Genomic DNA, 68,296 nt, shown 5'->3' with positions numbered 1-68,296 from the left:
GTCGTCAACTTTTCCATTAATTTGGACGGAAATTGTTGATGTGTAGGTCGAGTAGTCCCATTTTCTCTTTAATAATAAAATTATTTTAAAAAATAAAAAACAAAAACAAAATGCAAAATCGGGGAGGGACAGTGGGGGCCTTGTCGCCAACCGCTGATTGGGGTCGTCAAATCGGGAGTGGTGGCCGGAATCAGGAATACTTCAACGGTACGTGAAATGCATCTTAGCATCTAAAAGGATTTTTCAGGTGTTTTTCTTGAAACCCATGTCAAAATTGGAAACAACGACAGCGCTTCATCAATCAGGAAAATTCTACGGTGGCAATTTGTCACCATGAAAATGGGATATTCATCGTTGGATTTTTCTGATGGATTGGGTTACCGCGAGTCTTGGTGGTCCCCGTCGTAAAAGGACAAATATCAGGCGACATATCAAAAAAAGATATATTAGGGGACTCGCAGAATGCCTCCTGGTCCTGGCTAGCCTATTGCCAAGACGTGCATGAATTCTTCAAAGGTACGTGAAATGCATCTTAGCATCCAAAAGGATTTTTCACGTGTTTTTTCTCGAAACCCTGTCAAAATTGGAAACAACGACAGCACTTCATCAATCAGGAAATTTCTACGGTGACTGTTTGTCACCATGAAAATGGGATATTCATCGTTGGATTTTTTTGAGGGGTTGGGTTGCCGTGAGTCTGGTGTTCCTCCCGCCGCTCCCCCCCCCTTTTCTAATTGATATTTTTAATTGAAATATTATTGGTAAATAAATCATAAAATATTTTCAAATTAATAAGAAATAATTTCACACACTAAAGTTACATGTAATCTTTTAATACGTGAAATGTTAATTTAATTTGCATAAATGTTGAGATCTTTTTGTTTTCATTATGTTCAATCTTTCGTATGAAATAAATATTTGGACTCAACCTTATTTAAATCATTCTGAGTCCGTGTGTAGCGCGAATCTAAGATCTTTTTTTTAATAAAATAATTTGTTTAGGGTTTTATCCAGTGTTATCAGAACCGGACCGGATGATGAACCGGAAGGGGTACGGGGTCATGGGTTTATGGATCCAACCGGGGGTTCGATGGGTCGGACCGCTCGTTTATTTAAAATAAAATAAATATTCATATTATTAAAAAAATTATGATAATTAAGATAAAAGTATGATGATTTTAAAGAAATATAACAATAGTATAAGAAAGTATCTATATTTAATATTTCTTACTTCAAAATAAATATTTTATTTTAATAAGTACTTAAAAGTAGAGTTAAAAGAACAAAAGAGTGGTGGTGGCTTGGTTGGTAGTATGCTAATATGAAAAGCAAGGGGTCATGAGTTCAAATCTTTACACAACCAACCAATTTTTACATTAAATAGGAAACCCATAAAAACCCATAGAACCGGCCGGTTTAATGAAATTTTACTTAAAACCGGCCGGTTCAATGGGTCCGGCGGTTCAAAGCTGCCATTTCGGTTTTTAGGCGAACCGGACCGGACTTGGTGCCGGTTCCCGGTCCGACCGGTCGAACCGGCCGGTCCGGTCCGGTTCTGATAACAATGGTTTTATCTTTTCATGAGATGTTTTGCTTGATAGGTCATTATTTGCTTAGAGCTATGATCATACTTTTTCTTTATTTTATAAAAGTAATTTGTCTAGAGTGTTATCCTTTCATTGGATGGTCTGCTTGATGAATTCATTATTTGCTTATAGATTACCCAAGGAATCACTAATAGATAACACCATTAACGCGTTCACACTCTTTTTATGTATATATATATATATATATATATATATATATATATAGTTTCACTAACCATTGGAAACAAATACTCATCAATGAAAATTTTAAAATTTCTATTTCAATAAATTTAAACAAAAATAAGTATACATTTTATAATACGTATATACACACACACCATAATGTATTTATTTGCTCAAAAGAGAAATAACATGTATGTCAAAAATAAATTAAGGGAGGTTAAAGGTCTAATAACACAATTATATCTTATCATACACAATTCAATATATCAACGAAAAAAAAAGTCATATTTTCTCTCTTAATATCATTGTACTTCATTCTTTCCCATTCCTTTGTGCCAAACATACATACATATATATATATATATATGATCAAATATAATTCAAAATCAATTGAAATATAAAGATTCTTAGCACAAACTTAATATACAAATCATATATAACGTAGATCACTAAAAAACTAGAACATTGTTAATTCCATAGTTAAGTAAACAATATTTCGTATAATATATTTGGTTGTTCGTAACATTTATGCTACTAAAGATTGTATGTGCAAATCGTGGGCACTTACCTAGTTTTTAGATAAATGATATGTTAATTTTATTAAATAAATTTAAATTTTCATGTTAATGTTTGGCTCAAGGCCTCCAATTTTCTGAGCAAATATTGGATGAGTATTATTCATCCACTTGAATGAGTAATAGCCAATTAAAATACTTGAAAGTGAAAAACTAATCCCATAATGGGCTCACAAATTCTCACTTATAAACATTTCCATTGGTTCTTATTAATTCAAAGTGGATGAGTAATACACATTAAATATTTTTTTGCAATTTTCTTGGACTGCTCCATTCGCGGGATATCGTCCTATGATTTCGAGCTGGGTCTCTTCGGGGGAGGGTCCTTCGTAGGCCAACAGTGTAAAACGTTGTAAAGGTAAGGATAGTACTATGAAAGACAAACCGTATCATGCTGTTGATAGAGAAATTTCACGTGAAACACAAACTGTAACCCTTTTCTTTTCGTTCCTTGTACTTGGATGATCTCAATCACTGCATCGTCCATCGACATTCGGATAGGAAGGAAGCAAATTTCACGTGAAAATCATTTTCCATACATACTTTGGATTCGATATTTTATTTATTTATCATTTATTTACTTATCAATTCAACGGTTATACCGTCAGCGGTATGGTTAAATGTCAAAATCTCTCGCGCTTTCTTAACAAAATCCATATATATAAAATTGCTCGTATTTTCGTTTTTGCATTTATTTTCTTCTTCATAAGATCATGACATGTTTTCAATCGATAATTCTTGCTCAAGCCTTGGCTTACCCCCTTGCTATAAGGTACTTCTAACGAACTTCAAGTCACTGCCCTTTAAGTAAGATATGCTCATATGCAGGGGCGGAGCCAGGATTTCATCAAGCAAGGACAAAAATATTACTTGACATAAATAATATGTATATTTTTTTTTCACAGGATAAAATACTAATTTTACATGGAAAAACTCATAAATAAACATACTTTTGTGGTAAAATTTTAAAAAAATTCAGAGTTCAAGGGGCACTTGTCCCCCTTAGGGGCCATGCGGCTCCGCCTCTGCTCATGCTATGTAAAGCGTAATTTGTTAACTGCATTACACCGATCATGAGCATATTTCTATTTTCTCTTCCGCTATTTTCTCTACTATTATATGGGGAGAGTAAGGTAGTCTGTCTCATTCTTATTTTTTTTTTCCGATTCTACCCATATATTAACTATAGTTGGATCTAGTGTAAAAATCTTTTTGTAAATTTTATTAATTTTTAATTACCTTTTCCATTTTATAATTTTTATTAGTTTCTTGTTTATATATTTTTAGGGAAAATAATGAATTTTGAATTAGAGTTTAGAAAATGAAATTAATTGGTGCACAACTTTTCGGTATATAAATGTAGGGGTGTGCACGGGTACCGAGTATACCCGGAACCGGTCGGAACCTACCCATTAGAGTAGGGTCCGGGTAGCTCGTATTGAAAATAAGGTAGGTTCCGGGTATTAAAATCAGAATCCAGTGAAAATCGATTCTGATTCCGATTATTGCCTACAGGGTACCCAGAACCGGTTATTTATTTAAAAAAAAAGGTGTTTTTACCTAAAATGGCCCGTGGTTTACTCGTTTTGTTAAATCTATCATATGCTTTTTTTTTGTCAAATCTATCCCATGGTTTACTTTTTGCATCAAATCTATCCCGACGTTATCTTTTCCGTCAACATCTAACGACCGTGTTGACGTGGCACGTGGAGAGATAGTGGGCCACACTTGTCACGTGAGCGCCACGTCAGTACGGCCGTTAGATGTCGACGGAAAAGATAACGCCGTGATAGATTTGATGCAAAAAATTAACCATGGAATAGATTTGACAAAAAAAAACATATGATAGATTTGACAAAACGGGTAAACCATGGGCCATTTTAGGTAAATCCCAAAAAAAAAGAAAGAGTAAAGTTATTGTCTCCTCTAATGAATCAGAACAGAAGCACTTTATTATGTGGGATCGTATAATGGATGTTTAATTTTATCGATGGATTGACGAGCCATATTATTTTTTTTTGTTGTGGATTAATCTAAATTTTGTTGATATTCTATTTGGCATGATTACTAATTATGTATGTGATATTTTTTGTTTTATTTAGCGAGAGAAAAAAATTTACAGGTCCCAACAGGGTATCCGGAACCTGTAGTATAATATAGTTTCCGAATAGGTTCCGGTATCATAATTCAACAGAGTGGGATCCGGTTCTAAAATCTTGGAACCTGTCTCTTACAATGTAGAGTCCGGGTATCGTGAAAATTACATGGTACCCAGAACCGATCACCCCAATACAAATGGTACACGATTTTCGTTTATTTAAATGGCATCCGACCATCCCAAAGAAATAAATGAAAACATTTAGAAAATTCGCCTTGTCTTTCTTCGTATCCACTCATTCACTCCATCCCAAGAGCAGTATCAGAGCAAGCCAAATCGAGGCAACAATGGAAGTAAAGATCAATTCCGAAGAGCTCATCAAGCCTTCCTCGCCGACCCCACAACACCTCCGGACCTTCAAGCTCTCCCTCTTCGATCACCTCATTCCAGTTCCTTTTACTCCGGTTATCTTTTTCTATCCGTCCAACTCCGAGCAGGCCGGCCCTTGCTTAGATGTCCCCCAGAAACTAGACCTTTTGAAGAAGTCGCTCTCCTCGACCTTGACTCAGCTCTACCCGCTTGCGGGGAAGATCCGCGACGACGGCCTCTACGTCGACTGTAATGACGGAGGTGCCCGTTTGGTCGAGGCTAGTGTTAACATGTCCTTAACTCCGTTCCTTGCTGACCCGGACCTCGTCTTGTTGAACAAGTTGCTTCCAAACCATGAGTTTCTTATCGGGGAATTTCCCGAACTGACTCACCCCGTAAATATTCAAGTGAATGTGTTCCAGTGTGGTGGGATTGCCCTCGGAATTTGCAATTCGCACAGACTCCATGACGGGACCTCTGAAGGAGTATTCCTGAAGGAGTGGACAGCAATTGCCCGGGGATCAGGTGGCGGTAGTGGCAGCAGCAGGTTGGCAGCTCGGGACCTCCTTGTGGCGGCGGAGCTCTTCCCTGCAAATGATCTGTGGCTGCGTGACTCATCAAAGATCATGTTTAACTCCATGTGCAAACCGGGAAACTCAGTCACCAAGAGGTTTATGTTTACTGGGCCTGTGATAGAGGCCCTCAGAGCCCGAGGAAAGGGTCCCAGCGCGAAGAACCCGACTCGTGTTGAGGCGGTCACCGGGTTGTTATGGAAGTGCGCGATGGCTGTGCTCGAGAGAAATAACAATGGTCTCAGAAGGCCTTCAGTCTTCACGCATTTGGTGAACATTCGCAAGAGGATGAATCCTCCGTTACCGGGTCCCCTAGGAAACTTTCTCTGGCTGGCTGCTGCACATTACAAGTTCACTACTAAATCTCATGATGGTACTAAAGATGTGTTGCCCTATTTGGTTGGTGAGCTGAGAGGAGCAATATCTAAGGTAGATGGCGAATTTCTCTCGGGATTAAGACAGGACAAGAGTTTGATAAGTAGCTCTCTCGAAAAGGTGCTCGGAGTTGGGTTGTCTGAATACGGTCATGGAGTGGACCATTTTGTGTGTTCAAGTTGGTGTGGCTTCAAGTCTTATGATATCGATTTTGGGTGGGGAAGGCCGGTTTGGGTCAGTAACATTGGGATGTGCATGCCGATGTTCCTCAACTGGATATTTTTGGTGGACACAAGGTCGGGTGATGGAATAGAAGCATGGGTCACTATGGATGAACAGGATATGGCTCTGTTGCAGGAGGATCCCGAGCTCTGCACTTTTGCTAATGTGAACCCCAGTCCATTGACTATCAGCAGCAAACTCTGAGCCTCTCGTGATCCCTCATCGGCGACTTGGTAATATTAAGATGTTCACTGATGTGTTTAGGTGAGTGACAAGTCATCAAGGACTACAAAAGTTATCGAGAATTTCTGGTAGCCTTTTCTGTTCTACAAAAATAAAAGCGATCCTAGCTGTTTTTGCCATGAAAGTAGTTATACTCCGGCTTGGTCGATCAATACCATTCTATTCTGCCGAGAGAAATAATAGCTTCTGAAAAAATTATTGTGCTCCATTTTTTGAAATAGAGTTCAATGTCAAGTATATAGTAGATAATCTAAAAGAAGAGAGGAGGGAGTTCAAACCCAAAGACAGCAATCATCAAATAACAAGTTCAACCGGCCAAATCAATCAACTATTAGAATCGGTCATATATATATATTAGTTACATTGAGTGGCCGATGGACATACTCTCCGAAAAATACAGAGGAGCTCTTGTGTTGAATATTGGTTGAGAGATCCTTGAAGATCAAGAGAAAAGTTGCGTATTGTTATTCAATTCTCGATGCAATTACTTATACTAGCTCCTCAAATCAGAATTCATATCTTCATATTCACCACTCCTAGCACCCGCCCTGCCATCCAAATCACGGGCCGTCCCTGCGTGCAGACCTCAAAGCTCACAAGCGTAAAGATCTGCAGACCTCGAATACTGCTATAACGCTATCTGTCCTATAAGCAATAAACCTCGAAAAACTATCCAATGCTTCCAGAGCATATATATACAACAGTGTTGTACAAGGTCAATCATTCCAAAAGGTATGTTAGTACAACATTGTTTCCGTTAGAAAATTGAGTATGTGCGCAGCGAAAACTTTAAAATCGGTAAAATCAAATTTTTATCGCGTGTTCGTTTTTAATCAAATCCTTAAAATCAAATCTTAAGATGAAAAATACCTTCCAACGAATAGATAACAATATATAATGAATCCAGAGGAAAGTCAATACCTTTATACTTACTCTTGTGGAATTCGGTTTGTTTCGATCGATCAACGAAACTGTCCAATTGTCCGATCTCTAGCTTGTCCACACGAACTTGTCACCACCGAGTGTAGCCTCCTCTCAACCCGTACATTCCGCCTTAGGTCACTAAACTCGGTTGGAATCGTCACGGAAAGAAAAGACTGCTTCAAGGATATCTTGGACAACTCTGAATTGCCGAACCGAAGTCTGAATGGCCTCCGATTAGCAAGGGCAGTGTGCCTCTGAGCTTATAGGCTCTCGGCTGACTCTCTTCTCCTCTCTATCTTACTTTTCGGGTCTTGAGATTAATAACACACTTAAGGTTTATCACAAGATCATGTCTATATATAGATTTATCCTAGGGATATAATTGTAGTTATTAATTAATCTATATTAATTAATAAATCACAAATTAGTCCTTGCACTTTAAGTCATCTAGGGTGCGTTTGGTTTCAGAGTTAAAGTAACTTTGATTTTGATTTTGATTGTGGAAAAGAACAAATGAGATGGTATTATAAATTTGACTTGTGAAATGTGTGTTTTTGTTGTGTAGTTGGTAGAGTTAAAATCAAAATCATGATTCTAAAATCATTTCATCAAACCAAACGGGCCCTAGATGACTTGCCCTCCAAGTAAGAAAGAAAGATCATTATTGTCCCTGACACAAGTTTTCATTAATAGATAATCTATATATAGAAACCTTTCAAATAAGAAAACTCTTATATTTCATTAATTAAATTTATCCTCGATATTGGATTCGGCTTTAGGATGTGCTAGCACCCTTGCAACCACATTGCAATCCTCATCCGATAATTAATTCATAATTAACTTCCTTGATTGGAATTAATTATTTTCTTGACTTTAACACGCTCAATGTGTGTGACTAACTAGGTTCATTACCAAATGACAATGGGTTTATAATATCAACCAATTTGATATTATCAGAAACTCTTTCCGTGATCAAAAACATAATTCCCAAAAGGCCATTGGCTCCCAAAGTTCATGAGTGATGCCTAGCAGCATATCATGACAATTCAAATGGTGATGAATGTATAATTAAAATATTCTAATGAACCTGTAATCATATATACCATGCACTGAGTCCCTTCACTACAAGATCACGATCTAGCCAGAACTACGATAAATGTCAAACAATTTAGTCGACCATATGGATTCTTTGATTTCATTCTTAGATTTGTAGAACTTAAACATAAACCCTTTTCTACTTAAGTCTATCTCCCGGCCGAGGATTTCTCAATCCAAAATAAAATTCACATCCATAGGACATTTTCCATGTTTACTAAGGTTAGTGAATCTCGTCTTGAATGGAAACCTACATCCAAGTATAACTAACTAGAACCACTATCTGGCAAATACTAATGCTAAGCACAAATACATTAGTAGTAGTGAATTTTAATTACCAATACATTAAATAACGTTTCATCTCAGATCTAAGGATTATATGCATTAATACAGTCTTGATAATATTAATTGACATTAGTAAATTACCGTATGAATATTATCTGAATGTCACGTTCGACTACTTATCATATAAGCATCCACATGTCTATAATGACAACAGTTATCAGATAGTAGGAGACTTACTATTTCATGTTCATTAGTATCTATATACTAATCATCGATACAAATAGAGATGACGATCTATTCGGGGAGATAATGATCGGTTAAGTCTCCTACAATCATGAACAGTTTAAAGATATTCTTACCGAATTACTCCGTCACTCATATTCTTAACTCTTTCAAAATGAAGCATTCAAAATTTCTAAAGGACTTTACTATAATAAACATAGACAATATATGAATAATAAAATAAACTTCATTGCCAGAGAAATGAATTATCCAAATACATGAACCGACTCTGGGTCATATGACTAACAATCTTTCACTTACACTAGAGCCACTCAGAATAGTATCTAAGACCCATCTTCTCAAGATGTTTCTCTAGTTACTGTTGCGTCATGGCCTTCGTGAGTTGATCAACGACATTGTCCGCTAAAGCTACTTTCTGCGCGGCTACATCGCCTCTCCTGATAATTTCTCTGATAATGTGATATCTCCTCTTAATGTGTTTGGACTTCTGATGTGACCTCAATTCCTTTCCCCGAGCAATCGCTCCTGTATTGTCACAGTATAACTCTACTGGCGACGATATAGAGGGAACAACACTTAGCTCTATCACAAACTTCCGAATCTAAACTGCCTCCTTTGTTGCATCAGATAGTATAACTCTACTGGTGACGATATAAAGGGAACAACACCTAGCTCTATCACAAACTTCCGAATCCAAACTGCCTCATTTGTTGCATCAAATGCAACGATATACTCCGCCTGTGTAGTGGAATCTATAGTCGTCTCTTCCTTAGAACTCTTCCAGCTAACTGCACCTCCATTACAGGTGAATATATGACCGAAAATAGGCTTTATATCATCCACATTTGATTGAAAATCAGAATCTGTAAATCCATATACTCTTGGCTCATCTCCTCCATATACCAGAACCATATCCTTAGTCATTCTCAAGTATTTAAGGATGTTCTTGACAACAGTCCAGTGATTAGGTCCCGGATTGGATTGAGACCTGCTAGTCATACTAGCAGTATACGCGATATTCGGCCTCGTACACAACATTACATACATCAGGCTACCTATAGCTGAAGCATAAGGCACATGTGCCATCTTCTCTCTCTCTATATATCATTAGGAGTCTTGGGAGACATTGCTTTGGAGAGATGGATATCATGTCTCATAGGGAGCGATCCACTTCTGGAATCTTGCATGTTGAACCTCTTCAACACCTTATCTTTGATATTGGGCCTAGGATAGACCTATCAATTTCTTTGATCTATCTCTATAGATCCGAATACCCATAATATAGGTTGTTTCTCCCAAATCCTTCATGGAGAAAGTCTTAGACAATTAAATCTTGAGTAAAATGTAATTTGCCCCCTGACCTTTGAGCCTAGCGGCAGATTGCCTCCCGACTTTAAAAAGTTTGTAGAATACCCCCTAACCTATTTAAAATGAAGCAAATTGCATCCCCGGCTCCTTCTTTGGTCATTTTCCGGCCAAAAGATAACTTATTAGTAATTTATTAATTTGGGAACTAAGAAAATAGTTATAAAAACTAAAAAAAATCGGAATTGTTAAAAAATAATCGAGAGAAAGGAGGCAGAGAAGGAGACGGTGGTGGGGGCAAAGATGGTGAGATCAATAGCGTGGAGGATCTTTTGGTGGGGGCCAATGGAGGTGGCGACACTGATTTGGTCAAGGAGACAGCGACCACCGAAGGAAGAAAGGAGGAGATGTCTGAGGGGAAGGGACAGAAAGTTCAGGTGGGTCAGCATTGGGCTGATAAAGAGGGCAACTTGGCGGGGGAGAAGAAGACGGCATAGCGGATGGGAGGGAGAGGGCTTGGCGACTGGGGAGGGGACACAGTGGAACAAGAGGAAGCAGGGGTTAGTGAGACAATAACATCTCTTAGTCAGCAGAAACAAGAGCAAACAACGCAATCTCCATGAATGAATTTATCGCAGTCTCCATAAAAAAGATCTCTCTTATCACCTTCCTTACATTTGCCACTTAATCAAGAAAAGCCCAAATTCTAAGCGCACAAACACCCCCCACCCCCCTCGTCTTTATTTGGACATTCTTCTGCCTTTTCTTTTTCGATTTTTTCATTTTTAAAATTATTTTATGAATTTAAAATTAATAAATTAATAAGAATTTTACTTTTGGCCGGAAAATGATTGGAAAAGTAATAAGGGGTGCACTTTACTTCATTTTAAATAGGTGATGGGGCATCTCGCAAAATATTAAAGGTCGGGGAGCGATCCGCCACTAGGTTCGAAGGTTAGGGGGTAAAGTGAATTTTACTCTTAAATCTTTACAGAAGTGAGCATACCAACATCATTTCCTATTAGCATAATGTCATCCACGTATAATACAAGAAAGACGATCATCCTCCAACTAGCCTTCTTGTAAAAACATAGCTCATCTTCGTTCTTCATGAAACCAAAGGACTTTACGGCATCATCAAAATGTCGATTCCAACTCCTCGATGCTTGTTAAGATCATAAATGGATCACTTTAAGCTTTCACACCCTTGGACTTATCCTTGGATTCAAAAACCTTGGTTGGTCCATGAATATATCTTCCCCAATGTATCCATCAAGGGATGCGGTTTTGACATCCATCTATCAAACCTCATAATAATAGTGCACAGCAATGGCTAGCAGTATCCTGATGGACTTTAGTATGGCTATAGGTGAGGAAGTCTCCTCATAGTCGACTCCCTACCTTTGACGAGAACCCTTCGCCACTAGTCTATTCTGGTAGGTCTCTACCTTTCTATCAACACCAATCGTTCTCTTGAATACCCATTTATTTCCAATAGGTACTATACCTTCAAAAGGGTCAACAAGATCCCAGACTTGGTTCTTGCTCATGGAGTCCATCTCAAATTTCATAGCCTCTAGCCATTCAAAAGAATCTATATTTGATATCGCTTCCTCAAAAGTGGTAGGATCATTATCTTCGTGGACAGACAACTCTTGCACGGTCTCATAAAGATTAAGGTATCTCGTGGAAGGACGAATTACCCTATCAGATCTTTGAGGTTCTGTGACATTTTCAGTCCGAGTAGGTGTCTCAATTGGTTTATCAGTGTCCATTGAAATGGGCGCTTGATCAATCTGTGGAAATGATGACTCTTCATCAAGTACTATATGCCTTTCCATGTCACTTTCCTGAATAAACTGTTTCTCTAAAAAGATCGCATCTCTATTGATAACAACCATTTGCTCAGTAGGGAGACAGAAATAATATCCAAGGCTGTCTTTAGATAACTAACAAACCTGCCTTTCTCGGACCGGTTTCAAACTTGTCAGTCTTCTATTTCATAATGAAGGCAAGACAACCCCAAATATTAACGTGCTTAACTAGGTGTCCTACCATTCCACATATCATATGGGGTGGTAGAGACCGACTTGCTTGGAATCCTGCTAAGCAAGTAACATGCGGTCTGCAATGCATATCCCCACATCAAAATAGGGAGATCAATATAGCTCATCATCGATCGAACCATGTCCAACATGTACGGTTAGTGGAGTAAATTGAGAAACAATACCATGTTCCTTCAAGAAATCATCATAGTCAGTACTCATGTACTCACCTCCTCGATCGAATCACAACGTGTTGATGATTTTCCCTTTTTGCTTTTCTACTTCAGCCTTGAATTCCATGAACTTTTCAAATGATTTATGTTTATACTTCAAAAGATAAACATACCCAAACCACGAGTAATCATTAGTAAAGGTGATGAAGTAGGAATAACCACCCTTCGCCACTTCACTAAATGGACCACACGTCTCTCTATGTATAAATTCTAGAACTTCTTTAACCCTCTTCATTTGTCCTACAAATGGAGTCCTAATCATCTTAACTTGAAGACAAGACTCACAAATCAAATTAGGCTCAGAACCCAATGGAACTATAAGTCCCATCATTTCCAACTTACTTATCATATTCTCTGCAACATGTCCTAGTCTAAGGTGCCAAAGTTGCTTTAGACTTGGAGTAGATTCGGATACAGTATTAATCTCAATCGTGTTCTGAAGCGGCTCATTTCTAGCTTTAAGATAATAAAGACCATCGTGCACATAATCGATGCCAACAATTTTAACACCATAATAAATATCGCAAACATCATGTCTGAAATAAAATAAATATCCACTCCCAGTCAAACTAGAAACATAAATTATATTATGGTAGGCGTTCAGTAAAACTAAAACACGATCTAAAAATAAAATGTGTCCATCTAGACATAATGAAGTTGACCCCACAACTTTGGCCGCAACACTTGCTCCATTGCTAATTTTTAGGCAGACCTCATTCCTTTCGAGATCTTACTGCTTGCTAGTTCCTACATAGAGGTACAAACATGAGAGCTCGCACCAGTATCAAGAACCCAAGCGGTAAATGAGCTATATGAATCGTTGGAACTAGCATAACAAAAGACAGACAAAGCTTCCAAAGGTTTTTTTTTTCCTTGCTCGCCCTCATCGAGGCAAGGTATTGAAGACAATTCCTCATCCAATGTCCATCCTTGCTGCAGTGGAAACAAGTTCCCTTATCTGCCACAACCTTTGCCTTCCCTTATTCCTGGAGACCCCTGCTGATGACGGAGGGACAAAACCTTTCTTGGACTTCTTCTTCTTACCAGTCTTACTGGAAGAAGCATTAGCCACAAGAACGACTTCCTTATCCTTCCTTTTGTTGGCCATAGTAGTTTGAGCAGTGACCAACATATTCAGCAGCTCAGGCAGCGAACATGAAAGCTTGTTCATGTGAAAGTTCACAATAAACCCTTAGAAAGAATCCGGAAGAGACTGGATGACTAAATCCGCATAAAGTCCTCTATCTATCCGGAACTCGAGTTTCTCAAGCTGCTGAATAAGCCTAATCATTCTTTGCACATGAGCTCCAACATCAGTCCCTTCTTGCATTCTCGCATGGAACAATTCCTTCGTTATCTCATATCGTGTGGTCCTACTATTTTCCCCGTAAAGCTCCCCGAGATTCTTCAATATCTCATGAGCGCTCTTCATGTTCTCATGTTGCTTCTGCAACTCATTGTTCATAGAAGCAAGCATGTAACAACGAATCTTCATATCATCAGTCGACCACAGCTCATATGTGTTCAGTTGATCATTTGAAACATCCTCACCAAGATGATCAACCACTTGAGTCTCTATGATGTATCCTACCTCCATGTTCAAAAATGAGCATGTTATCATTTAGTATACTTGATAGGGGATTCATTGATTTCACACTTATCATGACTGCAGAAAATAACAAAATTAAATCAGTGATTTTATGTGTACCAACCATAATGATCATGGACTTTCAATCAAATGTTCTTCCACTATCTTTTCGAATCCTACACTTTTGACAATTTTGGGCTAATAACTACAACTATTGACAATTCTAGGCAGCACAACAATCTTCTCAACTTCTGATAAGGGGGTTTGATTGCTTTTGTAGTTTGTAGGGACCATCTCGAAGTGATACTACTTCTCAGATCAACCTAAGAACTGATATGTAACTGTCGTTGAGGCTGTTCTGTTTCTCACACATTATTTATTGATGCACTGGTTTTGGCTCGAAAGTAAATTGTGGCTCTCATGTGACTTCTTGAACATTGTACTATACGTCCTTTTTGTCTTATATAAAGACGGGGTTGGTTTCATGTAAATACGTGATTGACTTGTCTGTTATGATTGAACAACTTCCCTGAAACAATTTAATGTTAGCGTATAATCAAGAAAAGGGTGTGTGGTGCAGTGGCCAAAAAGTAACATTCTTGCCTAGGAACCTAGAAGTTTCGAGTTTGATTCTCGATAGCCGCCGTTGAAAGAATAAACTTTTAAAACAAAGAATAAGCCATTAAAAGCCACTTGCGTCGGTATTATTCGGCGTTGTATCTCGCCTCATATATAGGTAGTTGCAACGTTATTATTCCGATCCACAAGATATCACTTATTTACCATTCGCCCCCGAAAAAGGCAGTTCCTACCATGGTTGTTAGAATCGCAATTCGAATCGTAAAATCTTACGATTCTACGATTCAAGGTGTGGCTAGCGATTCTGATTCCATGGCATGAATCATAAGGTAGAATCGTGGCTGAATAGCGATTCGAATCGCAAAATCGTAGAATCAGACCGATTCTACGATTTTGGTTTTAACCCGAAGTTGTATGCCCCCTCTCTCCCCCTCCTCATCTCTCTTATTGCGTGACAGTATTGCTCATTGGTTATCTTATTTTATGAAAAGTTTGAAACTTGTTTCTTGACTGTAAGTGATAGGGACCTGGAAAGTTTATAGAACTGTTTCGAATTGGGTTTCGACCGATTTCTGATTGCCGTTTGGTTTGAGATGATTTCGGTTGGAATTTTTTTTGACTTTTTTAGGTGCAGAGAAAGATGATTCCAAGAAGGGATAGACCAAGAAGTTAGGGAGGAAAACCAGCTTCGCCTACAAGATCCGCGACCACGGTACTATATCAATTTTCATTGGAGGTTGTTATAGTGGGAGCGTTCCATAGTGAAGACTAAACACCATATGATTTTGACGAAAGAAGTAGGAAGGAGTAAAATTTATTATTTGATGTTTACTTCTACTATTGCTAACAAAGGATTTGATGTGTATATATATATATATATATGTCATTTTTTAGTTACAGGTAGAATCTTACGATTCACGATTTGATTCTACAATTCACGATTCTACGACCCTCGATCAATTCTAGGTAGAATTGCGATTCTGACAACCATGGTCCCTACCCTAAAACCATCAATTGCCACTTTCTTGCATTGTTGAGCAATTCCAGATGCCATATCCTGGTGGCCTATATCCTCTTTCCTTGTAGGGCGTATCCGTAGACGAGCTAGGGATATCCGGATGGTGGATAACCAACCGGAGACATAGGTTTATGGTGGCGAAGGCACTACGTAGCGACCTCTCTTATTTTGGGGTGATTGATTCTAAGGCAGCATTATCGGGAAAAGAAGATGCCCTCAAAGGGATATGGAAATAATCAATAAGTAGATAAATGGGGTCATTGGTTCTTCTTTTTTATAACTTTTAAAGTTGATAACAAAAAAAGTACAAACTTTTTACATTTTAATAATCTTAGCACGAACTTTTTTTCTTAACCTAAAAATGCATATATTTTCAATTTGATACAAATTCTTTCAAGGATTCAACTTTTTCATTAATTTGGAGGAAAATTGCTGACATAAAGGTCGAGTAGGACCTACCATATTTCTTTAACTAATAAAATTATTTCAAAAAAAAAGAAAAAGGCAAATCACGGAGGAGGGACGGTGGGGGCCTCGTCGCCAATCACCACCCCTCAATTGGAGTCGCTGAATCGGGGGTGGTGGCTGGAATCGAGATCCCCACCCTCGGAATTGGGAGAACCCCCAAATTGGAAATTCTCCAAATTTCGGCGAGTTGTGGGTGGTCGGCGGCGAGGTCCCCACTACCGGCCACCGCCCCTCCTCCCCTAAGTTCTTTTTTTGGGCAGCTAGGGTGTGGAGTTGATAGTTCAGCCGTGATGAGATATTAGGCGACCGACCTATCAAAGGAAGAGATATTGGGGGACCGCAGTATGCATCCTGGTCCTGCCTGGACGTGCACGAATACTTCAAAGGTACGTGAAATGCATCTTAGCATCTAAAAGGAATTTTCACGTGTTTCTTTCTCGAAACCCATGTCAAAATCGGAAACAACGACAGCACTTCATCAATCAGGAAATCTCTATGGTGACAATTTGTCACCATGACAATCTGAGGGGTTGGGTTGCCGTTAGTGTGGTGGTGGGTGTGCCACCAATTCGCTTGCACTCACACATCGAGTAGGACCTACCACATTTCTTTAACTAATAAATTTATTTCAAAAAAAAAAGAAAAAGCCAAATCACGGAGGAGGGACGGTGGAGGCCTCGTCGCCAATCACCACCCCTGAATTGGAGTCGCTGAATCGGGGGTGGTGGCTGGAATCGAGATCCCCACCCCGAAATTGGGAAAACCCTCAAATTGGAAATCCTCCAAATTTCGGCGAGTTGAGGGTGGTCGGCGGCGAGGTCCCCACCACCGGCCACCGCCCCTCCTCCCCTAAGTTCTTTTTTTTTTTTAGTTTTTAAATTTTCAAGAATAATTTATTATTTAAAATATGATGGGTCCCACTCGACTAATCATTATGAGCCATGTGGCATCAGTAATACATGTCAGCAATTTCCGTTCAAAAATTTGTGCATGTTTAGGTTGAAGAAAAAAAATTGTGCTACAATTGTTAAAATACGAAAGAATTATACTTTTTTATATTTGTAACATGGCCGCAGAATCTACGAGTAAGTTCATATATTTCCTTCATAAACTATTATATAAAGCTAAAACTGAAATTTTTTGTCACATTTTTATGTTCCTAAAATATAAAATTGCAAATATTTAAATTTATGATGCCCTTCCATTTATAAAGTTAAAAATTATAAGTGATAACTGATGCTATCCTCAACGACTTTCACAATAACTATTTCCTCGTATCTCTTCCCTCTCTCCACGTTGCTCGTCTCTTATCTCTCCCTCTATCCTCTTAATTTCTTATTTCTCCCTGTTTCTTCCACTCTTTGTGGCCAAAGTCGTAATCTTGATTTCAATCCAGCATAACAAGTTACTAATGAGGATCATGGCAAAAGTCGTAATGTTGATTTCAATCCAACATAACAAGTGATTAACGAGGATCGTGGCCAAAGTTGTAAAGCGATATCTATGAGATCAACTTTGGTAAATGAATTGGATCATCTCTACCTTTAATGAAATGGGTCGTCGCTCGACATTATTCCCTTGGTGCCATATGCAAATATATCTTAGATTAAGTTGGGCAGCTAGGGTGTGGAATTGATAGTTCAGCCGTGATGAGATATTAGGCGACCGACCTATCAAAGGAAGAGATATTGGGGGACCGCAGTATGCATCCTGGTCCTGCCTGGACGTGCACGAATACTTCAAAGGTACGTGAAATGCATCTTAGCATCTTAAAGGATTTTTCACGTGTTTTTTCCTCGAAACCCATGTCAAAATCGGAAACAACGACAGCACTTCATCAATCAGGAAATCTCTATGGTGACAAATTGTCACCATGACAATCTGTGTGGTGGTGGGTGTGCCACCAATTCGCTTGCATTAATTGACGATCTTTTTTTCTTTCTTGTTGATTAGGTGTGCTTATTATATTATTGTATTATAGATTACCCAAGGAATCACTGATAGCACCATCAACGCGGTCACACTCTTTTCCTTTTCTTTTTTTTTTCCCCTTTTTTATGTAATATTATTTTTTTTATAGTTTCACTGACCATTGGAAACAAATATTCATCAAAGAAAATTTTAAAATGTCATTCCACTATTTCAATAAATTTAAACAAAAATAAGTATACAGTTTATAATACGTATATATACACACCATAATGTATTTATTTGCTCAAAAAAGAAATAACATATATGTCAAAAATAAATTAAGGTAGGTTAAAGGTCTAATAACACAATTATGTCTTATCATGCGCATTCAATATATCGACGGAAAAAAATAATATTTTCTCTCTTAATATCATTGCAATTCATTCTTTCCTATTCCTTTGTGCCAAACATACATACATAGACATATACATATATATATATATGATCAAATATAATTTAAAATCAATTAAAATATAAAGATTCTTAGCACAAACTTAATATACAAACCATATATAACGAATATCACTAAAAAATTAAAACATAGTTAATTCAATACTTACATAAACATTATTTCTTATAATATATTTAATTTTTCATAATATTTATGCTACTAAAGATTGTATGCGCAACTCGTGGGCACTTACCTAGTTTTTAGATATATGTTACGTTAATTTTATTAAATAAATTTAAATTTTCATATTAATATTTGGTTCAAGGCCTCCGGTTTTTTGAGTAAATATTAAGTTAGTATTACTCATTTACTTGAATATATAATACCCAATTTAAATGCTTGAAAATGAAACATTAATCCTACGATGGGCCCATAAATTCTCAATTATAAGTATTTTCATTGATTTTTATTGATTCGAAATGAATGAATAATACTCAGAATATTTTATGTAATTTTCTTGGACTGCCCCGTTAGGGGAATATCGTCCTGTGATTTCGAGCTGCCCTCTCCTAGGGGACATGTGGCTCCGCCCATGATCATATAAAGCGTAATTTGTTAAATGCATTACACCGATGATGGGCATGTTTCTATTTTCTCTTCCGTTCTTTTCTCTACTATTATATAGGGAGAATAAGGTAGTTTGTCTCACTCTTTTTTTTCCGATTTTATCCATATATTAACTATAGTTGGATCGAGTGTAAAAATCTTTTTTGTAAATTTTATTAATTTTTAATTACCTTTTCCATTTTATAAATTTCATTAGTATCTTTTTTTTATATATATTTTGAGGGAAAATAATGAATTTTCAATGAGAGTTTAGAAAATGAAATTAATTGGAACCCAACTTTTCGGTGTACAAATGGTACACAATCTTCGTTTATTTAAATGGCCTCGGACCATCCCAAAGAAATAAAAGAATACATTTAGAAAATTCGCCTTGTCTTTCTTCGTATCCACTCATTCACTCCATCCCAAGAGCAGTATCAGAGCAAGCCAAACCGAGGCAACAATGGAAGTAAAGATCAATTCCGAAGAGCTCATCAAGCCTTCCTCTCCGACCCCGCAACACCTCCGGGCCTTCAAGCTCTCCCTCCTCGATCACCTCATTCAAGTTCCTTTTACTCCGGTTATCTTTTTCTACCCGTCCAACTCCGAGCAGGCCGGCCCTTGCTTAGATGTCCCCCAGAAACTAGACCTTTTGAAGAAGTCCCTCTCCCGGACCTTGACTCAGCTCTACCCGCTTGCGGGGAAGATCCGCGACGACGGCCTCTACATCGACTGTAATGACGGAGGTGCCCGTTTTGTCGAGGCTAGTGTTAACATGTCCTTAACTCAGTTCCTTACTGACCCTGACCTCGTCTTGTTGAACAAGTTGCTTCCAAACGATGAGTTTCTTATCGGGGAATTTCCCGAACTGACTCACCCCGTAAATATTCAAGTGAATGTGTTCCGGTGTGGCGGGATTGCCCTCGGAATTTGCAATTCGCACAGACTCCACGACGGGACCTCTGAAGGAGTATTCCTGAAGGAGTGGGCAGCAATTGCCCGGGGATCAGGTGGCGGTAGTGGCAGCAGCGGGTTGGCAGCTCGGGACCTCATGGTGGCGGCGGAGCTCTTCCCTGCAAACGATCTGTGGCTGCGTGACTCATCAAAGATCATGTTTAACTCGATGTGCAAACCGGGAAACTCGGTCACCAAGAGGTTTACGTTTACTGGGCCTGCGATAGAGGCCCTCAGAACCCGAGGAAAGGGTCCCAGCGCGAAGAACCCGACTCGTGTTGAGGCGGTCACTGGGTTGTTATGGAAGTGCGCGATGGCCGCGCTCGAGAGAAAGAACAATGGTCTCAGAAGGCCTTCAGTCTTCACGCATTTGGTGGACATTCGCAATAGGATGAATCCTCCGTTATCGGGTCCCCTAGGAAACTTTCTCTGGCTGGCTGCTGCACATTACATGGGCACTACTAAATCTCATGATGGTACGGAAGATGTGTTGCCCTCTTTGGTTGGTGAGCTGAGAGGAGCAATATCCAAGGTAGATGGCGAATTTGTCTCGGGATTAAGACAGGACAAAAGTTTGATAAGTAGCTCTCTCGAAAAGGTGCTCGGAGTTGGGTTGTCTGAATACGGTCACGGAGTGGACCATTTTGTGTGTTCGAGTTGGTGTAGCTTCAGGTTTTATGATATCGATTTTGGGTGGGGAAGGCCCGTTTGGGTCAGTAACATTGGGTTGTGCAAGCCGATGTTCCTCAACTTGATATTTTTGGTGGACACAAGGTCGGGTGATGGAATAGAAGCATGGGTCACTATGGATGACCAGGAGATGGCTCTGTTGCAGGAGGATCCCGAGCTCCGCGCTTTTGCTAATGTGAACCCCAGTCCTTTGACTATCAGCAGCAAACTCTGAGGATCTCGTGATAACGCTTTTGCGATTTGGTAATATTAAGATGTTTACTGATGTGTTTAGGTAAGTGATCAAGGACTAAACTCTAAGGAGTTTGGCCTAGTGGTAAGGAGTAGTTTAAGTATCAACCCGATCACGGGTTCAAAACCCTGTGGAACCACCGGAGAGCTTTTGGCGTGCTTACCCGTTCCGTGTACCGCCGGGGGTTCAGGGTGCCTCGGGGATTAGCCTAGACACCCCAGGTTAGCAAAAAAAAAAAAAAAAGTGATCAAGGACGACAAAAGTGATCGAGAATTTCTGGTAGCTTTTTCTTTCTACAAAAAACAAAAGCGGTCCTAGCTGTTTTTGCCATGTAATTATGTTATACTTCGGCTTGCTTAATCAATACCATTCTATTCTGCCGAGAGAAATAATAGATTCTGAAAGAAATTATTGTGCTCCATTGTTTGAAATAGAGTTCAATGTCAAGTATGCAATAGTATTCAGCAAAAAAAGAAAAAGAAAGTATGTAGTAGATAATTGAAAAGAAGAGAGACGAGGGAGTTCAAACCCAAAGACATCAATAATCAAATAACAAGTTCAACCGGCCAAATCAATCAACTATTAGTTACATTGAGTGGCCGATGGCCATACTCTCCGAAAAATACAGAGGTGCTCTTGTGTTTTTTTTCGCTGAATTAAAAGTTAGGTCAGGTTATTAGCCCACTGTGGCTGCCCAAATTAAGAGGAGCTCTAGTGTTGAGTATTGGTTGAGAGATCCTTGAAGATAAAAAAAAAAGTTGCATATTGTTCTTCAATTCTCGTTGCAATTACTTATACTCCCTCCTCAAATCAGAATTCATATCTTCATATTCTCCACTCATAGCACCCGCCCGGCCATCCAAATCACGGGCGTCCCTGAGTGCCGAACTCAAAGCTCACATTCGTAAAGATCTGCAGACCTCGAATACTGCTAATAACGCTATCTGTCCTATAAGCAATAAACCTCGAAAAACTATCCAATGCTTCCGGAGCATATATATACAACAATGTTGTACAAGGTCAATCATTCGAAAAGGTAAGTTAGTGCAACACTGTTTCTGTAAAGGAAAGAAACACTTAACTCACCCAATATTTGCTCCGGGAACCCTGTCTTTACGTAAAGGCTACTATAATGACGTTTATGATTTTATACAATGTAATGTCTACCAAGGTAATGCCATAATCAGTTGAGAAAGAGGATACAATGCTTATCCATCAAATGGTAGAAAACAAGGACGTAAACGGTTAGTTGGTTGAAGGATGGGGCCGCCCCTCTACATTAAGCTGTTGAAGTCAGTGCCCCTCTACATTAAGCTGTTTAAGTCTCCAGTTGCGAGCTCGAGCGATAGCAATCTGAATATTTCCTTTCCCTTGTGGCCACCAACCAGTGTACCTTCCCTTTTACGGAAACACTTGCTTCTGCTTGCCAGTTTTCTTTGAATCATATAAGCACGGCTGTTTTTTTCCATAATTGTGGCGGTGTGCCGTTATCCATCTGATCTAGCTCTACCGTCTCGATGACTGAGTCTCTATATCTCAAGCCGACGACCTTATACCTTTGGACTAAAGGGTCATATATATATTATTCTCCACCAGCTGCAGTACATAGGCACGCAGTGGTCAAGCAACAGCCTGCACGATCTCATGACCCGATTGCATACTAGCAGCATCTGTTTATCGCAGCATCCATTTATCATAACAGACACGAGGACTAAACCGTCGCACGAATCAAAAATAGTCCAATCACATGAGCTAAACCAATATCGTTCGTTACAGTTTTGATGGCGGTACTCTATAATACAGTCGTCCATCTAGATTGCGCAGAAAAGTGACCTCGAGCTATTGTCTCCATTCATATCATCGAAGGTCACACAGCCAAGCTGCTCTTTGTTGACATAATAGATGACACTGCCCCGAGATCTCCAGCATGCTACATGAGACCGGGCAAAGTGGGAGCTTGTAATCAGTTCGCACCAGCGATTGCTTACCCGCTTTAGTTGTATGAGGATTTCATCAGGGAGTCGGAGCAGTATATCGGTGAAAATATGTTCAGGTAATGGAGACATCCTATATACTATCTAGTCCTTGTCTGCAGACCCCATGGTTGTGCAATCGATCCATTCTTAACCACAAATATTATTTATTATATACATCACGAAATCCTGATAATCTGTCTCCTTAATATTGAATAAAATTTTCATCCTTATTTCACTCGAAAAGAGAAAATGAAAATCTATTCCTTCATTTTTGGTAGAGGAATGGGGCAAGAAAATCAAAACCTTAATCATGTCTTCCCTGTGATAATATTCTAATATAAGAATATATATTCTTGGGATTTTCTTGAATCCGATTTAGATACTATTTTGTGTTATGAATATATACAGATTTTGTTATAGAATTTGTAGCCTACGAATATATATAGGCCATTTCTATATATAATTAGTAAAGGAGAACAGGCGTTGTATAGGAAAGAATGTCACCTGCTTTGTTTTCGTCAATTAAAGTATATTATTAAGTAAAGAAAAAAAAGGAAACATACTTATTAAAAATGAGTCCACCAACACTTGGGTCATTACATTTATAGCGAGCCAATTCATAGCTCCCCAAAATAATTTAACAATTTAGTCTCTAAATTTTCAAAAATCCCAACAAAAAGATCATTTTACCCATCATTTGGGTCCCAAAAAGGGCTCTTTTGATATGATTTTTGAAAATTCGGTGACTAAATCAGTGGCAAAAGTTTCTCGGGACCTACATGTTGGCTTGCTACAAATTTGATAACCCAAGTGTTACTGCACTCATTAAAAATTGAAAGCCAAATACATATTGAGCCATTAGTCTTACTTCAAATTGTTGAGGAATTACAGGAATCCGTTTTATAGTCATTGAACTACATGCTAGTCTAGCAAATTCGTGAGGACATTAAGAGCAAATTCAAGTGAGGAAATTGGAAATGGTTAAAAAGCTTAAGTGAACAAAGAAAAACAAATGGCCAAAAAAAAAACAAAGAAAAACAAAAATTTAAGAACTCAGATTCACATATTTTATGAGAGCCGGTCAACTCATGCTTAGTGACAATATTTTTGGAGAGCATAAATCATCTATCACAAACTTTTGACATTCAAGTATATAATTGATGTGGCAGAAGTAGCGGCGAATCGGTATCGGGAGAAAAATAAGTTCTGATAACTCTATCTCAAGGGAAACGGCCTCCAAAGTAAAACACACAGCTTTGCTGTGATTTTTCGATATTTAAGGCAAATTCTATCGTTTAGGGTCTCAAACGGGCATTTTATCGTTTTTGGGTGTTTTTACAATTTTAGGAAAGTTTATTTCTTTTTGTGCAATTTAGGTTTTTTTAATCCCTATTTAAGCTTTACAAACCCTAGGGCTAAAAGGGTTGCCTTTTGATTAGTGAATAAAATTAAGAGATTTCGTGCTATTTATCCAATCTCGGAGTCGATTTGAGTTTGATGCTTATTTCCTAATATTCGTAGAATCAACTGGTAGTAGAAGGTCATAGTTTCGGTATTCAAGCGCGAGTTTGTGACGGATTACTCGCGTATACGCTGCGTCAATAATATATTCTTTTATGTGGGTAAACGGGTCAAAAGTCCATAAAGAAACTACATAAATATGGTGATTCCTATAATATCGCCGAACAATAGATGACCTAGTCGTCCAACATCGAGTAAAGAAGATAAATATAATATGTTAGCTCAAAAAAATAAAATGATTTTGTAACTTTTAATTCGTCGAAAGTTATTTAAAAATTCAAAAAAGAATCTAAAATTATATACCAAATTTTTACTAAATTATGTTAGTTTAAAAAGTAAAAAAGATTTGTCACAATTTGTAATTTATAATTCATTAAAATTATTTAAAAAATTCTAAAATCCCTAAAACTTATTAAAAACTCAAATTTTTAAAGCTCCATTAACGTATTTAGGTCATCTAACCGTACCAATCGCACCTCCCTTTTATTATAAATATAGATATGGATATAATATAGATATCAATATAGATTCACGAAGTCAATGAGCAATTTATATTCATAAAAGAAAAGTCAGTGAGCAATTTCCCCATCTATCTAGTTATCGATGTATCTCCATTTGTCTCTTCTTAATTTCCAACTAAATGATACAACAACAGCCAATTCAAATTTCAAAACACTCTACTCCACTATCAAGTTCGTGACATTGACGGAGTGCAATTTTTACATTTGCAATTTTATATTGCCTAATTTTATAATAACATGTACCAGTAACTAATCAATCGTAAGTACCAATTTCTAAAAGGGGAGATTTACGTGAGGACAAGTGGTCTCGCCAGGCCATGTCGAAAATCAAATCGCTTTGACATACTCGATGGAACACAATTTTTATTCAGATCGATCTCCATACTTGCATCTAATAGATGAAGTACATGGCATGTTATCATATATCTCGTCCCAATCCTGGTGGAATCCATGCATGTTTCTTACAAAAAGAAGGGGCTAAGTTATCATTTGAAACCAACCACATGAAAAGACAATGAAAGGACAAGAAAAACAAAGAAGATTTTCTTTCTGAGAACTTAAATATACACCCGATTTTGTTTGTCTTAATACTCATGTACTATAAGTCATGATAACACAGTTACAGCACCTGTAACAATGATCATCCCGATTGATTTGCTCTAAACTACGTCGTGGTTACGATAAGGCTTCTTCTTTTTGTTGTATAAAATGGACGGTTTGGATTAGTAAGCAGGCACACCTTAGGTCTAGAAGCTTTGGTCGACGGCAACATAAGACTCTCTCACCGGGAGTGACCCACGATCAACACATTAGCGGTATACGAGAATCGGCTTACCGGGACTCTCCCTCCCAGACCTGTTACGCGAATGGGCTCTGGGTTGGGTGGGCCGATGTTAAGACCTCCAACTCGTTGAGATTTCCCGCCAAGGCCCACTGGCTTTCACCATCATTTTCTTCGACGTCCCGTCCCTTTAACTTTCTGTGTCTCGTCCATGGCGACCCTTTCCTTCGTCACTTCAGGTCAAGCTCGGAAGCCCTCTCTTCAGTCTTCAACCCCACCCCTCTCTGCCCGCGCCTAACCTTTACTTTTCTGTCTCTGCCGCTTCAGTGATTTTGAAGTGATTACTTGCGCGAAGCATACCATTGCGGAGCGATCGTAGTCCGCTTCGGCCTTCGCCGTTTCCTCAGAGCCGCCGTTGAGCCGCTTTCGCCTTGATCCTCGTGTCGCCGCTGCTGATGGAAGACGAGAAGAACGCGTTCTATGTCGTGAGGAAGGGGGACGTCATTGGCATTTACAGGAATCTCCTCGACTGCCAAGATCAAGCTGGTTCTTCCGTAAGTTCACCTTTCCTATTTCTCTTCTCTGCCCTTTTGAGCATAGCGCAAAAATCATGGTCACGGGTGGTGTATGGAGAGCGATATGAGCAGCAGAAGTGTTGTGGAAAAAAAAATAATAACCTTTGTGGCATGGGTTTGATGCTCGGAATTGGCACTCGTAGAACGGCGGAAAAGTCCGTGTTTTTTAGTGCAGATAGAGTTTCTTTTTTTGTTTTTGGCCGGAACGTTGGATTTTCGGTGGAGGCGCTGGACTAGGAAGTCACATTCGGAACGGCTTTGGAGGGGCCCGAGTGCAGGGTGTACGTAAGGTCTTTGGGGGTAAAATGGAGAAAAAATCTACTAGAAATAGAGAGTTGAGTAACGCTATCTCCTTGCGAAATCATGGTGAATTCTGAGCTACTGAGTAGGGGCATTTTCCCCCTTATATCCCTTCAGTTTCTTTCCGGTTTGTAAAGTCGGAGAGTGTTAAGATTGTCAAATTTAATTGCTCGTATCCTTGTATGGAATGGTCTTTATCCCATAACTTGGAGGTTAGAGATGATTTTAGTTGTCCGTGAACCTGTTAGTGGTTGATTAGATTAACCCATTCTAAAGCTGAGCAAATACTTTTGGATTGTGTATTGCAAGCCCTTCTTCGTTCGGTTTAGCATTTTTCTATTTTCATGAAATTGATAAGTGAAGTAAGAATGCATTTCGTTGCATCTTAGATGCCTCTTTCCATGACATTAAATTGAGGCAATTACTTTTATTTTGTGGTGGCATGAAGAAAGAAAATGCTGTAGCATTTTTTCATTTCTCGAGGACTGAAAAGGTTTTCCTTATACCAAACAAATATCTTGATGTTATGCTCACTAAGTTCTTGAGGAATTATTTTTCCCTTCCTTGTATGACCAGAAAAGGATGTTATGACTGAATGAGTAATTTTAATGCTGTATAGATATCCAGTCCTTCGGTAAGTGTGGACAAAGGGTATCATTTGTCAAATGACACTGAGGATTATCTCAAATCACAAGGTCTGAAGAACGCGTTGTATACCATTAATGCTGCTGATGTAAAAGATGACATCTTCAGCCAACTTGTTCCTTGTCCATTTCAGGTTAGATTACTGTCTTGGTTACACTTGGTGACTATTATTCATCCATTTGGATGTGTAATACCCAATTAAAATGTTTAAAAATGAAAAATTGACCTCATGATGGGCTTACATATTCCTACTTATAAATATTTTCATTGGCTCTTATTCATTTAAAGTGAATGAGTGATACTCATAGAATATTTTTCTCTAATTTTCTTAGACTGCCCCGTTAGCGGAATATTGTCCTATGATTTCGAGCTGGGTCGAATATTTTCTTCAATTTTCTCGGACTGCCTCGTTAGCGGAATATTGTCCTATGATTTCGAGCTGGGTCTCTTTGGGGGAGGGTCCTTCGTAGGCCAACAGTGTAAAACGTTCTAAACGTGAGGATAGCCAGTACCTCTAACTACGTATACACTTGCTCTCCCATCTGCTCTGCAGTCTTGCCTTTTCTTTGTGGGGGACTACTATGAAACACAAACAGTAACCCTTCTCGGGTCCACAAAACATAATGCTCTTGATAGCGACAGTACTGCCAAACTTCTATTCTCATGGCCACACAACTCGTCAACAACGGAGCAAAATTTAATTTCAGTCGATAGGTTCAGAAATATTTTACGATGATATGGAAAAAATTTCACGTTCTTGCGACAACTGGCAAATTTTTATGTGGTAACGTGACATCATGATCGTGGAATGGCATATTCATTCATCCAACTTATCCCGTCAAATCAGATAAGGATTTCATTCCTCTTACTTAGTTGATCTCAGCCACTACACCGTCTATTGACATTGGGATGGGAGAAAGCAAATTTAAACGAAAATCATTTTCGATGCATAGCTGTATCCCATCAAATCAGATAAGGATTTCGTTCCTCGTACTTAGTTGATCTCAGCCACTACATCTTCTATTGACGTTGGGATGGGAGGAAGCAAATTTAAACGAAAGTCATTTTCGATGCATAGTTGTATCCCATCAAATCAGATAAGGATTTCGTTCCTCGTACTTAGTTGATCTCAGCCACTACATCGTCTATTGACATTGGGATGGGAGGAAGCAAATTTAAACGAAAATCATTTTCCATGCATACTTGGATATGATATTTTATTTATTTATTATTTATTTATTTATCAATTCAACGGTTCAAAATCTTTCATGCTTTTGTAACAAAATCCATACATATAAAATTGCAAGTATTTTCGTTTTTGCATTTATTTTCTTCTTCATAAGATCATGAGATGTTTTCAATCGATAATTCTTGCTCAAGCCTTGGCTTAGCCCCTTGTTATAAGGTACTCCCAACGAGCTTCAAGTCACTGCACTTTAAGTAAGATATGCTCATATATAGGGGCAGAGCCAGAATTTTCATCTAGGGGGGCAAAAATATTACTTGACATAAATAACACATAAATATTTTTTTTTCAGCAGAGCAATATACTAATTTTACTTGAAAAACTCATAAATAAACATAATTTTAGGACAATTTAAAAAAAATTCAAAGTTTGCGGGGTGGCACTTGCCCCCCTAGGAGTCATGTGGCTCCGCCCCTACTCATATAAGGCGTAATTTATTAACTGCATTACACCGATCATGGGCATATTTCTATTTTCTCTTCCGCTCTTTTCTGTACTATTATATAGGGAGAATAAGGTAGTTTGTCTCACTCTTTTTTTTTCCGATTCTATCCATATATTAACTATAGTTGGATCGAGTGTAAAATTTTTTTTTGTAAATTTTATTAATTTTTAATTACCTTTCCCTTCTATAAATTCTATTAGTTTCTTTTTTTAATATTTTGAGGGAAAATAATGAATTTTCAATTAGAGTTCAGAAAATGAAATTAATTGGTGCACAACTTTTCGGTGTACGATTGGTACACAACTTTCATTTGCGAGATTTTTTTCCGAAATCTACTAGACTATGGATTTTCTATGATTAATTTTGAATTATAAGTGCGGTACGTACGACAACCTTCTATCGTTTATTTAAATGGCCTCGGACCATACCAAAAAAATAAAACGAAACATTTAGAAGTATCGCTTGTCTTTCTTCGTATCCATTCATTCACACCATCCCAAGAGCAGTATCAGAGCAAGCTGAACCGAGGCAACAATGGAAGTAAAGATCAATTCCGAAGAGCTCATCAAGCCTTCCTCGCCAACCCCGCAACACCTCCGGACCTTCAAGCTCTCCCTCCTCGATCACCTCATTCCAGTTCCTTTTACTCCGGCTATCTTCTTCTACCTGTCCAACTCCGAGCAGGCCGGCCCTTGCTTAGATGTCCCCCAGAAACTAGACCTTTTGAAGAAGTCCCTCTCCCGGACCTTGACTCAGCTCTACCCGCTTGCGGGGACGATCCGCGGCAACGGCCTCTATGTAGACTGTAATGACGAAGGTGCCCGTTTTGTTGAGGCTAGTGTTAACATGTCCTTAACTCAGTTCCTAACTGACCCGGACCTCGTCTTGTTCAACAAGTTGCTTCCCAGCAATGAGTTTGTTATCGGGGAATTTCCCGAACCGACTCACACCGTAAATATTCAAGTGAATGTGTTCCGGTGTGGCGGGATCGCCCTCGGAATTTGCAACACGCACAGACTCCATGACGGGATCGCCTTAGGCGTATTCCTGAAGGAGTGGGCAGCAGTTGGCCGGGGATCAGGTGGCGGTAGTGGCAGCAGCGAGGTAGCACCTCAGGACCTCAAGGTGGCAGCGGAGCTCTTCCCTGCAAACGATCTGTGGCTGCGTGACTCATCAAAGATCATGTTCAACTCGATATGCAGACCGGGAAACTCGGCCACCAAGAGGTTTACCTTTACGGGTCCTGCAATAGAGGCCCTTAGAGCCCGAGGAAAGGGTCCCAGCGTGAAGAACCCGACTCGTGTTGAGGCGGTCAGCGGGTTGTTATGGAAGTGCGCCATGGCCGCACTCGAGAGAAAGAACAATGGTCTCAGAAGGCCTTCAGTCTTCACGCATTTGGTGAACATTCGCAAGAGGATGAATCCTCCTTTTTGGGGTCCCCTAGGAAGCTCTCTCTGGCTGGCTGCTGCCCATTACAAGGGCACTACTAAATCTCATGATGGTACCGAAGATGTGTTGCCCTCATTGGTTGGTGAGCTGAGAGGAGCAATATCCAAGGTAGATGGCGAATTTGTCTCGGGATTAAGACAGGACAAAAGTTTGATAAGTAGCTCTTTCGAAAAGGTGCTCGGAGTTGGGTTGTCTGAATACGGTCACGGAGTGGACCATTTTGTGTGCTCGAGTTGGTGTAAATTCGGGTTTTATGATATCGATTTTGGTTGGGGAAGGCCCATTTGGGTCAGTCCCGTTTGGGAGTGCAAGATGATGTTCTTCAACTCGATATTTTTGGTGGACACAAGGTCGGGCGAGGGAATAGAAGCATGGGTAATTATGGATGAACAGGAGATGGCTCTGTTGCAGGAGGATCCCGAGCTCCGCGCTTTTGCTAATGTGACCCCAGTCCTTTGAATATCAGCAGCAAACTCTGGGGCTCTCGTGATAACGCTTTTGCGAATTGGTAATATTAAGATGTTTACTGATGTGTTTAGGTAAGTGATCAAGGACTAAACTCCAAGGAGTTTGGCCTAGTGGTAAAAAAGAGCTTAAGTATCCACTCGATCCCCGGTTCAAAACCCCTTGGAGCCATCGGAGAGCCTTTGGCGTGCTTACCCATTCCGTGCGCCGCCGGGGGTTCAGGGAGCCTCAGGGATTAGTCAGTTAAAACCCAGACAACCCGGGTTAGCAAAAAAAAAAAGTGATCAAGGACTACGAAAGTGATCGAGAATTTCTGGTAGCTTTTTCTTTCTACAAAAAATAAAAGCGATCCTAGCTGTTTTTGCCATGTAATTACGTTATACTTCAGCTTGCTTGATCAATACCATTCTATTATGCCGAGAGAAATAATAGTTTCTGAAAAAAATTATTGTGCTCCATTGTTTGAAATAGAGTTCAATGTCAAGTATGTAATAGTATTCAGCAAAAAAAAAAAATTGTATGTAGTAGATAATTGAAAAGGAGAGAGACGAGGGAGTTCAAACCCAAAGACATCAATATTTGCTCCGGGAACCCTGTCTTTACGTAAAGGCTACTATAATGACGTTTATGATTTTATACAATGTAATGTCTACCATGGTAATGCCATAATCAGTTGAGAAAGAGGATACAATGCTTATCCATCAAATGGTAGAAAACAAGGACGTAACTTAATAATCAGACAGATTGTTAAGTTACTGATCAGCATTCTTTGCTCCTTTAAGTCTCCAGTTGCGAGCTCGAGCGATAGCAATCTGAATATTTCCTTTCCCTTGTGGCCACCAACCAGTGTACCTTCCCTTTTACGGAAACACTTGCTTCTGCTTGCCAGTTTTCTTTGAATCATATAAGCACGGATGTTTTTTTCCATAATTGTGGCGGTGTGCCGTTATCCATCTGATCTAGCTCTACCGTCTCGATGACTGAGTCTCTATATCTCAAGCCGACGACCTTATACCTTTGGACTAAAGGGTCATATATATATTATTCTCCACCAGCTGCAGTACATAGGCACGCAGTGGTCAAGCAACAGCCTGCACGATCTCATGACCCGATTGCATACTAGCAGCATCTGTTTATCGCAGCATCCATTTATCATAACAGACACGAGGACTAAACCGTCGCACGAGTCAAAAATAGTCCAATCACATGAGCTAAACCAATATCGTTCGTTACAGTTTTGATGGCGGTACTCTATAATACAGTCGTCCATCTAGATTGCGCAGAAAAGTGACCTCGAGCTATTGTCTCCATTTATATCATCGAAGGTCACACAGCCAAGCTGCTCTTTGTTGACATAATAGATGACACTGCCCCGAGATCTCCAGCATGCTACATGAGACCGGGCAAAGTGGGAGCTTGTAATCAGTTCGCACCAGCGATTGCTTACCCGCTTTAGTTGTATGAGGATTTCATCAGGGAGTCGGAGCAGTATATCGGTGAAAATATGTTCAGGTAATGGAGACATCCTATATACTATCTAGTCCTTGTCTGCAGACCCCATGGTTGTGCAATCGATCCATTCTTAACCACAAATATTATTTATTATATACATCACGAAATCCTGATAATCTGTCTCCTTAATATTGAATAAAATTTTCATCCTTATTTCACTCGAAAAGAGAAAATGAAAATCTATTCCTTCATTTTTGGTAGAGGAATGGGGCAAGAAAATCAAAACCTTAATCATGTCTTCCCTGTGATAATATTCTAATATAAGAATATATATTCTTGGGATTTTCTTGAATCCGATTTAGATACTATTTTGTGTTATGAATATATACAGATTTTGTTATAGAATTTGTAGCCTACGAATATATATAGGCCATTTCTATATATAATTAGTAAAGGAGAACAGGCGTTGTATAGGAAAGAATGTCACCTGCTTTGTTTTCGTCAATTAAAGTATATTATTAAGTAAAGAAAAAAAAAGGAAACATACTTATTAAAAATGAGTCCACCAACACTTGGGTCATTACATTTATAGCGAGCCAATTCATAGCTCCCCAAAATAATTTAACAATTTAGTCTCTAAATTTTCAAAAATCCCAACAAAAAGATCATTTTACCCATCATTTGGGTCCCAAAAAGGGCTCTTTTGATATGATTTTTGAAAATTCGGTGACTAAATCAGTGGCAAAAGTTTCTCGGGACCTACATGTTGGCTTGCTACAAATTTGATAACCCAAGTGTTACTGCACTCATTAAAAATTGAAAGCCAAATACATATTGAGCCATTAGTCTTACTTCAAATTGTTGAGGAATTACAGGAATCCGTTTTATAGTCATTGAACTACATGCTAGTCTAGCAAATTCGTGAGGACATTAAGAGCAAATTCAAGTGAGGAAATTGGAAATGGTTAAAAAGCTTAAGTGAACAAAGAAAAACAAATGGCCAAAAAAAAAACAAAGAAAAACAAAAATTTAAGAACTCAGATTCACATATTTTATGAGAGCCGGTCAACTCATGCTTAGTGACAATATTTTTGGAGAGCATAAATCATCTATCACAAACTTTTGACATTCAAGTATATAATTGATGTGGCAGAAGTAGCGGCGAATCGGTATCGGGAGAAAAATAAGTTCTGATAACTCTATCTCAAGGGAAACGGCCTCCAAAGTAAAACACACAGCTTTGCTGTGATTTTTCGATATTTAAGGCAAATTCTATCGTTTAGGGTCTCAAACGGGCATTTTATCGTTTTTGGGTGTTTTTACAATTTTAGGAAAGTTTATTTCTTTTTGTGCAATTTAGGTTTTTTTAATCCCTATTTAAGCTTTACAAACCCTAGGGCTAAAAGGGTTGCCTTTTGATTAGTGAATAAAATTAAGAGATTTCGTGCTATTTATCCAATCTCGGAGTCGATTTGAGTTTGATGCTTATTTCCTAATATTCGTAGAATCAACTGGTAGTAGAAGGTCATAGTTTCGGTATTCAAGCGCGAGTTTGTGACGGATTACTCGCGTATACACTGCGTCAATAATATATTCTTTTATGTGGGTAAACGGGTCAAAAGTCCATAAAGAAACTACATAAATATGGTGATTCCTATAATATCGCCGAACAATAGATGACCTAGTCGTCCAACATCGAGTAAAGAAGATAAATATAATATGTTAGCTCAAAAAAATAAAATGATTTTGTAACTTTTAATTCGTCGAAAGTTATTTAAAAATTCAAAAAAGAATCTAAAATTATAAACCAAATTTTTACTAAATTATGTTAGTTTAAAAAGTAAAAAAGATTTGTCACAATTTGTAATTTATAATTCATTAAAATTATTTAAAAAATTCTAAAATCCCTAAAACTTATTAAAAACTCAAATTTTTAAAGCTCCATTAACGTATTTAGGTCATCTAACCGTACCAATCGCACCTCCCTTTTATTATAAATATAGATATGGATATAATATAGATATCAATATAGATTCACGAAGTCAATGAGCAATTTATATTCATAAAAGAAAAGTCAGTGAGCAATTTCCCCATCTATCTAGTTATCGATGTATCTCCATTTGTCTCTTCTTAATTTCCAACTAAATGATACAACAACAGCCAATTCAAATTTCAAAACACTCTACTCCACTATCAAGTTCGTGACATTGACGGAGTGCAATTTTTACATTTGCAATTTTATATTGCCTAATTTTATAATAACATGTACCAGTAACTAATCAATCGTAAGTACCAATTTCTAAAAGGGGAGATTTACGTGAGGACAAGTGGTCTCGCCAGGCCATGTCGAAAATCAAATCGCTTTGACATACTCGATGGAACACAATTTTTATTCAGATCGATCTCCATACTTGCATCTAATAGATGAAGTACATGGCATGTTATCATATATCTCGTCCCAATCCTGGTGGAATCCATGCATGTTTCTTACAAAAAGAAGGGGCTAAGTTATCATTTGAAACCAACCACATGAAAAGACAATGAAAGGACAAGAAAAACAAAGAAGATTTTCTTTCTGAGAACTTAAATATACACCCGATTTTGTTTGTCTTAATACTCATGTACTATAAGTCATGATAACACAGTTACAGCACCTGTAACAATGATCATCCCGATTGATTTGCTCTAAACTACGTCGTGGCTACGATAAGTCTTCTTCTTTTTGTTGTATAAAATGGACGGTTTGGATTAGTAAGCAGGCACACCTTAGGTCTAGAAGCTTTGGTCGACGTCAACATGAGACTCTCACCGGGAGTGACCCGCGATCAACACGTTAGCGGTATACGAGAATCGGCTTACCGGGACTCTCCAGCCCCGACCTGTTACGCGAATGGGCTCTGGGTTGGGTGGGCCGATGTTAAGACCTCCAACTCGTTGAGATTTCCCGCCAAGGCCCACTGGCTTTCACCATCATTTTCTTCGACGTCCCGTCCCTTTAACTTTCTGCGTCTCGTCGATGGCGACCCTTACCTTCGTCACTTCAGGTCAAGCTCGGAAGCCCTCTCTTCAGTCTACAACCCAACCCCTCTCTCCCCGCGCCTAACCTTTACTTTTCTGTCTCTGCTGCTTCAGTGATTTTGAAGTGATTACTTGCGCGAAGCATACCATTGCGGAGCGATCGTAGTCCGCTTCGGCCTTCGCCGTTTCCTCAGAGCCGCCGTTGAGCCGCTTTCGCCTTGATCCTCTTGTCGCCGCTGCTGATGGAAGACGAGAAGAACGCGTTCTATGTCGTGAGGAAGGGGGACGTCATTGGCATTTACAGAAATCTCCTCGACTGCCAAGATCAAGCCGGTTCTTCCGTAAGTTCACCTTTCCCATTTCTCTTCTCTGCCCTTTTGAGCATAGCGCGAAAATCATCGTCATGGGTGGTGTATGGAGAGCGATATGAGCAGCAAAAGTGCTGGGAAAAAAAATAGCCTTTGTGGCATGGGTTTGATGCTTGGAATTGGCACTCGTAGAACGGCGGAAAAGTCAGTGTTTTTGAGTGTAGATGGAGTTTATTTTTTTGTTTTTGGCCGGAATGTTGGATTTTCGGTGAAGGCGCTGGCCTAGGAAACCGCATTCGGAACGGCTTTGGAGGGGCCCGAGTGCAGGGTGTACTTAAGGTCTTTGGGGGTAAAATGGAGGAAAAATCTACTAGAAATAGAGAGTTGAAGAACGCTATCTCTTTGCGAAATCATGGTGAATTCTGAGCTACTGAGTAGGGGCATTTTCCCCCTTATAGCCCTTTACTTTCTTCCCGGTTTGTATGGTTGGAGAGTGTTAAGATTGTCAAATTTAATTGCTCGTATCCTTGTATGGAATGGATAACTTTGGGTCTTTATCCCATAACTTGGAGGTTAGAGATGATTTTAGTTGTCCGTGAACCTGTTAGTGGTTGATTAGATTAACCCATTCTAAAGCTGAGCAAATACTTTTAGATTGTGTATTGCAAGCCCTTCTTCGTTTGGTTTAGTGAGGTAAGAATGCATTTAGTTGCATCTTAGATGCCTCTTTCCATGAAATTAAATTGAGGCAATTACTTTTATTTTGTGGTGGCACGAAGAAAGAAAATGCTGTAGCATTTTTTCATTTATCGAGGGCTGAAAAAGTTTTCCTTATACCAAGCAAATATCTTAATGTTATGCTCACCAAGTTCTTGAGGAATTATTTTTCCCTTCCTTTGACCAGAAAAAAGATGTTATGACTGAATGAGTAATTTTTAATGCTGTATAGATATCCAGTCCTTCAGTAAGTGTGTACAAAGGGTATCATTTGTCAAAGGACACTGAGGATTATCTCAAATCACAAGGTCTGAAGAACGCGTTGTATACCATTAATGCTGCTGATGTAAAAAATGACATCTTCAGCCAACTTGTTCCATGTCCATTTCAGGTTAGATTACTGTCTTGGTTACGCTTATAGGCTTTTGATAAGTGCAGCACATCATCAGTGGAAAAGCTTTCTTTGGCCATTTATTGTCAGTTTTTCCATCAGTAGATTCTTGTGCAGACTGAGACTGCGTAATTGGCTGACAGCTGAATGAAGATTGCTGTGGAAACCACCATTTTTTTTTTCTCTTTGCTGGATATAAAATGACTAATATATTGGTCTGGCATGTAGTAAACGGTATCTCTAGTCCTGTTCCAGTAAGCCAGGATAATAAAAGTATAGTATCTTATATTATTTGATTAAATGTGGATTAATGATACTGATATATTCATTTTTTCTAAATGGTGAATACAACATGCATCAATGATGTACCAGCAACCATCTTCTTCTGGAGGCGTGCAATTTAAGGAGCCTCCGGCAAAGAGGAGCGGAGAAATGCTTCAATTGGACTCTTATGTAAGTTGATGTTTAATCTCATGGTTAACTCAGAAATCTGTTGTCCTTTTGAAAGTAAATTTTCGTGGCATGCTTTTATCAGATTACTCTTTGTAGGTTCACTGAAACATTTGTATATCCTGAATAACTGCCACAGAGATTGTAGTATGCAGATTAGTCCCTTATCTGCTAGGAAGAAAAATTGATGGTTTATGACCTTGTTCTTTTACTTCTTGAAATCTCTATTCTGCTTGTAACTGGTATATGTGATGTATGAATTTATGAGGTTTCTTATCTCTTATTACTAAGAAAGTGGAAAGCAGGCAAAATGAGGCCTTACCATTTACTTTTTACCTATTAGAAGGTTGGGGTTTCACTTTGCTCTGTAATGTTTTGGCCAGTTGTTTTTACTCCATATATCTTCTGATTCTGCAGCAAGTGGTTGGTGCCACTTCAATCCTGGTGAACTCTCAGAGAAAGCAATTAAAACCTGACAATACTATTTTAGGGCAGGCAAGTACTTATAAGAATCATATACATTTCATTTTCACAGAATATTCCCGCCTTCTATGATTGCCTTGTGCATTGTTGCCAATATCTTATTCTCATGCACTTATATGTTGGTGCTAAGGCTTGTGTTTTCATCAATTTTTTCTTGCTAGTTCGCATTGCCTTGTCTTCAGTTGGTAACTAAATGAGTGAAAATCCCTTTTTTTTTTTTGTTTCCTGTAAGAAGTGATGCTGTTGGACATTTTAGGTTTAGAGATTACATCATTTAGTCATTTGAATTTGTAGATAGATATAGTCTAACAATCAAGTCTTAACCGTTCAAAACCACTGAAAAAGTCCCAAGTGTTTAAATTGGGCGATGTAATCGGAGTTGTTCTCTAGTTCCATATTAGTGCTGCCATAACAAGGGGTCCCCGGTATATTGGGATCACTGACTGCATGATGCGGTTTTTTTTTTTTTCCCTCCTTTTATTCAATTGTGCTGGTGATTTATTATACTTTCTTGTGTAAGCTCAGGTTTCTTGTACTCTTGAGTTTGATGGAGCTTCAAGGGGAAATCCAGGGCTAGCTGGGGCAGGCGCAGTGCTGCGAGCAGAAAATGGAACCGTGGTACGCAGTTAATTTGATTACTGAATCGTATAAACAGAGGCTGTTGGGTCATACATTGGAACCTGAGTTTTGGTAGGTACACCGATTGCGTGAAGGTGTGGGTATAGCAACAAACAATGTTGCCGAGTACCGAGGTCTGATTTTGGGACTGAGGTATGCTCTTGAGAGAGGGTTTAAGAACATCCGTGTCCAGGGTGACTCGAAGCTCGTCTGCATGCAGGTCCTTACTTTTCTCTTGCTGCTATCCTTACTTCTCCTTGCTAATGTAAGATCTGATTCAAATGCACATCACTGTCACTGTATCTCGGTCGAAGATTGCTTCGTGCCTTCTATCTACACCCACCATTACTCTTAATTCGTGCATCTAATACGTAATCTCATCCTTGTCAACTTCTCATCTTTTCCTCTCTCTGCATATAGGTTCAGGGTTTGTGGAAAATAAAGAACCAGAACATGGCCAACTTGTGTAAAGTGGCCAAAGAGCTCAAGGAAAAGTTTGCATCGTTTGAGATCAAACATGTTCTCAGGGTACGAAAAATATAACTAGAGATAAGAGATCTATTGAAGAACATTATACTGCACAAATCTTTTGTTGTATATCTTGATTCTTTAAGGTTCTTCAGCATGTCCAACTTCTTTGATCCAATGACACTATTGCTTGTTTCCAGGAGTTCAATTCCGAAGCCGATGCTCAAGCAAATCTTGCTGTGAATCTCAGAGGTGAGGGCTAATATTAACTACACAAAATTTCTCGATTAGACTATATCTCCTGCACGTCAATGAAAAGCCCCTCAACTGGTGCTTTTTTGCATTTTCATGCAGACGGTCAGGTCGAAGTCACCTGCAACAGGAAGTAGCTGTAGAACTTCCGCAGTTCCATTTAATAATTAACAGTTCGGACACGTTTGGATTTTGGGTTTCTTGCTTTCTCTTCTTTTGTATCAATTAAGCACAGGCTAAAGTATTGCCTTTCTGTCTCACTATAGTCGTTTACTTAATCTTCAGAAAGGCCCATGTCTACTATCGAAATTGCAGTAAGAGACTCCATCTTTTTCGTTTCTCTATACACTTTGTCCTCTCTGAGCAAAAATGTGAGAATAGGTGACCTTAACCTGGGGATGACTTCAAGCTTTTCGAAGGCAAATGAGATGATCAGCAAGCTTCAGGGGGCAAATTTAAAATAGCCGATGACTTCGGAACTTTTGGTCTGTAACCGAAACTGCTCGGCGTGCTCCTCCATAGAATCACCTTGTAAATAATATTTGGCAAGTTGAGAGAGATGGCAAATTTCTGACGTGACCTGAAATTATTAGGGAAGAATCCTTATCTAGTTGATCGCAAACTCGTGACGCGCAAAACTGATGCTATAAGCTTCTGCACGTGGTGATAAATCAAAATTGACGGTCTTAAATCTCGATTCATTCTAAAGATTATTCTTTTCTGATGTCCACTGGAAGTTATATATATGATGTCCTTGTAGTTAATCCCAGAAATCGACCATTAAGATTGGGGAGGGAAATGAGAATTTACAAAATTTCAGAAAAATGAGAATTTGTAAATTGGTAACCGGACTATCACCTGAAATGCAGAAACACCCTCGCCAGCAGATAACGCTCTTCCCGTACTCTCCAACGAATGGATTAATCTCTGCAAGCGTAGCTTCACAGCGCTGTCTCCCTCTCAGACGAAGGAAGCTCATCGAAGCAGCAATGGCGGCAGTCTCCGCATTCACTTTTGTCGCTGCTCCTCCCCGCTCAGCTCCCGCCCCTTCCCTCGTGAGCTTCTTCCCTCCCCAGAATCCTCAGTTCCGGGTCCTCAGGAGCGCCGACCGTTTCGAGCATTTGGCGCTGAGAGGGAGGTGCAGTCAGGGGAGGAGGAGAATGAGGAGGGTGGCGTCGGCCGAGGAAGAACCCGCAGAAGTCGCGGAAGAGCAGCCCGTCGTCTCTGTTCCCGTCTCCCCTTCCGACACCCTTACCATGTTCTTTCAAGTAAGCTCCTGCACCTGCCTGATGGCTCCTGTGGAGTCACCGTGTTCTCTGTTTAAAAGAAATCTTGAGCATTCTCTGGTTTTAGCTTAGAGGGAGAAAGCTCTGTGCTTGATGAAGTTGGCCTTACGATGGTCCGACAAAGGTTGGAATTTGGAGGGAAAGAGTTCCTTATCTGAGCTAGATGAGTAATTTCGTCTGAGCTGATGTTCGTTATGTAGCGAGGAGCTTTCGAGTTGTCAAGGATGAAAAATCTTACTTCCTGCAAACAGAATGCATCATGTTCTTTTACGGGACGGGAGTGTTCGGATATAGTCGATATATGACTATAAAGAAGCGGAGACGGTGCTCTTCAGTTCAGTATGTTTGAGCTAATTGTGCAAGTTCCGGTTAATCCGTGGAGCATGCTTCGATTTTGATGACGCAAATGAGCATGACTGGTGGTTCACTTTGGTGTATCCGATATGATCTGAACAGGGCTTGCAATGTTTCACTGTTTATATCCAAATGCTGTCCTTTATATTTGAATGAGTCGTTGGACTGATGATGAGAGATGTTAACCTGCGCTGCGTGGATATCTTATCCAAGATTGCATCGTTCTGTCTTGTATGTAGACGTACATGTTTAATAACAAAAGCCTCTTTGTTTTTCGCTTGTAGATGTAAATAATCGAGTTCTTTTCTTTCTCCCTTCTGCAGGCAGAGGGTTCAATGAATGAAAGTGGTATTCCTACAGTGTCAAAGGCATTAGAGGTAGGTTACAGTATCCAAACTTCTATAACTTTATGGCAACAATAATGAGATGTAAGTCAATTGTTCATTCATGTACTTCTATCAGCAGTGAGTTTTCACTGTCGTTCCACAAATGCTTATGGAGAGCCAATTAGACGGGGAGCAGGTGGTGGTTCAGCACATGGTTTGAATTAACTCTTTCAAAGTGGTTTTGATGAGCAGAAAATCTGCCAATCAAAGAGGCTCAAAAACAATATCCTCATCTCCTTTTGGCGACACTTGACAGTACGACCTTGGAAGAGAACCATTCTTCCTGTGTCCTAATGTTTCGGTTGTTACGGAGTATCTTTGTTTTGTTCTTTAGGCATTAAATTCATTGTACCCTTTGATCAGATGCTTTATTACTATTGTCATAGACTCATAGTCACAAATACCTTATAAGGGTCTGTCAACCAATGTCTTCTGATGTTTTCTCAATTCTTTTTAGGGAACCGAGGGCATTAGCGACTTGAAGGTCCAAGTTGTTGAAGGCATAGCTAGTGTCGAGGTAATCATAGAAGTAAAGCATGCTTACCCTCGTGTTTGTTGCTACTTGTCCTGCATTCATTTTTCTTTTGGATATAGACAAGAAGGACCCAGAACTTGATGGCTTTACTTTCTTATCGCTATGTTTAACTAATGCCATAATTCCTGAAAGCACAGTAGCTCATTTGAAGGCAATGTTTTCAATACTTCCTTCAAAATATCATACTTTTTTCCTTGTCTTGTTGTTTACAGCTAAGAAAGGAGACAACTATACAAGCAACAGGGGTGGCTTCCAGTTTGATTGAGGCCATACAGGGCGCGGGCTTCAAGTTACAAACATTGAATTTGAGCTTCGCGGATGAAGAAGAGATCCTCGTTTAAAGCTTATCTTCCAACTCTAAAACGTTAGACAAGGTGAGGTTTTGAATGTCTCTCCCAATTCTTGATATAATATAATCAACAACTCGAAACTGTCTCGTATGTTCCCATGTACAATAGGCTGAAGTTGAAGAGGTAGAGTGGAAAAGAAAATTCCCCGAACTTGTTACTGATTCTCTCTCTTATATGATCGATTACTGTTTATTTGAATCATGGTAAAATATCTCTTATGCATTAGGTAACTATGCTACCTGTGCGGCAAATATGTTATTAGGTGGCATTCTACTTTAGTTCACTCTGCTCATGAGAATCTGGCAATCGAAGATGCTGTCGACTACGGTCCAAGCAAATCACAATAAATCCTATCAAAATAAATTGTGAGGTTATTCCAACACGAAGGAGGTATTCCAAACTACCTGGTTTAGCCTTCCAAAAGTGGAAAAATATAAAGATGATAATACACAGACATTTTCCATCTTGCTCGAATCCAATTTGACTCATGCAATGGATGCTTGTAGGCCCATTTTTAATTCAGGTAGATCTAGTTAAGGGAAAACGAATATATATTTTTTATATACACACACACATGTATCTATGAATGTATCAAGCAAATCCAACTTATGTGGATGCATAGACCAATGTCGGAGCACAGGGAAATGCATGTGGCATCACATGGTTAGATTATTATATCAGAAGAATCCCACTGCCACTCTTCATGTTTATGACTATTTATATATCTTTAATAGGCACTTGTATGTAATGTGCATAGCCTGGCCTACGTGGTTCTGCAGATATACCAGAGGCAAAACGGGATCCGAAGGTTCGTGAATTGTTGAGGAGCCTGTGTCTGTGTCGAGAGTGGATGTTTGACGGGAATCAAGTGTTGTTGCTAGTTAGCTGATTCTTGATCTTTTCTGTCAACTGAGGGCTTGGGTCAGTTTCATGTCATCTTGACTGGGGCTTAAGATTGTATGCTATTCGGATTCGTGACCCTGAAAATAAACTCTTCAGGTACTGAAAGACCCGAAACATAAAATCAAGGGCTCATGGCATCTGCAATTTAGCTGTTCGTGCAAGCTAGACTATGTCAATCTTCAACATAAAATCTTCAGGAACTGGAAGACACGAAACTCGCATAGATCTACAATCAACGGAATGGTTTAGAATCGGGATTTTTGAACCTCTAGAACTTCCATGTCTAGATCCTAATGAACATCGAAAGTTAATCACCAGAATCTCCATCTTCACTATTCTCCTGCATTATCATCGCCATCGCGGGGAAACATTCACGGGGATCCCCCAGACACCTCCTCTCCCCTTCTTGTTAGAGAAGATGTATCGAGTCGCCTCCCGTGTTCCAGATTCAGACTCATATTACAACATGAATCGGGTCGATATAGAAAGTCGACAGGACCTAGGCTGATTAATGCTCGATACTTGATTAAATCCAGTCTCAGTCTCCGACGTCCCCAGTCAGTCCATGCTCAAGTTACCAAGCAGAGCCTCGCAGTTAACTTAGACAGCACACAAGTGGACCACTGGACCTGTTTGAGGAAACAGAGGGAAACCGGCACGCATGTAAGCTCTGATTTACTTACAGCACGTTACAAGTTGCTGCAGAACACAGAACAGAAGCCTCGGGCTACACCATGAACACACCCATAAACTAATACGGACACAACCGAACCAAATCTAAGATAAATATATTATGGTCCCGAGGACCGTTAGATGGATGGACAACGCCCCAGTGTGAAGCAGTCACCCCCCACCCAATCCGACGGTTCCAGGATCGTAGCGGCTCTCTCAAATCTGACTTACAGTGGCAGTGGGAAGACAAGATGATATTACTAAATTAGGGAAGACAGACATCGGAAAATGTGCCCAAGACTCAAGATTCCCTGCAGAGAGACAGCCATAACTTGGCCTCCCTTAAGCTGTCAAGCACCTCCCAACCCAAATTCAAAACCTTACTCGCTGTCTTTCTCTCTGCTCAGACCTCTATTTATACTCACTGAAAGCGTCACCTCCTTCCATCACTCGGTAGCTTCCTTTGTGTTTGCTCTGTCACAGCAATGGCTCCTAAAGCCATGGCTTTCCTGCTGGCCACTCTCCTCCTGCTCACCACCAAGGTTTAGTCCTCTCTCTCTCTCTCTCTCTGCGTGTTGGCTGTGAAGACTGGTAGTTGGTTGTTATAACGATATCGAAAATGCTATAGTGGCCACCTAGAGTATTCCATCCTTGTATTCGAAGCAAGTTTTTAATCAGTAATCGTGATCGGTTGCATACTTGTCTGTAGGTTTCTTCGAGTGATGAGAAACAAACTAACAAGATTAAGGTAAGGCGTTCTTTACATACCATTTCAATGCAAACTCTCGGTCACTTTAACTGGCAATTACTTATTCGTGTTAGTTGTTTGTCGGGGCCCTGGAATCACGAACCGGACATAAACTGATTGTCCATTCTATCCCAGCTCTGCTTTCAAACAACCTGTGTTGAGCTGATGAAAGTCTTCACTTTTTTGGTGAGACCCCTGGTATCTAATGAAGTCTTCACTTTTTATGCTGCAGGATCCTCCAGTCACAAATGGTCACCTGGGATTGGCCCCAGCTCATAGCCCGGCCAAGGCACCGGCATCGGCCCCTCAGCTGTCAGCAAAGCCCCCGACGAGCCCCGTGATGCCCCCAGTGAAGTCTAAAGCAGGTTGGACAAAACACCTATATACAACAGCACCCCTGCTCCTTTCTTCTTTGGGAAAATTATGTTTTGAGCCCTGGAGTGTTGCCTCTTAACCACATTCACCCCTGAAGTTGCAATGTCATGTTTGGTGAATTGCTTCACTCTGCGACTTGAAGTTTATATTGACACCGATCTGCATCCTAAAAGTTATGTTGGTCAATTTTATAACACGCCGATTATCAAGCACCATCTAACCAATTAACTGCAATACCATTACTGAGGTCAGTTTGTGCAAATGCATTCAGTTATCCCAGTAAAACTGATCCTAGAAGCCATTCCGAGGCTTCATACCGATGGTGCCTCATAGTATCATGGCTCCTGTCTAAGTCTTAATGTTTGGAAATCAGTGTGAAGTGGCACCGAAGGATGAATTTCACGGTGGTGCTTATTGCAATATTCAAAACTTCGGATTGCTAAATATTCCCAAACTTGAAACGACAGACTTCAAACAGGAAAAGAACAGAGACTTTTCTCTTTTTTATCACAATAATTGTTGTTTCAATTCTAGATTGCATCCCACTGTGTGACCGGAGGTGTCAGCTCCACTCGAGGAAGAGGCTGTGCATGAGGGCCTGCATGACATGCTGTGACCGCTGCAGGTGCGTGCCACCAGGGACGTACGGCAACCAGCAGATGTGCGGGAAGTGCTACACCAACATGACCACCCATGGCAACCGTATCAAGTGCCCCTGAACACAACAAATTATCATATCACATGTTTCTTCCTATGAAAGAATGAATCTGTGTTCTTCATTCATAATCTGTAATTCTTCTGTGCTTCTTCATGTTCTCATTTTGCTGAGGATCTATCCTCCGGAGGCCCCTGCTATAAATCTGGAAGGTTAGGGGTGTGGGAAATAAATTGTTTTCCATTCAACTCTAATGTATCAGAATCAGCAATGCAGAGTTTTTGTTCATCAATGCAGAATGCATGTTTATCCCGATTACGAATTTGAGTCGGGTATCTCACGTTTGTTTGAAAACATTTATGTCTAAAGGGAAAAGGAACAGTAACTCCGCCTAGGCTGATGGATAACTCCTCATCTTGCCATGAGTAGCGACTTCTATACGGTCTTCGTCAACTCCTGAATCACATTATGGATTACCACAATACATGTTTCCCTAGGTCCTTATGGACAAGACATGCCTATGTCACGTTGAAATCTTTTATCGTGTTTGATGATGTCTGCAGCATCATCAATGTTCTGAGAGAGCCACCGGCCCTTGCCAAGGGGAAATTGCAGCTAGGAAGAAGGCTTTGTCCGTTTCAGCCACACCAGAGACTTCTCTAACAAGGAAAGACTAGCTTTAAATTTACATGAAGGTACCACACAAAGTTCTTCGCCTCGCCCTTTGGGGCTTCAACTCTTACATAAAGTTCTTGCTTCGGGCCTTGGGCAATTCAAAAGTGGGAGAAAGTTTTTTACTAATGAATCGATATTCAAAATCATTCCATTCTGAATCATTTTCTCTATCAAAGGATTGGATCTTTTAAATTCTCATAAGATTCTCCTGGAACATCGCTTGATTAAGCACAGGCCGTCGATCCAGGAAAGATGAGTTTCAACCCATTGCTGCCTCAGCTGTGCTACCAGAGGCTCCAAAGTCGGAATAGGAGAACACTCAACTTGGGTTCGAACTCTTACCTGTGTCTTGGTGCCTCTCAACAGGGAGTGAGTCTACATCTTGTCTTCTGCAGCCACAGAAATCGCTTCAAGCATCAGTATCAGCAGAGCTGATTCCTGCATATTGACCATTTCTCATAAAATTTGGGAATCTTATACGTTTTGGGAAGTGTTTGGCGAAGTTCATCAAGTGACTGATTGCCTGAGGATTTGGAGAAGTATCTGTTCGACTTGTTTGAAGGATCCCCCAAGGCTCTTCATCGGATATTTTTTGAGACCAACATGGTAGCCTAATCTACCGAGACACTGCATTCATCGATGATTATGATGGCGAGCTGATGGTCCTGATTTGTCTCAAAAGTTGGAGGAATTACAACTAAACGACAGCGGAAACAAATGATACAATGACTTGCCACCGTAATTTTCGAGGAATGTTCATCAGCCAACACCAAAAAACAACATTCCTCCAGTTGGGAATTTTCTCCAAATTACATACAGGGGAATGGACACATTTGCCATGAACGAGCGACTGTATCTCGGGACAAGACAAGGAATCTCCTAGGTTTTTCCATTCATTGAGAGGGAATCCTCTTCACCACATCCAGACCGTACATCTATGTATAGAGGAGCTCTGGTATAGGCCGCAAACAGTGCAAGAAGACACAGAGCAAAGTTTCATCAGCCGATTCTTCGAGGCAGATCTTATACAAAATCTATCTCATACTTCTTATGCAAAAGTTTTCTCCTTTTCCGCCATCATCTGCAGTTGCTACACGACTTTCGCTTTGGCAGACGTCACTGCCACAGCCCCTGCACCTCAGACAAACGGTGCACCCTATGCCCTGATGCCATCTTCTCCGAGCTCGGCATTTGACCGGGCTTGTGGGTGCTGCCGTTTCATTCCTTCTCCTCGAGAAAATCGCTTGATACACGTGGGAGTTTTGGGGCCTTTTTTCCATTTGTGGGTCTTCTCACAGTCATGGCTAGAAGATTTAATAAAAGGCAGTTTCCATTGCATCGGTCTAGTTACCGTGCTCAAGTGGGTTTTTTTTTTATGAAAAATAGGAAACTTTGGAAGATTATACGTATGTGAAAAGTCTGTTGTTCCTCGAAATATGATGATAATATCTTTCGTATCTGCTTTGTGAAAGTTAATCTCGGTCCCATTGCGTTCATACGTCTTAATCAATGGCATTCATTGTCATTTGTCAATGAACGATGTCTCAGTTATCATGATTTATCAAGAACTAGCCAAGCAGTAAAGATTTCATTGACCTCTTTTTTCCACAAAAGCAAACTATGGAAGATACAGTCTGTATGCCTCAGATAAGAACATAATATACAAACAGGAGGGTTAGAAGAGTTACTACTCTTCATCCTTCTCCAGTTCCTCTCAGATTGTATTTCATCTTCTCGGTGTTCCACATCTAAGCCCAAAAGCTTGAAATCTCAATCCGAGTTGATTTGATACTGGGAAGAATCACATGTTGGCCGTCGATTCCCGTATTTCCTCCAAAGAGATGGACTGCACAAAAGGAACAGCTTACAGAGTGAGATCAGAGTTGAAGCCAAAACCACTGCATGCAGCTAATATTGAGAATATTAACCGAGGAAATAGAAGTATGTATGTGTAAACTAATAACCTGATCTGTGCCAGCGAAATCGTTTTCTGGAGTTAGGAAGAGCATACAATGGCACTCCTTTCTGTTGGAATGGAAATTGTTAATCATTCCGGAAGACTATAATTTAACAAGAACTTTAGAACAAATGGAGAAAAGCAATACATGGAGAAAAAGGATCGCACGCACAAACTTGTAACGGCAAGAATTAACATAGTACTGTGTGCTTTAGTCCCTAATAGCCCAAACTCTAAAATTGTAATCGATAAGAAGATTCCCAAGCAACGGCTGAATTTACCAGAATCTTCCATCCAATCATGGTAACCCAAGCAATTGGCTTTATAATGAGTGGCTATACGATGAGTTCCATAACAGGAAAAGAACGGAGTTCAGGTTGAGCATCCTATCCAACATCGTATCTCTCAACAGTCATCAAAATGCCATTTAAACTTCATTCAGGAAAAAAAAAAAAAAGAAATGAACATGGATATACCTCTCCCTCATTGGGACACAAGGACAGTTCCAGAAGCCCTGTGCTGCTTCTGCAGCTTTGTCATCATAGTGCCTGTGCCACAAATTTTCACCGCAAGTTATAAGTGGAATAATATATAAATAAATAAAATCCTATCCTGTTCTGGATTTTTGTGGAACTAGCAGGTTACAGTTATATCGAATATATTTACCTACATGGGCAAAGAGGGGCCCCAAGTGAATCTTTGTGATCAGCCAATCCCTGAGAAAAGACACCAAAACAGGAGTATTCATGATTTAGCAGACATACAAGAAATTGCAGGAATATGTAGGGAACAAAATGCCAAATCACTAAGCATCTAATTTTTATATAAATTGAGACACAGAGCCCTTCTCCTTTGAAAATTATGATTCAGCAAGACTATTGCTCTTTCCCTTCTTCAGTAAAAACGTTGTCAAACAGATTGTCACTCAGAGAGGACAGGAATGGCAGAACTATGAACATTATCAGGGAATAAAACTAATTGTTTCATGCAAAAAGCAGTAGTACATGAAGATATATTCTTGATTAATGTGTCAACAGCTAACAAATTATAGTTGAATGTACTGTAAGTTCATACAAATCGTAACTAACATGTCATAAAAAAAGTACCTTGATGACAACAGATGTCACGCCCTTATCGACACAGAAGTATGTTCCCGATCTGCGAGCATATTGCTCCGAGAACTTCCTCATTATCTCAACAGACTTATCCAAAGGCTCCACTGCACAACCCAAGAGGCAATTTAGGATTCAAATTGATCAAAATTCCCACAACTTGAAGCAGATATAGAGTGACTGAATTACTCAGCAGAGGGACCTCAAAGACTAGAATCAAATTCGTAAGGCAGTTCCGCTTCAGCCCTTCTCTTAACGAAGCTCCAAGTCATAGTTGTAACTATGATCATTTTCTATAATCAACATCACTATATTAAAGAGTTACTTATGAGATGATAAACTGGTTTCTTTCTTTCTTACTTCCCCTCTCCTCTTGTTTGGTAATATCGTCAATAACGTTGGAAGAGTTAAGTGTGCCGTGAACTTACTTCTCCATTTAGTTAGTAAATTTACTTCATACCCCTCAAAACTTGAACCCATTCAATCTGAAAGCAAGTTCCAATCACATGTAAAGAAAAAAGGAGCTATTTCAGCTAACTCTTTTTTTCATCATGCGTGCTGTAACTAATTACTTTCTTCATTTTATACCGGCAAAAGTTTCCCATCTGATGCTTCACTCAAACAACAAAGCCTGGAAAACTGAATCTTGCAAATTTAGGGGTTCGACGGGCTAAAACAAGAGAAAGAACTCCAAACCGGACAAGGGAAATCAAGAATTGCCCAACTAGGGATCTCATACTATTGCAAGATTGAGAAGAAAAGGGCAAAAGATGGCTGATGTAAACTTGCTTCGCACCCCTCAAAAGTCGAACCTATTCAATCGGAAAGCATATTCCAATCAAATATAAAGAAACAGAGCTATTTCAGCTAACTTCTTTTATCTTCACGCCTGCTGTAACTAATTATTTTCTTCATTTTCTACCGGCAAAAGCTTCCGATTCTTCACTCAAACAACGAAGCCCGGAAGAGTGAATCTTGCAAATTGAGGGGCTCGATGCCCGACGGGCTAAAACAAGAAGAACTCCGGACTAGACAAGGAAATCAAGGATTGCCCAAGTAGGGGGCTCAAACCTCATCCTATTGCAAGATTGGAGAAAGTTGCAGAAATCGGCTTACGAGAATATATTGATATTCAAGAAATGCTAAAAGGATTATAATTTTGATTCCAAATTGCCACCAAACACCCAAAATCTCAACAGGGCGACCGAGGGAAAAGGAGTTTCAAGACGGTCACCTTTGGCTCGGACGACGCAGCTGTGGCGGGAGCGGCCGAGACGGGGCGGCGCCAGGGCCGGCATGCCCACCGCAAAGGAGGAAGCTTGGAGTGTCATCGTTTCCTGCGCAGACTGAAGCCGAAGCTGCAATTCACAGAATGTTGGAGGCAAAATAAGACTCAGTGGTTGGGTTTTGTTTTTCCTTCCTTTTTTATTTTTTTATTTTTTCCTGATTTATTTTTCTCTTCGGGGAGGTTGAGATTTTATATGATTCATCTTTTTTGTTGGTGTTTTGTCTTATTATATGGTTTGGTTCGTTGCCCGCCACTTGTTGTAAATATCTGCCAAGAAGTTACTCAAACCACTCGATATCTTTATGCTCCTCCCCCGTCTGCTGGGCAAATATTGATGGATTGGACCGTGTTGGGAGCTTCTGCAGAATTCATTCCACGTATTCGGACGACAATTTCACGTAAACTTTTGTCGAAACACAGGGCGGCTCCATCGGTATTCTATTTTCCTTTTTCAAGAAGACGAAATTTTCGATAACGGTTATCGCCTTATCAGGATAAAAATATCACAGCTGATATTTTCCCGTGATGTCGGAAAGTGGAAATGTTACGTCGAAAGAAAAGGCCTATCCCGAAAAAAGAAAGGACCAGAGAAAACAACTGTTCGCATGTAAAATTACTGCAGCATCCTCTTTTGCTGGTAGTTCAGGTAAACGTACCTTCCAAACGATGAGAAGTGTCGCGGTCGATAATTTCCAGGACCAAACTTGGAGGGTTTTAGATGAAACCTCGGATTCCACGGCCTCCAAGAGGAGGAAAGAACTTTGCGACTCGATACTGTCTTCTGCGCAAGACTTAAGGGTATGATCAGACGCTCGAGAGATTGTCGACCTCGGCAGTCCGCAGAAATGGCTGAATTTCTTTGCTCTTTTATATGGGGGGAAGTATGCAAATCTCTGTTAAGACTTATAGGTTTTTCAGAGATCAGCATTTCAGCTACCCTACGAAGGGACTTTTAGCTATAACTACTTCTTTCAGCAGAAGTCCATATTTGATTTTTACATATGCAATTCCAGTTTGGCCATATGATTAATTAATGTACAATGTGTTGATGTTCACATGGAAATTCCAAGGGTTGACTGGCTTGTACGTGTGGTTATTTAATAAGAACACCAACCATTTCCTCGTTTGATAGGATTGGATCTGCAGATGGTGGAAAATTCAGTCACATGTAGGAGGATGGATGATCACTGAGCAACTTTGTAACCGATCTGGAAGTGCTCTCATTGTCTTCGAATAAGTGTACGCCGTGACATGGTCCTAGAGACGGCTTCTTTCCGATCTTATGATGAAGAAGAAAATGATGACAAGTATGGAGGTTTATTCAGGGAATAGGAAATACGAAATTGACATGCCACTTTCATTATGCACAGTTAGAACGATATACAGATAGAAGAAATGGTTTTATTGCTCAGGAACAAGACATTGCCATTATTTACAATGATCAACTTCATTTGCCCCGACCCCTGCACCGAACGATGACTTTAATTATCATAGCAGCCATACCATATAAGCCAGAGATCCCAATCTCATTTATACGTATAACAGATTCGAATCTCATATTGAATCTCATTTACTGGACAGAGTCAGGATTGTTTCTGTAAGAGGCAAAGTAGAAACAGCATAAGTAACAAGGAGAAGAACTTTAATTAATAAGATCTATTGTGTTCATTCTAATGGAAATCAGGTTACGAGCATAGCAGAACTTACGTCTTTGGGTGCAGATACTGCTCGGGTGTGAGAGGTTTCGGGCCACCAAACCAATCTATCAAGAATATGTTCTCAATCTCTAACTTAAAGAACTGGAACTTGTGACTCTTCGGCCATGCTGCAAATTTTGGAAACAGTGAGGTGACTTTTCACGATAGAGAAATATACAAAACGAAGGAAGTTTTCTGTCACATATAGTTACTTTTCATCTCAGGATGCTTGGTGAACAAGGCACTTTTAGCATATTGTGCTTCATCGGACTTTTCCTCAACTATCTTCAACTGCAATAGCAGATCCAAATGCAAAAAAATATCTCGTCAACCCATTCCCAGCTTTAGAAAATAAAAGGCTGCGAACTGGGATCCTAGGAAGAAAATTTTTTCTTTTTTTAATTGACCTGATTAAGTTAAGTTATTTTCCAAGTTCTAAGCAAATGTTAGTAGGTTTCAGGACCCACCTTTCCAGTAAGTGTTAGTTTTGCACATGTTGGGTTCTCGGGATCGATCTTGCCACAGGTTCCTAATGGGTACTCACTGACTGTGAGTGAAGCCCTGCCGTCCTTCAAAGCATTTTTTGCAGTCGGGTCAAGAGCGGTCAAGTAGAAGTAGGGGATGCCCCTGCCCTCATTCGGTGACCCATCACTGAAGGAAACCACATTCCTGAACGAAAATACAAGGAAGTGTTACACCAGTTCCATAGCTAGTTCCCAAGGAAGTTGACTGCAGGAAATGATTCAAGGCAAACTCTTTTGTCCCCGTGGATTTAAGATGAAATGAATGTGTTACGACCAAAAGAAATTTCAAACTCGGCTTTGGCATAGTATTATGATAGATAGCTTTTAGCATGTAACCAAGCTGTCGATAGTCAAAGGAAAAAGCCTCGTCGCGACTAAGTATCGTAAGAGAGTCCCTTCCCAATTTCATAAACCAAACATGAAATTTTCACTAATATCCTCTCAATCTGCTGATAATTCGAATTTCATCTTCCGTCAAATAGTTGAAAGAGCCATCTAGGTGTTAAATCGATATGCTTAATCATCCATTGATTCCCACACAAAATAACCAAACTATTATAACGCCGATGCAATTACATCACCTAATTTACGAGAAAGCCAAAACTATTATCGCGTAACAAGAAACTCACCCGAATGGGGCTCCACCCAGCTCACTGGAGATGGTACTGCAGAAACAGAAAAGCAACTCAATCTTAAGTTCACGATAAAAGACATGAAGAACATAAGAACAGCTCAATCAAGAATAAACCCCTTTGTCAACTATATATATCCAGCCATTAGCCGATACCAATGAAAGATTCAACTGAAGCAGAGCAATGGGTCTTCTAATCAGCAGAAAGCAAAAGATTCAATTCACCAAAATCCTTTCTTTTCCAAATTACAGAGATAAAGAATCGGAAGCAGAGAAAGGCTTTACTTTAAGACGCCCCACGAATTCTGGGCGACCAGCCACCGGGCAGTTGCGGCGGCGTTTCTGGGGTCGGGTTTGGAGACTGAGAGCGGCCGGCCCTGCACGGATTCTCGAAACCCCACAACCAAGAAGATCAAGCAGAGCAAGAAACTGACGGGTTTCATGACTCGTTAACGGTGGGATTAGATACACGGCGTGGACTGATCGCTGATGATAGGATGAGGAGGCAATGAACCGCAGAAAGAGGAAATGAACCAAATTTATTGAACAGGGGAAGGCCGACCGACCAAGCAAGTCAATGGTCGGAAAATTTGTCCGGTCGAAAGAGCCATCGAACTATCGATAATTTTCAATTTGGTCCTCTAGTTTTAGAACATCCCATGAATAATAATAACAATGAATTTAGTTTGTAAAAGGAAACTCGTATGAAATGAAGGACTATTCAAGAACATTATTAAATGGGAAGGGAACTTAATAGGAATGAATCAAAAGTTTTAATTCTACGATTGATTGATTAGTATAGACATCAATAATTCTAAATTGGATCAGTTTTTCCTCAATAAATAAGTGTTTGGGCCAATAGAATCCTCCCTAAGGCAGAAATAGATGGAGAGATGACAAAAATCCTGTACTTTCCATTACAAAACCAATAAACCGAAAATGGATTGGTTATTTTGTGAAAGATTTTTGGTCCTATAGAAAGTGGAATTTGCACATGCGGAAATTATCAGGTAATTGGAGATGAAAAAGAAGACTTGAAATTTTGTGAACAATGCATAATCGAATTTGTTGATTCTCGGATACGAATATATCAAATGGGATAAAGAATTTAAAAAGAAAGGTCTTTTATCCCTGTCATATTGACTCATTTCTTCACTAGGAAAAAGTTTTGTATGCAACGGTAATACAATGTGATAATGCTACAAGTCAATAAAAGTTTGTTATTTTGATTTTTAGTACGTAAAAAAATCTATTGTTGACAAAATTAATTCGTTGTTGATAAAAATAATATTTTTTATGTGTCTTGTGGCATAATCCTACGTAGTACTATCATTGCACACAAGACATTCTCCTTGATTGGACTCACCTTCCGTTTGGATTGAGAGGGATAGATAGGAAAAGAAAAGGGAGGGGAGGGAAGAGCGTTTTTACATCATAAAAACTAATCTACTTCTATCGAAAGAAGGGCATTTTAATTTTGAATGATTTTTTTTCCGATCTAATTGATTGTTTAGTTAATTCCAGAGGTGTTGCATGCAAAATAATCTATATACTAGGGCATTATACCGGCACTGTGGGTCGGAAAAAAATTTCATCAAGTTTTTTATTTATCATAATAGTGTGTGTAATGACCAATGTAGAATATAATTGAAATTAATGACGATTCTAGTTATATTTAAAAATCATAAATTTCAAGATTGGGAGAGATTTATCCCTTAATAGGTCGACCTCGTTCAAATCTAGATTAATTAGATTCAGTAGACTTCTGAATATCAAGTGATACACATCGAAAAAATCACAAATAAAAAGATGCTACTTAAATCACTGACAACCTGATATGGGTTAAACGTAGGTTATTTTTAGGTGAGTCGGCACTTATTATCCTTAGGTAAGACCTCAAGTGCGAGTCTTTCGATTAGAAAGAACTTATGATCGGGAGAGGTTTATCCTTTAGTGTGTCAATGACCTCGCTCGAATTTAGATTAATTGGACTTAATGGACTTTTGAATATCAAGTGTGCACATGGAAAAAATAGTTATATACCTAAATTTAGGTGAGTTGGCGCTTGTTATCCTTAGGGAATGTCTCAAGTACGAGTCTTGTTACCGAAAATAATTTATGATTGGGAGAGATTTATTTCTTAGTGGGTGAAAGACATCGCTTGAGTCTAGATTGATTGGACCTAGTGGACTTTCAAATATCAAGTGTGCATAAGGGAAACAAATATTTATATACCTAAATTTAATAAAAATTAAAAAATGTAGATTTTTTTAAAGGAATGACAGGTTTTGTTATCGAAAAGAATTTACGATCATGAGAGGTTTATCCCTTAGTAGGTAAGCGACCTAGCTCGAATCTAGATTGCTTGAACTTAGTGGACTTTTGAATATAAAGTGTGCACACAAGTAAAAATATTTATTATGCCTAAATTTAATAAAAGTTTAGAATTGTTTTTTTTAGAAGGGAGGGGGGTGTGGGTGGGTTGAGGGTGGGAAAACCTACCCCACTCGCCCCCTCCTCCATTCAACCAACAAGAGTTTTAGTGTATTTATAAGATATAATATATATATATATATATATATAATATAAAGTGAAGTTACGGTGAGCCTTGCCAGATAACATTAGAAAACTCGAATTGCAAATGAAATTTTCTTGGATTTTAAAATTTTACATTTTTTTAATAAGAAGGTTTTATTTTAATTTTTCTAAAGATATATTATATGATAAAATCCGATTCTATTAATCTTTTATAGATATGATGATTATTACACTTTCACTGTGACTCATTATATTATATATATAGATTTTAGAAACAAATATAGCACATCTGTCTACCAAAGAAGGAGCCCACAGTCTTCCAATAAAACTAGAAGCCCTAAGAACAAAGGCTTTGGAAAACAACTGAGCAAACAAATCAAGGTAGCGCTTGCATAGACTCTCCAATCCTCCATCAACATCTATTTCTTCGATTAATGTATAGATTTTTTTTAATGTTGACTTATGTATTACTTTTTCTCTTTGATTTTTTAGCACATCTTACAATTTATTGGGTGAGCTATCACTTGAAAAAGATTTGTGGAACATAAAAGTAATATCTATAATGTCTTACAAAATATTTTATTATTTATTGCAATATTCTATATTGAATATGATAAATAAAATAATATTCCTTTCCACAAAAAAAAAACTAATATTCCCAAACTAATAGTTTATATTTTTCAAAGCAATATAATTTGTGGGACCGTTGTTAATTTCTTGATTTTTTAGCACCTTCCAAAAATGAACTTTTAATTTATTTTAAAATTTTAAAATATATAGATATAGATTTGTGGGAACAATCACTATTTTGTAGATTATTTTAACTTTCTATAATTTTTTAATTTTTAACATTTTGAATCAGTCTAATTTGTGAGACTAGTTATTATTTTCTTGATCTTTTTAGCATTTTTTAGAAAATAAATTTTATTTTTTAAAATTTAAAATATGTAGATTTGTGTGACCCGTCATTATTTTCTTCATATTAACTTCCTTTAAAAAATAATTTTTTAAAATTATATGATTTGTGAAATCGATTGTTATTTTCTCTATTCTTTTTCAGCATCTTTTAGAAAATAATTTTTGGATTCTTAAATTTTTCAAAACATATAGATATAGATTTTTATGATCTACACAAATATTGCAAATATAGATATTTTGTATAAGACGTTATAGATATGATGTGTTACATTAACCCGTGAGTCACATAAACTATTATGTATGTGAAATTTGAATAGGATTTTCTATAAAAATATATCATATTTGTGTTTTCCAAGATCAATTATCATATTTGCTTTTCATAAAAATAAATCAGATCATGATTTTATATAGATATGATTTGTTATCATATCTATCTATAAAAGTAGAAAATGTTTTCTACCATATCAGACATATATCTAATATATACTTTTAATGATGGTAATTTACGAGTTATAAAATTTCCAAACACATACATAATATATAATAATATTGAAAAAGCATAAAAATCAAATATGTACGATTTCGTGTAACGCACGGGCTCTAGGACTACTATTATTATTAGTAGTAGTAGGATCAGCAGCAGTAGTAGTGGTAGTAGTAATTCTAATAATAGTAGTAGTAGTAGTAGTAGTAGTAGTAGTAGTAGTAGTAGTAGTAGTAGTAGTAGTAATAATAATAATAATAATAATAATAATAATAGGAAATTCAATTTTGCTAGAAGCAAACCAAGGACCATTTTGGTTAATCTTTTTCAAGTAGATACTATTCAATAATTCTCAATGGCTCCTCACACTTTTAAAATATTATGAATATATTTTTTCGATAGATAAACATATCTTGATAAAAAAATATACTTCTTTTTATTATATAACTGATGACGTGACATCGCGAGAAAACCCCGTTTTATATTTTTAAGTTATGGAGGCAGATTAACAAGGCTTGTTGTATTTGGAAAGTCGGGTACAAGAATAAACATCCTCTTTTTCTTTTTCTTTTTTTTTTTTGCTCGGCGAATAAACGTCCTCTTCCCCAAAGCAAAATCGTAATTTGATCAGCACATTGCATGCACAGGTTGAACATACTATTACTACTAGTATGACAACCGATGCTACGCACCGGCACCATCATCTTATTTTTCATTACCGTTAATAATATTTAATTTTATAAGTTGATTAATTACAATTTTAAAATTTAATAAACTCATAGTAGTTTAAGGAACTTAATAGTAGAAATTATTAAGACAATAAAGGGAGAAGATAATTTAGATTACTCAGAAGAATTCTTAAAAAGTTCAAATAAGAAAAAAAACCGAGAAGTGATTAATTAAATTTCAAAAATTCTTTTTTCAAAAAAATGATAAACAATTTTAAAAATAAAATAAAATAATTTAAAATTCATACATTACCTAACTATGAAATAAATAAATGTGACAAAATTAACTAAAGTTTATTATTTTGTACGGTAAAATTTAGAGAAAAAGTGAACATATACATTAATATTATTTACTTCATAGTTAAGTAAATGCATATGTTATTATATTATTTTATAATATTGTTATTTGCTTCATCATTGAATAATGTATATATTATTGCATTATTTTATATAAAAATTTCAGAAGAAATTTTTTAATTTTATATAATAAAAATAAAATACTTAATTTGTATAATAAAACAAAATGGCAATATGAATGCACTTATTGCTTTCATGTTTTTATTCATCGAAAGTCTAATAGAATATATTAGAATTAAAATAAATTTATTAAATATAATAAAGAATTTACTTATTATATTATTTTACAATATTATTATTTGCTTCATCATTGATATATATTATTGCATTATTTCATCATTGCTTCATCATTGATGCCCCAGCTCTGAATGAGGAGAACTTATAGACGGGCTCCATAGAATTGCTGCAAGCACTCTGCCTTGTGAAGGCTGGTGCGGCTATTTGCAGGTGAGCAGAACTCTCTTATCGAGTAGCAAGGCAGCGAGACTCCATCCCAGACACTGAGACTATTCAGAGCTGGGGCATCGATTACGATCTTGTAGTTAAGCCTCGAACATTTTACTAAGTGAATGTGTAGCCTCCTCAGAGTCGATGAAGAAAGGAAGAATTCCTCTTCTACTTGATAAGGTGGAGGTGGGCCAGGTTCTAGATTCACTAGTTCCGGAAGATCTGCAAATACTTCACCGAGCTCATCCGCAACATTGTTTTCTGCTTCTCGACCCACAAAAAGCTTTCCATATATCGAGAGCTCTTCTATCCTCAGACATCCCAAGAGAAACCTCTCCACGAGATGTCGGTTCCGGTAATCAAGTGAAATGTGAAGGGCCTTGAGCCTTGGGAGATCGATAGCAATGTAATTGCTGAGTGTGAAGTAGCAGTTTAGCTTCAGGACCACCAGACTTTGGTGACTGAATATCTCAGGGGGCAACATCAGAGGCTTTTCCTGTTCGAATGAGATTTCGATCCTCACGCCTGTCACATGCTTCGTGACCGCAAGGTGTATCCACCAATTCAAATGCGACAGATCCCGCCTGCGCAACCCTTTGAAGGAGAGCTTCTGATTCTTCACGGCCTCGTGCATATCCAACATTTGATTGGAGTCCCTGTAAACACAACCGAAGTTCTTTTGGATAGCAGACCCCTTGAATAGATATTATTTTGGGATAACCACAACAATCAACACCGTCCGATAAATAAAATCGAACTAAATGTAATTAAGAGACAGAGATAGTAACATCGCAGCCACAGCGAAGGGGCCGGAGCAAGTAATTTATCCAAATACTAAAATCAGATATCTAATTAAAAGATACTATTCGTATCTGAATCAAATATCAAATCCAACATTGAATCTTTAAATGCATATTAACTATCTGGTCGAATACTATCTCCAATCCAAATACTAAAATCAGATATCTAATTAAAAGATACTATTCGTATCTGAATCAAATATCAAATCCAACATTGAATCTTTAAATGCATATTAACTATCTGGTCGAATACTATCTCCAATCATTTTGAATTCCTAACGTAGTATATCTAAAGGAGGCCAAAATTTAATTATCCGAAAGCTACTCGCATATCCAAAAGAAACATGAAAAAAAAAAAGATCAGACGGGAAGAGAGGAGAAAATTATCGCTGTCATTCTCTTATTTTCACCGAGCCACTATTTTAGTCACAAAATTAATTTTGTCACCAATATGACCCAAACGTAAGCATTCAGTCCATCAATTTAATCCCGTCGTCAATGCCTATAACGGAGCTCTGATGTGGAGCCTTGCTAGACAAAACGGAAAATATATATATTTATTTAGGCTTCTCAAAACGATCTTGTTGTGGCAATTTTTACATTTTTAAAAAAAAAATTAGATGAAGGGGGCAGACCGTCCGCGCTTTTTATTTTTTTTCTTCTTTGTTCTTGACGATAGAATTGTGGTTTGTATGATTTCTATACTCAGCTATAAAAAAGTCAAGGCCCATTGGGTTTAAGGAAACAGGGTTCGCACCGAAAAAAAGAGGAATAAATATGTAGATATTTTCTCCTATTGAAAATTAGAATCTCGACTTCTTTTTTTCTCATAAAATCTCTTATGGTAAGTTGGTTTATCTATATCTGATAGCTATATATCTATCTATACTGAAAAAAAGATTTTGTGGTTTAAGTTTCAGTTTCGATAATTGCCCTTACCAAAATGATATTATAAAATTAAAACTATAAGATAAAGAATTAATTAGTAATTTCATTTATATTTGTTAAGCACACTCTTTTCCACTTTTCTCCATCTTCCTTCTCCCTCCCTTCCCCCTCTCTTTCTCAACCCGCGAGTCACATAAACTATTATGTGTATTAAAATAGGATATAATTTTATCCTTAAAATTAGATTAATTTATGTTTTCGAAGATCTATTATCATATATTTTGCACTTGATCAAAAAAATATCATATATTTTGTAGATATGATTTGTTATTATATATATAAAAATAGAAAATGTTCTTTATCATTTCTCTCTCACACACACACACACATATATATATATATATATATATCTAATATTTAACTTTAAGGGATAATTGCGTCATATAGCCTAACGTTTGAAAGAATTATTAATTCTAGCCCAAACTTGATTTTTTACCTAAGATATCCCAACGTTGACGTGTGGGTTTCACATCTAGCCCGACGCTAGCTTTTCGTAAAAAATTGACAGAATTGCACACATGGCACGTCAATTTTGTAACGTTGCTTACATGTATTACAAAATTGACGCGCCACGTGTGCAATTCCGTCAATTTTGAACGGAAAGTTAGCGTTGGGCTAGTTGTGAAACCAACACGTCAACGTTGAGATATCTCAGGTAAAAAATCAAGTTTGGGCTAGAACTAATAATTCCTTCAAATATTAAGCTATATGGCCCAATGATTTACATAATTTTGAAGCATGCATTTAATATACCGAAAATTTTAAGTTCTGTCTCTACCGAAAAGAAAAAAATTAAGTTTTATGAGTAATTTATTATTGTATAAAGAACACAAATGCAAAAATCGTCTACAATTTTGATATTGAAAACTAAGACTTTTTTTAAAAAACTAAAAGGTATTAATTACTAATCTTATTTATAAAATATATAAATTAATGCTTTTTAAGTGAACAATATAGTTAGTCCAAATGTATGATATTCGCAGCCTTAAAATTGCTTGGCTGATCACGTTCTTCTCGAATCACGAGCCGGCAAGATTGTGAGGCCTTGGCGAATCGATGCATCATCTGGAAAGCGTTGCGTTCTGCGAATGATGACTGGATGCGGGAACTGATATTGATCGTCACCCTGTTCAATGCCTTTCCATTATCAAGAAAGTACTCGAGTAGCTTCATTTCACCTCGTACAATCGGCCTGAAGTTCTTAAACTCGATTTCCTTGAGGCGAAGCATTATGCATTCTGGTGCCCATCCCGGGAGCTGGAATTTGCCCGTCATCAAGTTGCAGCTTGGCAAGAACCTCTGTGTGCAAAATCAAAGGGAAAAAAATGTTAGGGGAAAATTGAAACCTGCTGTCAGATATGTTTTCTTCAGGTTCATTAGGATCATCAATACGACCTTTACTAGGCATAGGATTTCAAGCCTTGGAAAGCAATTGAGTATGTAAGGAACCGCTTCGAAGCCCCATAAGTGGTGAGCAAGATTGATTCGAAGATGGGTCACACCCTCGAATGTCCGAGAACCTTCACGATGAACTAGTTCCAACTCCTTCAAGAACAAACCATTCGTGCATACGTTATATCAACATCTTCATATTGGTACAAGGTGAAACGTATTTAATATGTGCAATAATAAACTTACAGTTAACACGTGACCGGAGAATGTGACCACCGAAGGTTGAATGAGGAGCCCGTATAGACGGGCTCCATAGAATTGCTGCAAGCAGTCTGCCATGTGAAGGCTGGTGCGGCTATTTGCAGGTGAGCGGAACTCTCCTATCGAGTAGCAAGGCAGCGAGACTCCATCCCAGACACTGAGACTTTTCAGAGCTGGGGCATCGATTACGATCTTGTAGTTAAGCTTCGAACATTGTACTAAGTGTATCATTAGAATCCTCAGAGTCAGCGAAGAAAGGAAGAATTCCTCTTCTTCCTGATAAGGTGGTGGCGGCCCGGGTTCAAGCTTCTCCAGTTCCGGAAGATCTGCAAATACTTCATCGAGCTCATCCACAACATTGTTTTCTGCTTCTCGACCAAGGAACAGCTTTCCATATATCGAGAGCTCCACTATCCTTGGACAACCCAAGAGAAACCTCTCCACGAGATGTCGGTTCCGGTAATCAAGTGAAATGTGCAGGGCCTTGAGCCTCGGGAGATTGATAGCAACATAATCGCCGAGTGTAAAGTAGCAATTTAACTTTAGGACCACCAAAGTTTGGTGCCTGAATATCTCTGGGGGCAGCATCAGAGGCTCTTCCTGTTCAAATAAGATTTCGATCCTCACTTCTTTCACCTGCTTCGTGACTGCAACGCCTATCCAAAAATTCAAATGCGACAGATCCCGTCTGCACGACCCTTTGAAGGAGAGCTTCTCACTCGTCATGGCCTCATTCATCTCCGACCTTTGATTGGATCTCAATGTAAACACAATGGAGGTTCTTTTAGATTGCAAACCACTCTAATACAGTATGATTTTGAGATAACCAACAACAACGAACACTGTTTGATAACCAAGATCGAACTACATGTGACCAAGAGACAAGTGTGTCGCAACCACGATGAAAAGGCAGGAGCAAGTAATTTATCCACATACAAAAATCAGCATTTATTTAAAAGATACCATTTGTATCTGAATCAACTATCAAATTTAACTTTGAATCTTTAAATACAAGTCACCTATTTAGTCGAATTCCACTTATTTTCGAATATATTCTATATATCTCCAATCATTTTGAATTCCTAAGGTTATATAGCTTAAGGAGGCCAAAATTAAATTATCGAAAAGCAACTCACATATCCAATAAAGAAACATGAAAAAGAAGTCAAGACATGAAGAGAATGAACAATAAAGTAGACAAGTCTTACATTTCTTCGCATTCAATGCCGTGTAATATATTATAGAGAGGAATTTACAATTTTCCATCAATTGCCTCCCGCCCTGCCCACTTCCCTCCTTCGTTCCATCTCTGGCTTAGTATTATCCTAATTCGTAACAGTTCATTTTTGTGCATAACTCACTTTCATGGAAATGCCAATAAAAGCAAGGCCGTATAAGAGGAACATGATCAGAACGAGAACTTACATGTCACTTCGGAGAAGCTCGAAAATTGCAGCGAAACGCCGAATTTGCTGAACTAATTGACTCTTAGAAGCACAAAGTAATTGTCGTGCTTCCCTACTTTGATGTGTGTGTGGGCGCTTTTCTTTTTTCTTCTTCTTCTTGATAGTAGAAATGTGGTTTGTATGATTGCTATGCTCAGGTAATAATAAAAGAAGAATATATATACAGATATAAATATAATCTCCTATTGAAAATTAAAATCTCTCATTTTTTTTTTTGCTGAAAGATATTCATATTGGAAATTATAATCTGGACTACTAAGTTGACATATATTGATAAAATCTCTTAAGGTAAGTTAGTTTTATCAATATCTGCTATCGCTGTCTATATTTTCTATACTATCCATCGATACTAAAAAAACATTTTGTGATATAACTTTTATTTTCCACAATTATCCTTACCAAAATGACTATCTATACATCTCTGTCACTCTCTCTCTCTCTCTCTCTCTCTCTCTCCGCTTAATAAGCTTTCAAATCCCATTGCACTTCCATCTCATTTCCTTCACTAATAAATATAAATTAATATAACCCGGCAAAAAAAAATATCAATTAATATATTATACCAATTAAAAAAATGATGAACAGAATTACTTATCTATACTTTATTACACAAACGATGAGAAAATTAGTCTAACTTTCGGTCTCCTAAAACGCCATTTGAAAATATATATGAATAATTAAGTCCATTAGATTAGGAGAAATTTTAAAATAAATTATATAATTTCAACTTCTTTTTTAACTACTCACTTCCAACTCCCTCACAATTCTCTCTTCCTTTCCTTTCTCCTCTTTTTTGAACTTTTTTTTTGGTAAAATGCATTAATCTCTCTTGAGATTTGGGGAAATGACACTTAGCCCAATTTGTTGAAAAAATATGCATTCATCCCCATTTGACGTATTTGATGAAGCTATTATTATTGGAAAAAATATCAATTGGGTTCAAAAGTTACTGATTTTTCTTTTCAGGACCATACATCTACTTTTTACTAAATAAAGCAACCACATTACATAAAATTTTTATAATGTCTTTTTAATATATATTTTAATTTTAGAAATAAAAATAAAAAAAATAGAAATTGGTCAAAGATGGAGGAAAAAGGCCTCCAGTAATGTTTCTTAGGGGCAATGGTCATTAAATGAAGCAAACTGAAATGATATTGAGTGTAATAATTGTCAAAACATAAACCAACTTCATATACAAATTCAAAATCGCGTAAAAAAATTTTAGATATTTTGAAACTTAAATTATGTTAGAGTCTGGTCCCTATTGGACTTTTCAGAAACCCTAAAATCATAAAGTATGAAATCGTATGAAATTGAAATTGGGTATTAGGTTTTCTGATTGAGTCGAGTCTCGATTTTTGCTTTTTCTTTCATCCCTAGTGCCCAGCGATAGGCCACCAACATTTTCTCTCTTTATTTATCCTCTCTAATGGAAGCTTTCAATTATTTTATAATTTATTTTTATTTTTTACTCCTTAAATAAAAATAAAATATAAAAATGATAAGGGGTATTTACTTAAAATGACTCATGGTTTGCCCGTTTGTCAAATCTATCATATGTTTTTTTTGTCAAATATATCTCATGGTTTACTTTTTGCATCAAATCTATCCCGGCGTTATCTTTTCCGTCGACATCTAACGGCCGTGTTGACGTGACGCCTACGTGGCAAGTGTGGCCTATTATCTCTCCATTTGCCACGTCAGCACGGCCGTTAGGTGTCGACAGAAAAGATAACGCCGAGATAGATTTGATGCAAAAAGTAAACCATGGAATAGATTTAACCAAAAAAAACATATGATAGATTTAACAAAACAGACAAACCATGGGTCATTTTAGGTAAAAACCCCAAATGATAAATATAGTGTATGGACATTTTATGTAATATGAACCTTATTTATTAAAAATAAATATATGGACTAGAAAAGAAAAAAAAAGTTATGAGTTATGACTCTAATTAATATTCTGAAAAAAAAAAATAGTAACTTGGTCAACCAAGTCAAATGAAACTAAGTGCATATTTTCTTATCAAATTGGATTAAATGCTATTTCTCTACGCCTCGAAGGAGGTTATTGCATTTTACTATTCTTTTTTTTTAAGATTAGATCTTCTTCTTTTATGTTTTGCATGCCAATTAGTATATTATAAAAACTTCAATATCTATAATTTAGACCAAGTCGATATATATTTAAAATATCATCAAACTTACATAGACTCAATTTCGATAGAAAAATTATATGTACGTATTAGTATTACCAAGTTTTACTTTTACTCCGAGCATCCTCTTAATCCAAATAAGATCATCCCGATAGGTTTTACTTTCACAATCTCTATTTCGTTCGAAGCAACGTTCCTAAAAAGCTCAAAGTTTGATCGATCCATCTGAAATTATTTATCGAAAACAGGTCATGTATCAATATGTTCTTTAATATTCACACTACTTTCAATAGCTATGACTGAATTATTCATAAAAGGGTGCGAAAAGTACCATGACAAAAGGATCGACCACTGAGCTCTTAATTTCAGTTAAGATCGAGAGTGTCACTGCACAGAACCCGACTAGGGTGTGTTTGTTTTCCCAACAATATTCAACTCAACTCAACTCAACTCCACTTATTTTCAATTTAACATTACAATCATTACTTTTTTATTTTTAATTTTTTTTAACCATTCAATTCAATTTTTAATATTAAAATTTTCAATTATTCATTACTTTTTCACAATTCAACAACACAATCATTACTTAATCATTATTTTCTTTCAATTATTTATTACCTTTTCATACTTTTTCTCATAATTCAACAATACAATCATTATAAACTAATTAAAACCAAAACTCAACTCAAGTCAACTCTCAATCCAAACGCACTCTATTGTTGTCTCGCCTTTCGTCTCGGAGAAACGCTCAAGCTGAGCGGCACGACCCGGCGTTGCCTCTGCAGCCCAACTCTGACTTCAACCGATATCTCTCACAGCTCCATTGGAGGAGAGAGAGAGAGAAAGAGAGAGAGAAGAGAGAGAGGATGGGATTCTTCACCTTCACCGTTGCCGGCGGAGGCTTCATTCTGATCGGGGCGGTCGAATCCTTGACAGCATCGAATTCACCATCAACCTCGTTAGCTGCCACTGATCCCACGTTGACCCCAGACTCGTCTTCCCCTGTCGCCCCATCAAAACCCAAGATCGGCCATGCCCCGATGAGTTCGGCGTCCTTGTCTTTCTTCATCGCCTCGGTTCTGTCATCTCTGTTCATCCTCGACTCCCTGATCTCCTTCTTCGCCGCCCTCAACTCCCACGACGGGGTCGGCTTTGCCCTGCAGCTCCAGTCCTGCGCCGTCTCCGCCCTCTTCCTCCTCTACTCCGTGCTGGGTCTCTCGACTTACTGGGCGAAGTCGTTCCCTTTACCGTCGAAGCTGCTGAATTCGATACTCCTGTTCGCCTTCGCGGAGGAGTTCCTGCTGTTCTATCTCCAGAGAAAGGACGCCAGCGGGATCGAGAACAGGTACTTCGATCTCATGCTCGTGCCCATCACTGCCTGCACATTCTCTACAATTCTCGAACTGAAATCCCCAAAAGCCAAGATTTTCGCGAGATTGGGACGCGGGGTCGGGCTGATCCTTCAGGGGACGTGGTTCCTGCAAATGGGTGTGTCCTTCTTTACCGATTTCGTTGCGCACGGGTGCTCGCTGCACGAGAAGAGCCGGGGTAATTACACTATCAGGTGTAAGGGGCACCCCGAGTACCACCGGGCCAGGGCAATTGCGACGCTGCAGTTCAATTGCCATCTTGCTCTCCTCGTGGCTCTGACTGCCGGGGCCTATTCCATTTACGCACAGAGACATGGCATTCGAAGGGAAGACTTGAGGTACAGGCCTCTAGGAGAAGATGTTCGGGATTTTGGCGGTAATGCCCAGTTTACTTTGGTATCGGATGAGGATGATGTCGATAGTGATGGGATTAGAGAAGAGGAGAGCGTGGGAAAGAACAAGGATGGTGGTGCAGGTGCTGGTGGGGCAGTGGAGATGAGTGTAAATGGGCATGGTTCTCATCATTAATTGATACTTATAGTGAGCTTACGGGGTTTTTGACCGATTTTTGCATCAGTTTAGTTTGTTGTTCTCGAGCAGAATACCCGGGTTTATTGTGTACAAATGAAGTATTGTAGCATCCTTGAATTGGGTTTTACTTTGTGGAAGAAAAGCATCTGCTTTGTAGTTATACATTATCAATGGCTATTGGATTCGATCATTGTTTGCATTATCTCATCCTTGCTCTCGGTTATCCTTCTATACACAGTGAACCCAAGCCTCTACATTGTAGTGATACGTTATCAATGGCTATTGGTTTTGATCCTTCTTCGCAGTACCTCGTCCTTGCTCTTGGATTTCCTTCTGCTGCTATACGTAGTGAACCCAACCATATTTAGCCTGCTGAAGAAAATCGAATTAACTCTCCAAGTACATAATTAGTTAGATGGGCATGTATCATGTAATAATTACTTAAAAGGTGTGCTTAACTATCGAATTCCTATGCTTTTGAGTCCTAGCTTTCTCTGCTCAACGGATTTGACAGTAAACCAATATTCTCTTCATGTTTAGCAAGAGCTAGTTTTATATCTATCGACTGATGATACTTATGATAAGCCTTTCATCCTAGTTTCACAGCTTTTGCTCTTGCAAGTTATGATTTCCATCTTGTATTTGCTTAGTTTGATGAGTTTAATGGGACTGGATCTTCCTGAGATTAACAGACCTTAGTGTGGTTGGGCCTTTGTTTCCTGTTTGCTTGATATTTAACTTGTAATGCTTATATCTTATACCCTGAAGCTGCTGATGCATGCTTAAGAAATATCATCTCAGGAATATTTGTGGGCTTT

At 38.5% G+C, this 68,296-nt stretch overlaps 11 protein-coding genes across 26 annotated transcripts; 7 read left to right on the top strand and 4 right to left on the bottom strand.

Moving 5' to 3' along the window:
* Nucleotides 1-4,678: 4,678 nt before the first annotated feature.
* LOC116212894 (stemmadenine O-acetyltransferase-like) lies at nt 4,679-6,431 on the top strand. Its single transcript, XM_031547631.1, has one exon. It carries the CDS (start codon nt 4,694-4,696, stop codon nt 6,182-6,184), a length of 1,491 nt encoding a protein of 496 aa, XP_031403491.1. The 5' UTR covers nt 4,679-4,693; the 3' UTR covers nt 6,185-6,431.
* A 7,114-nt stretch (nt 6,432-13,545) lies between these two features.
* LOC116214530 lies at nt 13,546-13,950 on the bottom strand. Its single transcript, XM_031549926.1, has one exon. The coding sequence runs from the start codon at nt 13,948-13,950 to the stop codon at nt 13,546-13,548; it is 405 nt and encodes a 134-aa protein (XP_031405786.1).
* A 5,373-nt stretch (nt 13,951-19,323) lies between these two features.
* LOC116215416 (stemmadenine O-acetyltransferase-like) lies at nt 19,324-21,252 on the top strand. The gene has a single exon (XM_031551123.1). The coding sequence runs from the start codon at nt 19,438-19,440 to the stop codon at nt 20,830-20,832; it is 1,395 nt and encodes a 464-aa protein (XP_031406983.1). The 5' UTR covers nt 19,324-19,437; the 3' UTR covers nt 20,833-21,252.
* Nucleotides 21,253-25,728: 4,476 nt separating this feature from the next.
* Nucleotides 25,729-39,275, top strand: LOC116214937. 13 transcript variants are annotated; one of them, XM_031550450.1, is made up of 10 exons: nt 25,729-25,888; nt 25,977-26,203; nt 36,502-36,660; nt 37,015-37,113; nt 37,528-37,605; nt 38,119-38,211; nt 38,288-38,431; nt 38,632-38,739; nt 38,880-38,931; nt 39,034-39,275. In XM_031550450.1, exons 2-10 carry the CDS (start codon nt 26,105-26,107, stop codon nt 39,066-39,068), a joined length of 867 nt encoding a protein of 288 aa, XP_031406310.1. In that variant the 5' UTR covers nt 25,729-25,888; nt 25,977-26,104; the 3' UTR covers nt 39,069-39,275. The 13 variants fall into 13 exon arrangements, with proteins under 13 accessions (XP_031406310.1, XP_031406313.1, XP_031406309.1 ...); XM_031550453.1 differs by lacking the exon at nt 36,502-36,660 and adding an exon at nt 27,144-27,302 and having other exon boundaries at nt 25,730-25,888; nt 37,033-37,113; XM_031550448.1 differs by lacking the exons at nt 25,729-25,888; nt 25,977-26,203 and adding exons at nt 35,151-35,270; nt 35,359-35,585.
* LOC116214936 (stemmadenine O-acetyltransferase-like) lies at nt 29,245-31,054 on the top strand. The gene has a single exon (XM_031550446.1). It carries the CDS (start codon nt 29,395-29,397, stop codon nt 30,766-30,768), a length of 1,374 nt encoding a protein of 457 aa, XP_031406306.1. The 5' UTR covers nt 29,245-29,394; the 3' UTR covers nt 30,769-31,054.
* A 504-nt stretch (nt 39,276-39,779) lies between the features above and the next one.
* Nucleotides 39,780-42,899, top strand: LOC116214938. Of its 2 annotated transcripts, none has more exons than XM_031550460.1 (5): nt 39,780-40,199; nt 40,895-40,948; nt 41,415-41,474; nt 41,705-41,866; nt 42,622-42,899. In XM_031550460.1, the coding sequence occupies exons 1-4, from the start codon at nt 39,795-39,797 to the stop codon at nt 41,831-41,833; spliced, it is 648 nt and encodes a 215-aa protein (XP_031406320.1). In that variant the 5' UTR covers nt 39,780-39,794; the 3' UTR covers nt 41,834-41,866; nt 42,622-42,899. The 2 variants fall into 2 exon arrangements, with proteins under 2 accessions (XP_031406320.1, XP_031406321.1); XM_031550461.1 differs by having other exon boundaries at nt 42,577-42,899.
* A 691-nt stretch (nt 42,900-43,590) lies between these two features.
* On the top strand, nt 43,591-45,530 carry LOC116214943 (gibberellin-regulated protein 14-like). The gene is made up of 4 exons (XM_031550467.1): nt 43,591-43,959; nt 44,127-44,165; nt 44,398-44,530; nt 45,075-45,530. The coding sequence occupies exons 1-4, from the start codon at nt 43,903-43,905 to the stop codon at nt 45,257-45,259; spliced, it is 414 nt and encodes a 137-aa protein (XP_031406327.1). The 5' UTR covers nt 43,591-43,902; the 3' UTR covers nt 45,260-45,530.
* Nucleotides 45,531-47,427: 1,897 nt separating this feature from the next.
* LOC116214942 (ferredoxin-thioredoxin reductase catalytic chain, chloroplastic) lies at nt 47,428-51,066 on the bottom strand. Its single transcript, XM_031550466.1, has 7 exons — nt 50,884-51,066; nt 50,174-50,297; nt 48,934-49,046; nt 48,494-48,543; nt 48,304-48,375; nt 47,835-47,895; nt 47,428-47,716 (listed from the first exon to the last, which is right to left on the bottom strand). Exons 2-7 carry the CDS (start codon nt 50,268-50,270, stop codon nt 47,672-47,674), a joined length of 438 nt encoding a protein of 145 aa, XP_031406326.1. The 5' UTR covers nt 50,271-50,297; nt 50,884-51,066; the 3' UTR covers nt 47,428-47,671.
* A 487-nt stretch (nt 51,067-51,553) lies between these two features.
* On the bottom strand, nt 51,554-53,610 carry LOC116214941 (protein CREG1). 3 transcript variants are annotated; one of them, XM_031550463.1, is made up of 6 exons: nt 53,365-53,610; nt 53,078-53,113; nt 52,392-52,593; nt 52,137-52,215; nt 51,935-52,052; nt 51,554-51,690 (listed from the first exon to the last, which is right to left on the bottom strand). In XM_031550463.1, the coding sequence occupies exons 1-6, from the start codon at nt 53,520-53,522 to the stop codon at nt 51,675-51,677; spliced, it is 609 nt and encodes a 202-aa protein (XP_031406323.1). In that variant the 5' UTR covers nt 53,523-53,610; the 3' UTR covers nt 51,554-51,674. The 3 variants fall into 3 exon arrangements, with proteins under 3 accessions (XP_031406323.1, XP_031406322.1, XP_031406324.1); XM_031550462.1 differs by having other exon boundaries at nt 51,557-51,822; nt 53,365-53,608; XM_031550464.1 differs by lacking the exon at nt 51,554-51,690 and having other exon boundaries at nt 51,931-52,052; nt 53,365-53,609.
* A 7,646-nt stretch (nt 53,611-61,256) lies between these two features.
* Nucleotides 61,257-62,678, bottom strand: LOC116214529 (FBD-associated F-box protein At5g27750). The gene is made up of 3 exons (XM_031549925.1): nt 61,938-62,678; nt 61,695-61,844; nt 61,257-61,598 (listed from the first exon to the last, which is right to left on the bottom strand). The coding sequence occupies exons 1-3, from the start codon at nt 62,676-62,678 to the stop codon at nt 61,257-61,259; spliced, it is 1,233 nt and encodes a 410-aa protein (XP_031405785.1).
* A 3,646-nt stretch (nt 62,679-66,324) lies between these two features.
* LOC116214281 lies at nt 66,325-67,680 on the top strand. Its single transcript, XM_031549679.1, has one exon. It carries the CDS (start codon nt 66,444-66,446, stop codon nt 67,473-67,475), a length of 1,032 nt encoding a protein of 343 aa, XP_031405539.1. The 5' UTR covers nt 66,325-66,443; the 3' UTR covers nt 67,476-67,680.
* The last annotated feature ends 616 nt before the right edge of the window (nt 67,681-68,296 follow it).

Source organism: Punica granatum, chromosome 7 (genome assembly GCF_007655135.1).
Source record: "Punica granatum isolate Tunisia-2019 chromosome 7, ASM765513v2, whole genome shotgun sequence".
Classification (NCBI taxonomy): Eukaryota; Viridiplantae; Streptophyta; class Magnoliopsida; order Myrtales; family Lythraceae; genus Punica; species Punica granatum.
Note: the sequence above shows the minus strand (reverse complement) of the source record. Positions and strands in the feature narration are given on the sequence as shown.

What these genes read in the sequence shown, in the direction of transcription:
- LOC116212894 (XM_031547631.1), top strand. Translation starts at nt 4,694, where the DNA reads ATGAAAACATTTAGAAAATTCGCCTTGTCTTTCTTCGTATCCACTCAT.
- LOC116214530 (XM_031549926.1), bottom strand. Translation starts at nt 13,950, where the DNA reads ATGGAGGTAGGATACATCATAGAGACTCAAGTGGTTGATCATCTTGGT.
- LOC116215416 (XM_031551123.1), top strand. Translation starts at nt 19,438, where the DNA reads ATGGAAGTAAAGATCAATTCCGAAGAGCTCATCAAGCCTTCCTCTCCG.
- LOC116214937 (XM_031550450.1), top strand. Translation starts at nt 26,105, where the DNA reads ATGGAAGACGAGAAGAACGCGTTCTATGTCGTGAGGAAGGGGGACGTC. An exon ending in TGCTTCAATTGGACTCTTAT is followed by an intron (nt 37,114 to 37,527) that starts GTAAGTTGATGT and finishes CTGATTCTGCAG; the next exon opens with CAAGTGGTTGGTGCCACTTC. An exon ending in CGAAGCTCGTCTGCATGCAG is followed by an intron (nt 38,432 to 38,631) that starts GTCCTTACTTTT and finishes CTCTGCATATAG; the next exon opens with GTTCAGGGTTTGTGGAAAAT.
- LOC116214936 (XM_031550446.1), top strand. Translation starts at nt 29,395, where the DNA reads ATGGAAGTAAAGATCAATTCCGAAGAGCTCATCAAGCCTTCCTCGCCA.
- LOC116214938 (XM_031550460.1), top strand. Translation starts at nt 39,795, where the DNA reads ATGCAGAAACACCCTCGCCAGCAGATAACGCTCTTCCCGTACTCTCCA. An exon ending in CCCTTACCATGTTCTTTCAA is followed by an intron (nt 40,200 to 40,894) that starts GTAAGCTCCTGC and finishes TCCCTTCTGCAG; the next exon opens with GCAGAGGGTTCAATGAATGA. An exon ending in CAGTGTCAAAGGCATTAGAG is followed by an intron (nt 40,949 to 41,414) that starts GTAGGTTACAGT and finishes AATTCTTTTTAG; the next exon opens with GGAACCGAGGGCATTAGCGA.
- LOC116214943 (XM_031550467.1), top strand. Translation starts at nt 43,903, where the DNA reads ATGGCTCCTAAAGCCATGGCTTTCCTGCTGGCCACTCTCCTCCTGCTC. An exon ending in TCCTCCTGCTCACCACCAAG is followed by an intron (nt 43,960 to 44,126) that starts GTTTAGTCCTCT and finishes ACTTGTCTGTAG; the next exon opens with GTTTCTTCGAGTGATGAGAA. An exon ending in AACAAACTAACAAGATTAAG is followed by an intron (nt 44,166 to 44,397) that starts GTAAGGCGTTCT and finishes TTTATGCTGCAG; the next exon opens with GATCCTCCAGTCACAAATGG.
- LOC116214942 (XM_031550466.1), bottom strand. Translation starts at nt 50,270, where the DNA reads ATGACACTCCAAGCTTCCTCCTTTGCGGTGGGCATGCCGGCCCTGGCG. An exon ending in TGTGTCCCAATGAGGGAGAG is followed by an intron (nt 47,896 to 48,303) that starts GTATATCCATGT and finishes CCATTCCAACAG; the next exon opens with AAAGGAGTGCCATTGTATGC. An exon ending in ATTTCGCTGGCACAGATCAG is followed by an intron (nt 47,717 to 47,834) that starts GTTATTAGTTTA and finishes CCTTTTGTGCAG; the next exon opens with TCCATCTCTTTGGAGGAAAT.
- LOC116214941 (XM_031550462.1), bottom strand. Translation starts at nt 53,522, where the DNA reads ATGAAACCCGTCAGTTTCTTGCTCTGCTTGATCTTCTTGGTTGTGGGG. An exon ending in AATTCGTGGGGCGTCTTAAA is followed by an intron (nt 53,114 to 53,364) that starts GTAAAGCCTTTC and finishes CTGTTTCTGCAG; the next exon opens with TACCATCTCCAGTGAGCTGG. An exon ending in CAGTATCTGCACCCAAAGAC is followed by an intron (nt 51,823 to 51,934) that starts GTAAGTTCTGCT and finishes TGCCTCTTACAG; the next exon opens with AAACAATCCTGACTCTGTCC.
- LOC116214529 (XM_031549925.1), bottom strand. Translation starts at nt 62,678, where the DNA reads ATGACGAGTGAGAAGCTCTCCTTCAAAGGGTCGTGCAGACGGGATCTG. An exon ending in TCTCCGGTCACGTGTTAACT is followed by an intron (nt 61,845 to 61,937) that starts GTAAGTTTATTA and finishes TTGTTCTTGAAG; the next exon opens with GAGTTGGAACTAGTTCATCG. An exon ending in AAATCCTATGCCTAGTAAAG is followed by an intron (nt 61,599 to 61,694) that starts GTCGTATTGATG and finishes TTTTGCACACAG; the next exon opens with AGGTTCTTGCCAAGCTGCAA.
- LOC116214281 (XM_031549679.1), top strand. Translation starts at nt 66,444, where the DNA reads ATGGGATTCTTCACCTTCACCGTTGCCGGCGGAGGCTTCATTCTGATC.